The sequence below is a fragment of the Dipteris shenzhenensis genome, chromosome 8 (genome assembly GCF_047967505.1).
Source record: "Dipteris shenzhenensis isolate YYH24624 ecotype China chromosome 8, Dip_SZ_1.0, whole genome shotgun sequence".
Taxonomy (NCBI): Eukaryota; Viridiplantae; Streptophyta; class Polypodiopsida; order Gleicheniales; family Dipteridaceae; genus Dipteris; species Dipteris shenzhenensis.
The window spans coordinates 5,294,925-5,367,013 of record NC_141603.1 but is presented as its reverse complement, the minus strand read 5'-3'; the positions used below and the strand labels follow the sequence as shown (position 1 = coordinate 5,367,013).

The following is a 72,089-nucleotide window of genomic DNA, read 5'->3' as shown; positions in this document are numbered from 1 at the left end:
CGAGATCAAAATCCTAGAAAGGTATGGGACTACGTTACGATGCTAGTTGATGGAAAATGGAGATTTAATCTTTGTAGAGGAAAAGAGTTGTGACTGCTAGTCACAAGCATGTGTACACACTTCTTAGGCAATAAGAAAAAGTGCATCATAAAATGTAAGGGACCAAGTGCTAAGAGAGTTGCAACCATCCTACGAGGAGCCACACATGCCAATGTAAAATCTCAGGCACATCCAAAATCCCAGGGTGAGGCTTATGGATGAGGTCAAAATCTTTCAAAGCCACAGGCACATTCAGCGAGGAGGCACCCATGCAAAAGTAGACTCCATGGTGGGTGGTATAGTGGCACATCAAGGACTTCAGGTTGTGATAGATTATAGAATAGCATGAATACAATTCTAGCAACACACATATGCACTTGACATTGTGATTTGAGTAACTTGTGATGCAGGGGAAGATCAAAATGTTTTCGATTAAATAAAAAATTACATTGACAAAGACAACCTATGAATTAAGAATGTGAAATATGTTGTGCAAAAATTTCAATAATAAAACCTCAAACAAGCCAATATTAACAACCCAAAAATATGTGGGTGTCATATATTTGAATAGATGACTTGTGATGCAGGGGAAGATCAAAATGTTTTTGATTAAATAAAAAATTACATTGACAAAGACAACCTATGAATTAAGAACGTGAAATATGTTGTGCAAAAATTTCAATAATAAAACCTCAAACAAGCCAATATTAACAACCCAAAAATATGTGGGTGTCATATATTTGAATAGATGGCAAACGCTAGATACAAGAGTTTGAAGTTTACAAGAGCTCAAAGCTAATATGGTGGCATCAAATCACCAACACCCATAACCATATATAAAGAAGCTAGAAACTCAACTCGATAAAGTAAGCATAGCCTTCTTACTTGCATGGCTCATAATAAGCTGATAAGATGAAATCTATGACCGCAATGTGTGACAAACAATCTTGTAAATGCATCGAAAATTGCTTTTGCCAAATTGGACATAAAAGTGCATCTTCGTTACCTTTGGGAAGCATCTATTCGAGGCACATTTGGTTTGCAAGGTGCTAACACATTATACTCTCTACACCATGTGGATGCTCCCCTTGTAATGTGGCTCTTTGTACATCCCTTCTTGCCTTAATCACATGTTCAATTGGTTAAGCTCGCTAATTGTGCAGCTTGAGCCATGACCATGTTTAATGCCATTTCATAAATCACTATGATCTTTAGCCACTAAAACTTCCTTAAAATTCACTTCATTTTCACCATAAATCCTCTCGAACTACTCCTTCATTATCTTGATTCTCAAATCAATGCATCTAAGAGCATCTCTTGTGTTAGCCCCACATTCATGCAAGGCCTTACATGTTTGTCCTTGTGTGAGGAGAAATCTATAGGGAGTCCTTTCACAAAGTGCCAAAATAATGCCTTTGTGAACTATAGAGGGACATCCCTATGATGAGGCTCATTGCCGTACACATCGATGTAACTTTTGTATGCTCATGCTCAAATCTCCGGGTGCTACAATCACTAATCTTCCATCTACCATGTTGTTCAATAGGTTGAGCACCAAATGCTGAGTGCCTTGGCTTCCCTCACCTTGAGAATGCTCTGGTTCATCCTCTTCCTTGGCATCTATTAGCCAAATGGTTAATACATCCTCCTTGGACACCGTTCTTTTGATATATCATTGCCCTTAGGATCTACTCACTATGAGATTTGTTGGAGAGAGCCCATGCAAATGCATGCAAAGAGTGGTCCCATCTAACTCTTGTGCATTGCAAGCATAGGGGAGGAATACTCTCAAGTCTAAGCCTTGGTGAGGGGCTTAAGAAAAGAGACGAAAATTACCTCTCAAATCAAAATTGTGTGAAATGAATTGGTAGCATCCTTATATTGTTTCAGCAGCTATTATACCAGTGGTAAGTAGAATATTACCATCAACAAAAGGCATACTACTAGTGATAAATGCACATTTTACTGTGGTTCTAGGAATGATATTGGTGATATCAATTCTAGTACCACCACATAAAATTGTACCTAAATATACACCCAGCACTATGATTTTTGCTCGCAGTACTAGTTTTATTATTGGTGGTAAGTAGTAGCTTACCGGGAGTATATTGAGAATGTACCGGCAATAAATTATAGAGTACTAGTGGTTGAGTTTCCATTCCAGAAAGGCTTTATTTTCATTACATGCTTGATTTCATGAAAGGGTTATTCATGAATATAAACCATGCAAAAAGCTACATGATTATGTAAGTACGCAATCCCTAATCACATCGACCCTCAAAAAATGATGGCAATTCATTGCTAGCCCATGGGTATTTGGAACAATGTCACCCCTCTATCCTTTCTCAAGGCAACAACACATCTCAACTGCCAACTTATGTCGACCTTCAAGTTTCCATATAGAGTTGGCTTGTTCTGTATTTTCCAACTATAGTAGGAAGACAGCACAAGTAGAACATTAATGATCATTTTGAAAGGACACAGCCATTGAATGTAATAAGCAATGGTTTATGTTTAGCATTTTCAATCACCCACAATAAAATGCTAATTAGAGCTACTCATAATGGAATCTACAAGGCATAAAATGGAAAGCTAGCAGTGCTAGTTACCATTGTCCAAATTGTTAACATGAATGAATAAAAGTTGTGGAAGGAAAAATACAGCAAATAATTCTTATTAGGAATATTTTTATATATAGTACATGCAATGTCTACATCACTTGTGCATGAATGCATGGTTGCAAACTGTTGTTGTGTAGACAATAATGTTGTTGGAAGGGTTTTGCATAGCTGCTACTGTAGACATCATTTTAGTGCTCAGGTTTCTAAACTTGGCCCCCTCTAACCATGCACAAACATCTTGCAGGTGTAATCTTGCATCACAAAGCAAGATTTAAATGCATTGGACCATATCAAAGGGCTACTTCATATCTTTTGTGTTTGATTGTCACTCCATAGAGGACATTCTAGGCAAGTGGTTGGCCCAAATTTGTGTGATGTTTCATCACCTTTTGCCAAGCATTCTTGCCTATTCCCATGGACTTGCAATGGGATTCCTTCATTGCTAGACTTCCACTTCAGCATTTGGCACTCCAAATAAACTTTCTCTTGCGGGTCCAAGACCTGTGCTCAACAAACATAGCCCATGCAATACCTGTATTTGCCTCCTTGCCCTTTGTACTAGTTGGACACTTTTGCAGCACATAAGCTCGAGCAAATACCATATTCATCTCTTTTTTTGTGGGTGTAATTTGATATACCATGTAATGGAATAACAGTACCTCCTAGTAGGCTTTTTCTTTGATGGACTTGTATGTGGTAGGTAGTGTGGTGGGTAGTGTCTCATGGGTGTTTGAAAACAATCAATCAATTGCATTCTATGAGTCCTCATCCTTCAAGCTACATGGATCCAATACCTCCAAACTAAGACCATATTCAGCTTGGAAATCGCTCACATCATGCAGAACTTTCTCTGCTTTGGGTATTCTATTGGTGGTGCCTTCCAATGGCCTACAAATGCATGTATATAGCATCAATTTCAAAAACTCATAAAATCATTCTTACAATCAAGGCGATGCTCTCCATAAGTTTCCTCTCTAAATTAATACATAGCTTTGCTCTTTAGGGGTTTAGTTTTCACTGACGTTTTCTGATAAGATGTTTTGTTTACTTTGTCCAACATGGAAGTTTACAAAATACCACCGGATTCTAAACAGATTTTTTCAGCCCAGTTCACGTTCCATCTACAATTGGCCTTTGTGGAAATCTTCTCCTCTCTCCTTCATCACCATGCATATATTTATTTACAGTGCATTTTTTTCTTATTTGTACCAATACATAGTTTACTTTTAATGGGTTTGGTTTTCAATCTCTTTCTAATATAGCGTTTTGTTAACTTTGTGCAATATGGGATATCTATGATGTGCTTCAATTCATCAAAACACTTCCTAAGTCAAATACCCAATAAAGCCATGCAACGAGAGAGAGAGAGAGAGAGCTCATAGTAAGCTAGCTAGGAATTTGATAGAATAGTCAGGTCCAATGATGATGAGTACCCTATAAATGAATTTGAATGAATTGAGAGAGAGCAAGAGAGGCAGCACGAGAGAATGACAACCCACATCAAAATGTGATGCAGATGTTGGGCGGCATCTTTGTTTACTTGCACTTTTGTGGCAAGCTGCTTCTTGGGTTTTGCTTCCTCCAAGTTTGTGCTAGTGACAAAGGTGGTCTCTATGCAATCACTCCCCACATCTTCCTCTTCATGACATGCTTTTATGTTTTTGTCATATCCTAGCATGTCCTCATGATGTGATGGTTATTTTTTGATGGGCTAAAGCCATTGATCTATGCCTCACTCTTTCTATCACTTGAAACTTCTCGATCGCACTTTTTTATTTCAAGCATGTACTTCTTTGTTTTTTATCAAATTTGAAAAGAAGCGCTTTTAAGGGTACTAGCAAGTCATTGCTTTTTGGCACTAAAAGTGCAACACGTTAGCATGCTTACACCCAACTCAAAAAACTTCATTGACCTCTTTTGCTAGCTAAATTGGGTAAGATGTATTCCATCCAAAAATGGGATCTGTGAAATAATACAATGGAATGTTACTCAATGACAAAGATTAGAGCAACATTAAGAGACATACATGAACTTTGGAAGCTTCGATGATGAGGAGAACTTTGGAAGGTTCAATGATGAGGAGATTAACCCCTCTTGCCAATTAAAGGGAGAGATATATATTACTTCTCATAGTGAATCAATCATTGAAATCAAATGTTATGCTTTCCTCCATGTTAGTAAGTATGCACAAAAAATTAATAACAGTCCAAGAAAACAAACATCCATCAACAAACCAAGTGTACTTGGTTTGATATCAACGCCACTCCCTTGTAGTATAGACTAACAAACATAGCATAATCATTTATTAGATGCATGTTGACATAGAAACTTATTTCTATCACTCCATGTCAATTCCATAATCCCTCTGATCAAGCTATATTGAATTTCTCTAATACACACTCAATAGAGAGAAGCATCAAGAACAATGAACTTACAATACTAGATGTGAAATCACCTCCTACCCTAGCAATTAGGTACACTAAGTAGAATCCCATGAATGCACTATTCTAACATCCCCATGGCTAGTGGGCACTTATTAATTGAGTGCTAGTTCAATTAGGACTCTAAGCACACTTTGAACCTTTGGCTAGTACCCTACTAGTACTAACTATCCTAAATGTTCAAGTATTTAGTACGCTACTAGTACTAAGTATCCTAAATGCTCTAACTAGACATTACTAGCCCTAGGATCAATTAAATTGCACTAACTACTAATGACCACAATTTGTCCCTTAATTTCCTAACCTAAGAAACCCCCCTACAGTTAATGCCACACCACACTATCATTAGTGTTATAGTCAGCATTGTGGATGAGGAAGTAGATGGTCTTAAACTTGGGGGGACTATTAGAAGTTTACGATGATTTTGGGCACATATTTTTTCTCCTACCATATTAAGACAAGGAGATTCTATTTTATGTAAGTCTGTATGGAGATGTGTGCATATGTGAGATCATGTACTTATGCAATAGTCTCACCTATCTTTGACTTAGTGAATGACATGGATAGGGATGGCATGCTAGATGAGTTGATGGTTTTGGTTCTCGTGGAGAATCTATGAGGTTAAATTCTATTCCATTGATTTTCTTTACATGATTAGTTTGGGTATGTTTTTGGATCTCTCTCTCTCTCTCTCTCGCTCTCTCTCTCTCTCTCTCTCTCTCTCTCTCTCTCTCTCTCTCTCTCTCTCTCTTTCTCTCTCTCTCTCTCTAGATGATTGTTGGCATTTTACTCATAAGTATGAATAAAATTCTTCTTCTTTTTCCTTTTCAAGTAGCATAAATAAATAGCTATAGGCATGTTTATATGCATTGATTACATGCCAAATGTGGGACCTTAAAGGAAGCACAATAAGTGCTTGGTAAGTTGCAAAATCAATAACTTGTACCATGGCTTGCAATGAAACCTGAGGGTGCACCTAAAAATATGGGCTTCAATGAAGCTTCAACATAGGGGGTTTTTCAATCTCTAAATTTGTAGAAATATATGTACATAAGTAGTTTTTGAATTAAAAAAAATCAAATTTCAAAAACTCTCTCTCTCTCTCTCTCTCTCTCTCTCTCTCTCTCTCTCTCTCTCTCTCTCCCCACCTTATCATGTTATTAGAGCCAATGGTGCTCAGGCTTTGTCGTGAGTGATAAGCCCTCCATGCAAGGCATTCTCCATCTTCAACGAAGAGATCTGCGAGGCTCATTTCTTTGCAAGAGAGTTTCCATGAGAGAGAGTGAACACCCTTTTTTTTTCAAGGCAACAAGCCCTCCATTTGAGGCATCTTCTTCTCTTTGACAGTGGCATCTTGTAGAGCTCTTCTCCATCCCCGATTTGGTTCAAAAAGCTCATTATTTTGAGCTATGGAGAGCGAGATATGTTTGTTTTGGTGGTGGTGTTCATTCTTGATATTCATTTCTCTGCATTTTGTAAAGTTCATTGTTAAGGGTTTTCTTTAGAGGTTCTTTAAGGATTTTGCCTCTCTGGAACTCTAGTTCCTCCTTGTTTCTGTCAAAAATTGATCTAAACAAAATTGCTCAATAGCTCACTCTCTATGCACCTGTCACCTCATATTTTACATTTGGAATTTCTACCTTGCAATATTTGCTGAAGCCTCTTCATCAAAACTTATCTTAATAAGATTTTCATCCTCTCCAAACCCAACACTTAAAATAAATCAAGATAAAAAATATTTTAGTTCTTTTCATCGACATGTAAACTAGATATAGCCTAGCACATCCTTAGAGGAGATTAAATTGCTCCAAGCCAAGTAATCCATTGCCATACTACCGGATTATTTCCCATCGACGTCAATCCCTTTGGATCTATCATCAAGAAAACATTCACACATCTAACACTAGCTCAGTCTCTTGGCATTCGGCAATTCAACACTTCAGTATGTGATAATTGGCAGAGTGATCTTGCTCAAATTCAGATATTGTTGTACATTTGCACACACACATGCCACCCATGTACAGTCATATTTATTGACTATTTTTTGGCATTAGTTCCTACATGCATACACATTAGTCTTGTATAGCCTTGTATAGTTCCTACATGCATACACATCAGCCTTGCGTAGCCTCTTGGTTACTCTCAACACATAGTTGTCATCATTTAACTATAGGCTTAATCCTTCGCACATAGCAATTATTCTGTTACATGACTTGGTTCACACATTAACAAGTTCAGTGCAAGCCCCCATAGTGACAGCTCGAGCATAAGACCCCAGTTGCAGCAACTCTCACATAGTGTTCTCATGGGTAGACACTCTCGTCAGTACACGAGTAAGCCTCTAGCATAGAGCACTAGACCGTTGCCTCCAATCTGGAGTTATTCACAATAAACAGTTGAGGATACGTCAATCATGACTTCCAATGAGATTTGTGTGATTGGAAAGAGAACCTACTTTGACCATTCATTGCCATAGGGTATGTAACAGTTAATGACGCAGCGGACTCAAGCCTCGTTGGTGTTGAGAGATCAGACATGGATGAACCCATGATAGCATGGATCAACCCACACTTTCTTATCATTCACATTTGATGGTAAGCCCTTAGCATGAGGCACTCCCATCTACGTCAACACAGTTTGATTCTAGTGATGTACAGCCATCATATTCACACATGGATTCGACTCCATCTATTGTCACAATAGATGCAAATACCCAGCAGGAGTTCATTAGTTATCATGCAATTTTTCAACAAGTAAGTCCTATGTACAAGGCTCTCACATCACCAAGCACATGCAGAGATATGTGCCATAGCTCATTTACCTCTTCTGGTGATTCCATTCTAGAATCCATTAGTAATCCTTTCACCTCTGCTCTGGAGCATTTCACATCCTTGGACATAGTTTTCATTATCAATTTACGTGACATTTTAGCATCAGCTCACTCATGCAGTGGACATCATCAGGTTCATCCATATTACAACCTGGAGAATCTTAGTGTTTCAGCATGTACTTATGGTTGAATTTTACAGTTCTTACTTGATACAGATAAGTGGTTGGATCTAGAAATTCAAATCAATTCCAACATCATCATTTGACACCTCATTCATTTTAGGCACATCTTATGCATTTTCAGTGCTATTTTAGGCTTTCAAGCCTTTATATTGTCAGTCTTCACATCCAAATGCCTCTTCTCCATAGCAGCTGCACAATCCATGATGACACATGACATATTCAACTTTGATGCTGAATATGTCGTGTCATCATGAAAGTTTTGATCAACTTCTTACTTTTTGAATTTCCTTCCTCATCCTTTTGATCTATCTTTTTGGTTTTATTACCAAAGGTGTAGGATGACCCACAACTTAAGAGGGGGAAATGCACATTCATGTAAAGGACCGCATAAGTTATACTCATTGTACAAGCTTCCACTACGTAGTCACTATGCTCACACATGCACATACTACTCTGATTCTTTTCAACTTTCTTTTTAGATTTGGATGCTATCATGAGCACCAAACCAAATCCACAAAACGGTCTTGTACATGCACCCTCTACTTACCCAACGCACCATAACTTAAGGGTATTAGGGGGAAACCCTAACCCTAACCCTACGGGATTCTCATATATATATTCATGTTTATATTAAATAGAACTTAGTGTATAGTTAGCTATCTCTTGTGCCGTCCTCTCTCTCTCTCTCTCTCTCTCTTTCTCTCTCTCTCCACTTTATCAAACCCTAGCATAAAGAGTAGACTGAAGTAGTTGACATGTATGTCAATTTTGGGAGATGTAATAACTATCAGTTTTCTAAACTCAAACGGTCAAAGTTTACGGTAAGCAGCTTAGACCAAAGTTTTGGTTTTTTAAGCTCTTCTTGACTCTCTCATATGTACAATTGTAGGCACTTGATGAATTCAAGACCAAGGGCTTATAATTGTACACATGGATCAAGAAGAGATCACCTTGGGAAAAGCACTACTTTCAAATTTGGAAGTGCTTTTGAGATTGTTGCAAACTATGTAAGTTGTGTCAATGATTTAAGTATCCATGCATATCACTCTCACACAATTTTTTATGATGCAAGAAAGTGGTTTAGACACCAATAGAAATGAGGATGATAGAAGTAGCACATGTTGTGGCTTTCCATGAGAAAAGCTAGAGCCAGTGGCAGTGTATCTTTTTAAGGTAACATCAAATTTCTCAACGTCACCAGAGTAGAGTAATTGTGTTGATCAAGAGACTATTTTTTGAGGAGCATGGAAGCTTGATAAGATCCAAAGTCCAACATTTATGCTTCTAAATTGCATCTGGTGAGTGGGAGGAGGAAGAGCTCTTTCATAATGTTTGTACAAGTTGGCGTTGTCGGAGGATTGTCATAGCTCATGAGCAAAGCGGGCGAGAAAAGGTGAAAGGAAAGTAGTGGTATGTTTGCTACCTTTGAGGAGGTGAACTACTTTCTTGTAGTCATCCAAAAAATTTTCATGGCCTTTCTGGGCCTACCACTGGAATTATTGAAGCGAGTCCCATAGATTAGGTGGCTCGTGATGGTCGCCAGTTTGTACATCATGGATTCTACTAGCGCACGACCTATGATTTCTTGCTATATTTGCATAGCATCAAGGCTACCTTAGGACTCGAGCAAAAGGACCTCAACACCATCTCATTTTTCATCAACATAGGTTACACCGTTGACTTCATCTCAAGATTGCTTTGTGATTCTTGGCATCCTCAAAGTTAGTGCCTTGCTCAATGCTTTTGGATACTTGATGGCTTGACTCGGCCTTACAAGGCATTTGCTTTCCTTGCATTGCCTCATGGTATGGCAGCTTTGTCTATCCTAGATCTTGTAGTAGCTTACACTCAGGCATTTCCTTATACTATCGACATGGTCATTTGTCTCAAGAGATTCCCTCAACTTCGAGGGATGGTTTTAGGCCTCATCAAGTCCTTCTACACCCTCCATTTTTCCATCCTTCCAATGATTTGCTAGGCTGTGTTTGGGGATGATCCAATCTCCTTCTGGTTGCTCACAAGATGCCTCCCTCTATGATCTCACTGCTCTTCATGTTTGTCATATGATATGTGGATGATTCATAGGAAGATAATGATTCAACCACCATGTGAATCTTCATGGAATTGCAATAGCATTGCCAGTGTATCTCATGGACCTTCTCGTGGTTGAAAATTTTTCCTCCCACTTATTCCTAGCATGACCTTGTCCATGTTGGTCATTTTGTCTCTAGCATTGTTGGTGGTCTTATGTTCGAAGATCAAGAAAAAAGGGATAAAAAATATGGGAGCTAACAACTCACAAGCCTAGAACAAGTCTTTGACACTAGCACAATTACACATGGGAGCGTACGAGGAGCCACAGCCTTGCAGCTAGGATCGATTGAATCACTCCAATCAGGAACATGCATGCAAATTAGAAAAGGGATCCAACCTCTCTCGTGTTCTTCTCCAAGTACATATGAAGTCTTTGGACTTTTAACATGTGGATGCATCTCGATGAGGACATTCAATAACAATGTGGCACAAGTGGAATACTCACAATATTATTCTGCTCTTTAAATTAACATGTTGGTGTCTGGTCAACATTTGGGAGATCTAACCTTGAAAAAATCACCGCTTTCAAATTTGGGAAGAGCATTGCTTTCAAATTTGGAATTGCTACTCTCCACTCAAGAATCCTCTTCTTTGTGAATATAGCTCTCACACACTTTTCGGTATCAAGGGCTACTATATTGCCTCGTTACAATATGCATATGAGAAAGACTATTTATTAACATTCAAGTAATATGTCAGTATCTGTTACGTCAGCCATAATCCTAGAATCGTCTAGTGTGGTTATGGTGAAACGGGAAACCAAAGGGCTCGATAGTGCTTGCATCAATATGGAATGCATAAGTAAGGCCTAAAGGGCATAGCAGTTCTAAGGTCCAAATGGACACATGGCACTCAAGAGAACACCATGTGGCAAGCACTAGGTTAGGAAGGAGGATTCCAGAATGAACTTGAGGAAAAACAAGTTCATGTGACAAAGGAGGGAATCCATGGCAGGGTGGAACATAGAGAGCTAAGCCCTTCTTTTTGGTGTTGCAACATTGGTATGAGAGCCAAATCAAATGGATTTTGTCATGCATAGTAATTGGAATTCAGAGAGTTGGCTCACGGTTCAGTTCCATGGGATTCCATTGCTGCGTTACTGTATCATCCTGCGTCATTACGCTGCTGTTTCATCGACCTGCATAGCCCTATTCACCTATAGATAACTCTCCTCTTATTTGTTTGATGGAATTGGAATGACTACTACACCAAGAAGAATGCGAGGTATATCTTTGTGAACTTACCTTTATTGGTGATTTTATGTCTTCTGCATCAGAAAGAAGTAATGTTGTTTTTTATAATGTTAAAAAGTATAACTTCTTTCAATGATTTAATGTTTGAATTTAAAGATGTTTTTCCGTCTCTTTTACCTGATGGTTTACCTCCTAAGAGAGAAGTAGATCATAAAATAGATTTAATTCCTGCATCTATCTCTGTTTGTAAATCCCCATATAGGCTTAGTTAACGAAATATCTTAGGAAGGGCCAAATCCAACCAAGTAGCTCACCTTGGTCTACACCAATTTTACTGGTAAAGAAAAAGGATGGTACTATGAGTTTATGCATAGATTAACGAGCACTAAATAAAATCACCATAAAAAACAAGTATCCTATGCCTCACATTGATGAGCTCTTTGATCAATTGCAAGGGGCAAAATACTATACTAAAATTAATTTAAGATGAGGATATCACCAAGTACAAATTAGGGAAGAGGATGTCCCTAAGACATCATTTCGTACTAGGTATGGGCATTATCAATTTAAAGTAATGCCATTTGGATTATCAAATGCTCCAGCAACTTTCATGACACTTATGAACAGTGTCTTAAGGCCATATCTAGGGAAATTCACTGTAGTATTTTTAGATCATATCCTTATTTATAGTAAATCCAAAAAAAAGCATTTGGAACATTTGCGGAAAGTGTTCGAGCTGCTTAGGGATAATTCACTCTTTGCTAAAGAATCCAAATGTGAATTCTTTGCAAAAGAAGTGAAATACTTGGGACATATAATATCCCAAGAAGGGGTTCGTATGGACCCTGACAAAGTAAGGGCCATATTGGAACAGCCATATCCCACAAATCTAGAAGAATTACATATATCCTTAGGTTTGTCAAGATTCTATAGGAGACTCATCCAAGATTACACTAGGATTGCTATTCCGATGACAGACCAGCTTAAGGGAAAGGGAAGCACCTTCATATGGGATGAACGTCAAAAGAGAAGTTTTGAAAAATTAAAGGTAGCTATAGTAGCAGCTCTTGTCTTAAAAGTAGTGGATCGCAATAAACCATTTGTGGTTGAGACAGATGCTAGTGATTTTGTTGCTGGGGCTATACTTATACAAAAAGGTGGATCAGTGGCTTTTGAAAGCAAAAAATTAGACCGTGCCCAACGAAATTACTCGACATATGAGAAGGAACTATATGCTATAGTCTATGCTTTAAAAAAGTAGACGCACTACTTATATGGTGCAAAATTTAAGATCATCTTTGATCAGGAGAGCATTAAGTGGATTTGTAATCAGCCAAAGCTTAAAGGTAGAAAAGCTAGATGGGCTGAGTTAATGCAAGAGTTTGATATACAATTGACATATAGGAAAGGGAAGTTCAATGTGGTAGCAGACTCTCTTAGCCGAATGCTTATTGTTAATGAATTGAGTTTTACTCAATGTCAAAATGATTTCCTAGAGTCCTTAAAGGGGAAATGTGAGTTTGATCCTCACTTCTCTGAAATATGGAAAGCAATTAAAAATAGGGATCCAAGTAATCGAGAGACTTTCACTGAGGAGTTGCATGGAATTGGCGACACACCACAGGTTGGTGATAAAGGACTCAAGTGGAAAAAATATACTATTAAAGATGGCTACCTGCTCTACAAGGGTAGAGTATGTGTCCTGAATGATAATGACATTAGGCGCCAAATCCTTTTTGAATGTCATGATAGTCCGAATGCCGGACACCCAGGAATTCAAAAGACATATGTGCTTCTAAAAAGACAATTCTTTTGGCCTGGAATAGGTGAGGACGTCCAAGATTATGTATTGAAGTGCCAAAAGTGCTAGGTCCATAAGGCTGAACGCCTTAAGGTAGGAGGTCTCCTATACCCATTGGAGATTCCATCTGGCAAATCGGAAACCATCTCCATGGATTTCATTGTGGGGTTACCGAGGACACACAGGGGGCACAACTCTGTGTAGGTAATTGTGGATCAGTTGACCAAGATGGCTCATTTTATTCCTATCAGTGAAGATGTTAAAACTCTAGAATTAGCTAAGCTATTTGTGGAGCATATCTATAGACTGTATGGGCTACTAGCCGGTATTGTTTAGTGACTGGAATAGCAAATTTAATAGCCATTTTTGGAGGGTTGTGTTCAAGAGGTTAGAAACTTCATTGAATATGAGCACCGCGGATCATCCACAGAGTGATGGTAAAACTGAAAGGGTCAATCAGATCATTGAGGATATGCTTCAAGCATATGTAAGTAAACGGCAAACTAATTGGGAACTCTGTATTGATAGAAGAGGGCCCATCATTCTTCAAACTATTTGCATTGACAAGGGAGAGCCTATCATTTTCTATAATGTTTATTTCTTCTCTGCCTTTGTTCTAATGTTTCATAATCAAGCTTGAGAAACAAAGTATGCATAGACCAAAGGTTGTAACCTATAATGTTTGTGATAGTTTTGGATACCATGAATGTGGTCTATGAGATCTTGAAATTGTGTAGCTTGACCTACCCTACTTAGTTGGATTTCTCATTTTCAAAGAGGTACCTATGCTACTTGGGCTTAAGATGAATGTGGGGTATGCAACGAACATCCATCCAAGTTTTGGAAACTGTTTAGCAATAGATAATCATTCATATTCGATTTGGGGCTAGTTTGAAAGGCTTGATGGAAGAAATTATATCAACATGCTCTGTAACTAGTTAAAGGAGACAGGGAAGCACTACCATACACAACATTCATTAAATTATTAGAGAATAGCATGCCTAAATGACAACCTCTAGTTGAAAGCTAAGGAATCATAATGATTTTGGACACAACGGTGATTGTGATGATATTGTTGTTGCTCTAAGATGGAATTCTAGCAAGAACAGAGCGATGTATGATGGGGCATGAGTGACTATGTAACAAGAGAGAGACTACATGAATTACGACACATATATATATTACTTATATTTTGTTTTGTTTTACAGAGATGTAGAAGAGAGAGAGAGAGAGAGAGAGAGAGAGAGAGAGAGGTGTCTCGTGTGTGTGTGTGTGTGTGTGGTTCAATTTCACTATTAAACAAAAGTGTGTGTAGTTCAACTAGCCCTTTTTTTTGGAGATTTTGTATTGTAGGCAATCCTATTGGGTCAGTGGCATTTCACCAACTCTTTGACCATGAGTACATGGTGATGTTTATTTGTTTGTTTTTGTCATTTATATAACTCTCTCTCTCTTCTCTCTCTCTCTCTCTCTCTCTCTCTCTCTCTCACACACACACACACACACACACACACACACACACATGCCCACGCACGCACGCACATCCACGCATGCACGCACACATGCATGCATGGTGCCATAAGCAAAAATCATCTTTTAAGAAATCTTTTTTTGAAGGGTTGGGGTCAGTACACACACATTTTAATATGCCTGCACACATATACCAATGACACACACCTATATAAACATGATTTTTTTGGCTTTCTAACTGTAGGCACTCCTATCCAATAAGTGGTAGCTCATCTTCTCTCCACAGTGTCAATATAAACCCTCCACCTCCTCATTTCATCAAGTTGGCGATCTCTTTAATGAATAAAGAGCCAATTAGTAGAGAAAATGCCATGCCATGTGCAAATGTATGAATAGTTTTTGGGGCAACGCATGTAGTGCTTTGTGTTAAGTTATTTTTCTCACTTATCCACAAACAAGCAACTTGAATGAAACTATGGCACATGCATTTATATATTTATTCAAGTAGCAATCACTCACTTGTGACACTATGCACCTTTAAGTTCAAAGCACCTAAACGACATTGCATGAGCATATGGGTCACTGCTTTTTCAAAGCCCCCCTTCACTTGTCCCAATGATTGCTTTGGTGCCCCTCCAAGTAAACTTTGAGAAGAATATTCTTATTTTGCTAGTAACATGCATCACAATGTCCACATAGCTTTTAAAACCAAATGGCATTGTGAGGCTTTACTCTCTTGTTGCATTAAAGATCAACAAACAAGTCCTTTCGTTATTGGTTCCCTCCCTAGGACATGTTCAATGCCTTGGATATCTATAGGCGTGAAACAAAACATTGTAGGGAAACGACCTTTTACCATGGGACAATGGTTTCATGGCTTGTGTTTAAAGGGCCTTATGTAAGTCATGATGGCACAAGGGAACTAATTGGAGGGCTACGCCTTGGTATCATGATATATGTTAGGGCTTAGTTTGTAAAGTAAATGACTTTTACTTATTCATGTATACAGACAGTATGACCTCCATCGTATCCTTGAAGTTGTGCGATCTAAATTGCTTGATTGTTATTTTGATAGAGTGATACTTTCTCTAACTTGATCATATTGTATATTGACATTTCATGGTAAGATTTCTAGGCCTATTGCCTCGTACGAAGACATCGTTTGTAGGAGAATAGATGTAGTGTGTAAGATTAGATTGAGGTATCTCTTTAGCATTGCCATATATACTTCTTTCAATATAGCAACATAAGTACTGTCCTTTGAAGATGCTTTTTTCTAAAAGTGGTATATGTATAGCACCTGTCTTGCTTAAATAGGCTCTGACCATACTTTGTATTACATGCAAAAAGTATCTCAATTAAGATCTTTAAGCCACTATGTCCCCTATGTCATGCAAAAAGCCAAATTCGAGGTGAAAAAGAATCAATTAATCTAGGGGGATCATGGGTAGAGGGGGGGGGGGCATTATGGACACGAGGGAGCATCCATGAGAGGGGTGGGACATTGATAAGAAGGAAAATTTGGGAGATCCTCTAGTTCATTACTAGAAGGAGAACAAATGGAAGAGTTTCAAGAATTTGGATAGATTTTTGAGAGTTTAGAAGGGGGAAACTCGAAAGCCTCTCCCTATAAAGTGACATTTAATTTTGGTAGTTGCAATTAAGAAATTTTCACTTTCAAATCACCTAGCATGACATTGAGTAGATTTAAGCTTGGAGATGGCCTTCCAAACTAGGAAACTTTTAGACCTTGAGAAAGTGTACGTAGTTTGTAGCCCTTCCTCTATCTTTCCAAGGGTACTAACTTTTAACCACGAGCGGTGCTCACTATTGAGCATGTCAATCTTTTAAAACGATGAAGCTGGTGTCCATTAGGTCTTGCCAGCTTTAAAGGGCACATGGAGATGACATTAGAGGGCGAAAGGTAATATATTGGAAGGCAAAATCGAGGAATGTCTTGGGGATTTTTAAACAATTACAATTTTCTCGGGGACAAAAGGGCGGGCCGGCCAGGCGAACTTTTAAAAAACGACCGGAACTATCCGGTGGCACAAGGAGAAAACCGGCAGGGCCAGTGACGAGATACGTATGTAATGTAGTATATGATGCTTGAATGAATGCTCGTTCAAACATCTTGTGTCTCGCACATTTCCCTCGCTGCTCTCTCGACTCTGGACTCTGCATTGCCTTCTCCATCGTGAGGAGATGCATTCTGCTCGCAGCTTTCTCTTTGAATCACGTCATGGCTATCTTAGCCTGTGGATCCTCTGATGACAATTTACTCAGTCCAACGCATCGCACTCTCCAAGTGCTAGAAGATTCGCTTTAGGCCAGAAATGGCTTCCCTGCAGCCTGGGATGCTATTGAAGCTGCTGGACCATATCAATTCCAACGCCAAGGTGGTTGGAGAACACCGTTCCGTGCTTTTGCAAGTGATTGGAATCGTGCCTGCTTTGACGGGGAGGGAGCTCTGGCCCAAGCAGGGGTTCTACATCAGAGTTTCCGACTCTTCTCATGCGACGTATGTCTCACTCGCAGATGAGGATAACGATCTAATCTTGAGCGACAAGCTGCAGCTCGGGCAGTTCATCTACGTGGAGAGGCTCGAATCGGGAACACCTCTACCTCGCCTGGTGGGGATCAAGCCCGTATTGGGACGGCATGCATGCGTCGGGAACCCGGTCAGGATTGTGCAGAATGCATTTGTTATGAAATCTGTATCCAATGCTGCGGTGAGCGCCCTGTTCGATCGATGTTCAACGAAGAGCAGCCATTGTTCATACGAAAAGGAAAGCGGTGAGTCACGATTCGGCGAAAACACTGTATCGCCCCCTCCGGAAACAATTCCGTTGCGAAGATCGTTGGACCGTCCCATTTTGAATGGCTCCGATCGTTGTGCTTCCAAAATTTCCAACACATTAGCTCGTAGACGTGCCAGTTCAATTCCGGAAAATGCTGCAGGCAAACGCGATGGGAGATCAAAGCCCAGTAAGACCTCATCCGAGAATCATAGACGACATGAGTCTAACAGTATTAAGACCGCTGGGAAAATGCTGGAACCAAAAGAATTCAGTAGAGAAAGTCCCGTTTCTGATCCAAGGCCTCGTCGCACTGCTTTGAAGGTGCATTCTCCTTGCAATGTGATTCATCCTGATGATAATTTTCCTCGGCGCAAATCTCCCGCTTCCGACAAGGCGTCGTTGAAGAAAGCAGTGGCGAGCAGTAACAACGAGAGGAAGTTCCATGGCAGAGAGCTTCCCGTCAAATACGCCCCGGAACGAGAAGTTTTTTCTACCATCGTTTCCTCCCGGTACAGGCAAACCTCTCCTTCTGGCAAAATCAAAAAGTTGCCCCCAAGTGGAAAGAGTGGGCAAAGTCCTGTTAGCAAAAGATCTCTAAGCACAGGCAGGATGGCGACCCCTCGTACATCGTCAGATGATGCTGGAAGGCGCAATTCTTCGATCTACTTCCCTAGCTCTAGCTCCCGGGTGGCAGATTCGTGTGCCGTTAGCTCACGGAAAAGCTGGGATCGTGTGCCCATCGCATTTAGAGCTTGCCCGCGAAGGAACTCGGACGAATTGCCTAAGAAAGAAGCAAAATCTTCCATAAATTCGAAGGGTACTTCACGCTCAACGGTTTGTTTTCTTCCCGGAAACCGAACCTGGATCCAATTCGGATTTTCCATGCAAACATGCCCTTTGGAGATTTGTTGACAACAAGCCGCTCAATTTTCTGGTCGTTCGTTTTGCAGCGGAATCCCCTCTTTCGAATTTGCTTTCCATAAATGATGATAGTTAATTCTTTTGCGTTTTGTGGCCCCAGAATATCGAATCCAGGAAGCCGACCACGACAACCGGACAACTTGGGATGCCGCAATCGATTGAACCGCATAAAATCGAAGCAAGGAAGGCGTTGGAAAAAGACAAATCCTTAGCTCCTCATGTTGAGGCTTATCCAGCTGCTGCAAATCCAGGAAGCCCTATTATACACGATACGAGATGGACCGACGGCAGTGTACCTTGGGACTCGATTTCTTCAGCCTTGGCCGGGTTTGCCAAGGTGAATATCTGGGCAATGGGCAGCTTCTATCGGAGCTTTTATATGATATCAAAGGAATCATGGTTTTTTTTTGAAAATGTGTGTCCGCCATTCCTCAAAATACGAAAGTTTGGGACCATCGTGTGACAGTTTAATAATCGTCGTCATAGTAATTCACTTGAGTTGTGCTTTCAACAGGAGGCAATGGAATTGAAGAAATCAGCTTCATTGGCCGCAGCACAAGCTTTGCAAGAGGCTTCAGCAGCAGAGAGCGTTATCAGAAACGTGAGGCAAGTTTTCGCAGCTCGTCCGAGTTCTCTTTCATCAATGGTGCCGTGCGAAGGAAAGTTCTCATATTACGATATGCTCCTGGCATGCACAGTTAATCAGAGTAGATGCAAGCGATTTATGAGTTGTGATAGCACAGGTCATTCAGGAAAGTCGAGCGGCGGGATGAAACTCCAGGAGACGTCGTCCTTTGTTTAGGTTTTCAAGGACAAAATCCTTCCTCTGCGGATGTGAAGTTATTAGTTACTAGTTCGGAATGGGTTCTTTAAAGGGTTGGATCCATCTTCTTCCATCTCCATGACCTATAATATGGGGATCGGCATATGAGATTCAAATGAAGTTTGCATCGGAGTTTTTGTGCAATGGTAGAGGAATCTGCTTGCAAGCTACCAGAGCTCCAACGTAACGCTTCTTACCTGCGATCACAGCCATACCGCTTAGCCTGTAAACGTGCTGCTCTTGTCAAAGCTCTGATTTTCTCCTGTGTCGCAAGAACAAAATCGCTAAAGAGCCGCAGCAGCAACAAGGTAGACTGCATGTGCGCAGCGCTTCAGAGCGCACATCACTGCAATGAAGAGACACACTGTGGACTTAAGATTGAATACAACGTGAATTCTTGAATTACATGTGGTGGAAGTGAGCCTTCAGGGGCACCAAAATTGATGGGGTTAGATATTAATGTGACCATAATCGTACATGTTTAGGAGAAACTGTTGGAGACTGCCTTTCTGCACTGTGATGCCCCCTCACGGAAGTAACTCAAGGGGGTCATAGCACAAAATATATTTTATTGGTCGATGATAACATAGATCGTTGTTGGGATCGAGAGAGAGAGAAAGAGAGAGAGAGAGAGAGAGAGAGAGAGAGAGAGAGGCTGAGTACCAAGGAAAGAAATGACCATGGCTAAGCTACTGCAGGACCAAGCTTGCCCGTGCTATCTGCTGAGTGGAAGTGGGAAGAGAGTTTACCCCATCTTTTGCACAAGGAGCACTGGGAAGGCAAAGGGGGAGAAGTGCTATGAGAAATAAAATTCTCAAGCAACTCCCATACTTGTCCTGCCAGTTCCTCCCGTTCCACTTTAGAGAGACAGTATGGAACCTTGTTTATGGGCTTACTTCCAGGCTCCAAAACTATGGCATGATGAACATCCCTCTTTGTAGGTAACTGACATGGCATATCAGCAAAATCTGAGAGCAACTGCTGCATTTCCATATCCTTCACTTGGGGATTTGCTTCTCGTTTGAGTCACTATCACATTCAATGCCTAAATTGCACTTTCTATCTTGAGCTCTTGGACCAATTGCCTTGCTGAAATGATCTGGATTTTTGGGGCTTTTCAAACCCTGCAATACCACTCCATTATGTGCAAAGTGGAGAGTCACGGAATTCAAGTCAATACTCAAATTTCCAAGGAATTTCATCCAATCACATCCCAAGACAACGTTCGTCGACCCGTGTCCAATGCAAAGAGGTCACCTGCAAAATCATAATCATGAGAGATGGATTCTCGCATCCTGCAACATAGTCTGCTAATCATGCATTGTACATTAGCAACCTCAACTCTCAGCCCATGGTCTATTTTGGTGGCAATGAGCCCCACTCTCTACAAGATCCTGGTGTTAATGAAACTGTGTATGCTTCCGTTGGCCACATGCATATGAACAGTCGTGCCTTAATATCACCTTTCAACCTGAGTGTCTCAGCACTCCTCACACCATCAATGCATCAAAAGATATTGAATAAAGTACCGGCTCAGCATCCCAATATTGCTCCTCCTCATCCACAGGGGCACTCCCATCAGCATCATTGTGTGCATGGAATGGTAGAGCAACACGATGCTCAACGAAAGCGACTCTAGAAGTATGACAAGGAGTAACTCTTTTGGGCTGAATCCTATGTATGTCACGGGTGTGCTCTCCAAGTTGAGTAGTACTGCCTGGATCAAAAGGAAACTCAGAACCATCCCAACTCCGGCATTTGGAGTTTTTCTTGATTTGTGTGCTCCATCTCTCTCCTTGTGAGTCATGCAAGTATCTCAGAAGCATCCACTAACTCATCATCAGAGAGCTCGACGAGAATGGTGAATTTGGCTGTCCCAGTATTTTGCATTTCGCATACCTCCTTGTATTCGGGAGTCCATTTCTTGCGACACTTGCAGTACCCTCTTCCTGCTGTCCATGATGGCTCAAGTATATTGTTTACTATTTGAACTTTTTGCTACAACATTTTGCTTCCCTCCTGGTTTTGCATCGGGGTGCTTATAAGGCCTTGCAAACAGCATTTTGCTGTGAAAATGTGGCTGCTACAGTCTTCTGGTCATGCCACTCAAGCATTTTGGGTTTCTTTTCAGCTTCAAACGCGGTCTCGTGTGTGCTGCCTGTAGCTTGCTTGTACCCGTTGGCATACTATGGTTCGAATACCTCCGCGAGCTTGGTAGCTTGCTCAATGTTTTGGGGATTGTGAGCCCTCACATCAAAGGTGAAGGAGGGATGCAAACTCTGAATAAAAAGCAGCAACTCTCCCTTCTTAGATATGTCATGCACAAAAAGGGAAAGTCTTAGAATCGCTGCAAATACTCTTGGACTGTGCCCATCTGAGATATTGCTTAAATTTCTGCCAAGTACTGCCCTAGCACCAAATATAGTGGCCATCAGCTTTTTAAACTCTAACATGTGGTCGCCCTTATCGAGAGTCCGTCATGTACTGCCACCAAGCATGAGCATAATCCTGTAAATGCATCGCGGCAAGTATATTACACTCCTCATAATGTTTGGGATAGAAGCACAAGTAATCTTCCAGCTTTGTGAGCCATTCCTCCATCTCATTAGGAGTGCTGTGTGTCACCTTTAAACTTGTGTACTGTTGTCACCTGTGAGCTTATACTTGACATCTTTTGCGGCATAATTCTTGCTTTTACGACCCCCAAATTTACTGGCATCATCATGCTTAAGATTCACGCAATGATGGAATAGCATCTCGTCACGGATGTCTAGATGTAAGGCACGACAATAGCGCAACGCCTCAGCCATGATATCATCCTGGGCTGCTGTTTGTAGCCAACATTCTGCTGAAATGTAGAGCCACAAGTCTGATGCATGGGTTGTGCAAGGCTATAAGTACTCATCGGCGGCACAACAGAGCATGAATCCCAGGCTGTGTATTCTTGCTGAATGCATCTCTTGGCAAGGACTGCATACTAAAGGTTGAGAAGAGGATTGGCCTCTCTCCCACTGTTGTCACGGAGTGTCATGGGATCCCAAAACAACAAGCTGATGTGGTAAAAGGACCAACTGTGCTCGTGCGAGCACTCCGATGGTAGACCAGTGGATCGGCCCCAGATAGATGGCTCCATTTGCAAATGTAGAGAGTTGCAAAGTGTAGGATGGCCTCCAGGCCAACAAGAGGGTTCTCGGAGGTGCAAAGAATGTGTCCTCGACCCAAGACAATTCCCGTACTATGGAGCAGACTGCTCACGCTGAAATGGTCTGACAGGCTGAAATTCAGCGGTGCATTGAGCATTTACCATTAATCCCCCCTGTGGTATGGGGAATACATCTTGGCTGTTCGACTGATCCCCATGCTAGGGTATAGGTTGCTTGCCTTTGTTTGGTAAGGCATTTGCCGCACCTTGGTTGAGTTGCTTGCCAATCTGTTGAGAAATCTGTTGATCAATTTGTTGCCCTGATTGTAGAAGTGTACCATGAAGCATTGAGGAGGATGTCTCAAGAATCTGTGCTTGCATATCCAGACATGTAGGAGTACGGGGTGAGTGGTACAAGAGACGAGCCTAGTAAAAACATCTGTGCCATTAGTGGGTGCACCCATTGTGGAAGGCACTTGCTCATGTTAACTAGCCTCTAATAGTGGATCATTGCGAGGTAGTGACTCCTCAATATGAGGTGCATGCTTAGGTGCCATTGTGAATTATCAACGGGAGAGTAGAAGTCCGAATGTGGCTAGGTTCTTGCAAGAAAGTCCCAATGTGGTAGATACGGCTGCCCCCATAAGAAGCAAGTACGATTGTGGTGCAATGAAAGGGAGTAGACTTAATGAAACAGATGATAAAATTTGCTATAATAAGCACCTAATATTGTGGATAGAATTTGATAGAGATGCTTGAGAGGAAAGTTGTTAAAGAAGCTTTGAATTTGTCTCCAATTGGGATCTCGGGGAGTGGGAGTGGATTGATGAAGGGCATCGAGAGAAGAGCCTTCCTTTCTTTTGTTGCACCGTTAGTAATGCCAGGGGATTCCAGCTGAGCTGCAGAGGTTGGAGGCCCTCTAGAGCATCCCATTGGGAGAGTTATGAGATTTCAATTGACATATAGAAGAACTTCTGGAGGAGACTATGGAAGTCCCGCATGATTAGAAAGATCACTCTATTTGTTTGGCTTTCTATTCATGGTGGGATTGCAATGGCCCTGTGGAGATCCATGTTCGGATCCGACCGTACTTGTCCTCACTGCCTTTCTGCTGTAGAGTCAATTTAGCATTGCTAATGGGATTGTAGATAGGCCATGATTTTTTGGAAGGGGATAGCTAGGATTTTCAGTACTATTATTCGTCGCCCAATTGCTTGGTTCTCTCTCTCGGGGTCCCAGGTCTTCTATGAGAGACATGACTAAGCTCTTCTTTAGCCTCGTCCAAAGTTGTTCAAGCTTCTTCTCTGGCTCCTCTTCAGCCAGTTGCAGTTTCCCTTGTTAAAAAGACTCCCAGCACAAGAATAGGTAATGGCTGCAACCAACTGGTTATTTACTGTCTACTTTATTTTGATGGCATGACAAACATTCAGCAACACGTTTGACTAGAACGTCCCTTGCAGGTGTACTTTTAGTTCATCGTTGCACTTTTGGATTGGGCTGCCAAGGAGTTTGGGTGAACCCGAAAATGAGAAAACTCTCAAGTTGGGAGTCTTGTCCGTCACGTAGATTCAGTGCAGTGGTATATCCCTTTCGGCGATCTCACTTGTAATTAGGATTGGCTAGCGTGTCAAGTGACGTTGGGTTGTAGCACATTGTTTTGTGGGTTTTAGAAGAGAGCCGTTGGTAGAACATGCCTGTCCAACGAACTTATTGTCAGATTCACCTGTCTGCGTTGGCGTTAGCACGGTTGCAATAATTCAGGGTGAAGGGAAGGGTGAAAAGCAAAGGTGCCAGAAGCGGAGCTTTGATACCAATGTTGAAAAGGGGTAGGGACAGATTAGAGAAAGGGGATAGAATGAGTGTAAGGGAGAGAGATGGGTAGCAGAGAGAGAGGAACATTTGTGTGTGTGTGTGTGTGTGTGAGAGAGAGAGAGAGAGAGAGAGAGAGAGAGAGAGAGAGAGAATAGGAGGAGGGAGCAGGGAGAGTAGGATAGGATTAGATGTCACAGCCAAAAGTCCTAATAAATGTTGCTCGAATATCATTCCTGCTAATGCTCATAAAATGATGATGAAAGCTCAATTTGCAGTCTCCCTTATTAAAGTCCCATACCCTTGAGCTAGTCGTAATGATGTCACTGAGACAACATATGAATCTCTTTCCTATATGAACTTTGTGTGATGGACTTAATACAAAAGATCCATAACTACTTGAAGGCTTATCGAAAAGGCTATAACAAGTAGTCCTCCCAGAAGCAATAGAGAGTTTTAGGTGAGAACAAATAACTGGGAGGGCTCTCTTCCAGGTGCAAATACAAGGGTAGCCAATTGGCCAAGAGCAGGAGTCAGGAAACATCACAATGGGGAAGAATTTTCTCATTGCTAGATCACCATGGATTAGGGAAGCAACTCCCCATGGCCATACCATTGCTTAGAAGGGAGAGCCTTGGATTGGGAACAGTTATGGCTAAGTCCAACAACTCTTTTTATTGGATCCCTACTAGCCTTGCCTCTTGAGAGTTGAGAAGGTAGCCCAAGGACTTTACAAAGAAGAGAAACAAAAAAGGGCTACTGGGCATCCTTGTTAGGGTGAGCATGAGAGAGGGTAGCCTCCCTATTTTGGCTTGCTATCAAGATCAAGCTAGAGCTGCTTGTATAAGGGTAGTACCTCCTCTAATCCATCAAAGTGAGGAAAACCCAGTCCCCTTGTGATGCCCTCCAAGAAAATCCAATCTACCCTTTGTAAGCCTTCTCAAATGAGAGAGAGGTGACCTCTTCTATTTGGCCGGCCTTATTTGGCTTGCTATCAAGATCAAGCTAGAGCTGCTTGTATGAAGGCTAATAACTCCTTTGATCGATCAAGGTGAGGAAAACCTAGCTTTGTTATTGTCCCCTCCAAAATCCAATGCACCCTTTGTAAGCCTTTTCGAAATCCAATTGTAGGATCATCAGACGTTGAAACTCCAGACAAGCCCGATCTATGGCCTCCCAAAAAGTGAAGATATTGTTGAGGACGCTTCCCTCTTGGATAAGCTTGTCTGTGTATCAGCAAGCTTTCACCCATAGCTTCATATAACAAAGCTATACAATAAAAACATGAGTAAGTTATGGAAAAGTTGTGTAAAGAAGCAGAGTATCTATAACAATTTTTTGTAAGAGAAAATAATGAATGCTTGATTCACAATATTGTATGCAAAGGAGTTGAATAAAGAAGCCATGAAGATGTGGCTTGGTATCAATGGGGGCCTGATGTTGTAGTGCATTGTGGTAGAAGAGAAAGAGCTTCTCGCTTTCAAAGACATGTTGAAGAATATTCATGGTGCTTTCACAAGGGCAAAAACCTTTAGTTTTAAAAGCTTTACATGCCGAAGAGCATTCACGAGTAGCACCTTTGCATATAAGTAAGTCAAAGTGGTGTTAAGGTGTTGTTCAAGGTACCCTTGACAGTTGCTGATTCGTAATTGTCACTGAGAGCACTAAGAGTGAAAGCCTGATGGAGCATAATGATTTTGCACTTGTGTGCTCTGTCCATGCAGAAATCTTGTAGCTTGTTACAAAATGGATTCCAACCACATGCTTGTTGGAGCTTCCGTTGTGATCTTTTGGTATGTTCTGTCAAAGCCTCTTAAACCTCTGATTGAGCAGAATGATTCTGCACTTATGGTGGGATTATAAGAAAGATCCTTCTGTCCAATGATTTCTCCTTTATATTTTTCTTCAGACCTGGAGGGTAAGAACTTGATGTTGTAATTTAAGGCCTATTCTTGTTCATGTAATTTCAAATTGTAGGAGTAACAGCAAACGGTTAGTCACCTCAGAGGACGTGTAGGGAGGATCCTCCAGATTGATGCAGCGCTTCCCCTTGATTGGGTGGATACAGATGACAGGCCCGTCGTTTGCTTTGTGTGGATGGGGGCTTTCTCGAGGGCAGACATTCCTCTTCAGGTTATAGCTTTTTTGGGAGCTCACGAGGATGCCTTGGTTGTTGATGTACAGGCAGGTGGTAGGCTGGGTATTTCTTCAAAGGATATTCTTTTGGGCATGCCGTTTCAGCCTGTCAAGATCATAGACTTTTTGGATCAGGGCAAGGACTCTGCATGGCATATTGATCCGAGCCCTTGTCTCTCTTTTGGGTTCTTGGAGGTTGTGGCTCTTTGGAAGAGTCTCGATAAAGTTTCTATAAACCAGTACATGCTGATGGGGATACTGCCTAGGAGATACTGGCTACCATCACTGCTTGGTAGTTTTGGAGGGTTAGATGCACAGAGGCCTTAGACGGATCTCAAGTCCATCCCTCGCACACCTTGGCTAGTATTTGGGTTGACACCGTTCACACACTGATGGCCAATTGGTCGAGCATGCAGACTTCTTCCCGGGCAGACTCAGCCAAGAGGGTTATATTCCTTTGGGAATGGAGGGGTTCCCCCTTTTTCTTAGAGACTACAGCAGGGTTGAGGTGGCACTTTCAGCCTCAACCTTGGTCTCTTTCAAGCTCATTTTGAGTTTTCTGTTCCCTGTTTCAGGGGGTTTCCTCATGCACAGCATGATGTATTTTCGCTTTGAGCTTGCTCATGTGGGTATTCTTCATATTTAATAGAAGTCTTTTTCATGAAAAAAATAAAAATTGTACGAGTAATGTTTGCTATAATGAGTGTCTATGTATGACTTTGTGGTGGTATTCCTTCTACCATACAACCTAAAACATTTGCTGTTATTGAATTTTAAAGTCTTTTTACTTTTATTTGCATGCATAGTTTTGAACGAAGGGCTCTCTAGTATTTGTAGTTGTCAAGCATGCCATGGACAAGCTGGCCAAAGCGTTAAGCATAGCTTGGACATTAACATTACTCACTTGTAATTTTGTTCTAAACCTCTAATTGGAATTTCCATTGTGGTCCACATTTCCCTTTTCCATTATAAATGCCAGGGAGCTTTAAAATTGTTGCATATTTTCCTGATTTCCTGGACTGCTGAATAGCATTTTATGGGATGTCATGTAAACAGTCTAAACATGGTTTTCTTTATAGATCTGTCTATTTTTGAGTCAAATGTTATAATAAAGAATGGCATTGGTTGTCATAGGGAATGCCATTGATATACTTTTGAAGCTCACAGTTACGAGAGAGTACTTGTCCTACAATCAATGCTCAAACTTCTTGGATGAAATAATTGCATTGTGCAGTGTGTATGCAGAAATGTGCTCCTTGGCAAGGTCTGAACATCCTCAAGATTGCATGGAAAAATACTTTGGGTTTTGCAGTTCTCTTCAACAAGCCACATCTTTTTCAGATGCTTTGGTTAAAAGCTATGAACAAGATATGAATCCTATGTGGCCAGCTTGCTCTGGCAAGCTGGATGAAGCACAACAGATTTCTGCTGAAAGATTGAGAAGTGCAGCCTCTTGGATTGCTGCAGCATTATCAACCGACCTCGTACCAATCCCAGCGGTGGAGCAGCCTCTTATAACAACTAATACAGCATCCTCAATGAAAAGTCAGCATAGGCATATCTCTTTAGTTAACAGCCGATCAAAGCAAGCTCCTGGGCCAACCAGCAGCTCACAAATCTGTCCTCTGAGAGGATGTCCGTCTCCATCTCCCAAAAGTTCTTTAAGGAAACCTTTACCAACTAAAGTCCATGGAATCGTGGCTACACCTTCGCTGACTTCACAGAATGCACAAAGGCGAATGGCTGAGCATGTTAGGTTGCTTTCTCCTAAAAAATCTACAGTGGTTGTGACAATCCCAAGTATGGGTCCACATTCTGCAAAGACTGCCATTGAGATTGGCAGTGAGTTTTCTCCAGTTTTACCCATTGAAGGAAGCAATGTCGGACATGACTGGGTAAAGGGAGATAGAGTGCAAGACATAGCAGCTTTAGCAAGGCAGCTCCAAGATGAGTCTCAGGCTTGGTTTTTCAAGTACATGGAAGAGGCCTTAGATTGTGGGTTCCAGTTCACGATAAATGGTTCTAAAGAAGTTTCTGGAACCATTAGAAATGCACAAAAGAATAGTTGCCAATTCGCATATGCTTTTCCTCAATTGAAACAAGTGAATGATTGGATAAAGCAGCTAGAATCCAAAAAATCTGAAATTTTGGATTCTAAAATGCTGGACGTTTTGGAGAGGCTTAAAAAAAGGATATGTGAAATTTTGCTTCAGCATGTGGAGTGTGCTGCCACTACACACAGGAAATCGATTTAATAATACAAATGGAGTAGGAAATCCAGTGTTTACATCTTTTGTTTGCACATGAATTATTATATATAGTGATTTAGGTTGCAGAAGTCCTATTGCATTTATATGTTATCGGAAAAGTCTCAACGGACCTGAAATTGGGTTATGATATGTTGCTTGCAGACTACTGCTTGCTGAGGCCTCGTGAGCTGACTTTCAATTTCAATACCATAAAATGAAGAATAACTAGTGTTACTTTGCATCAATTTGAGAATGTTTTTTAGTTTTGTAAGCGTGTCATGACGTTTGGTCACTTGGAAGCTTTGCATTGGTCATGTGTCTCATGCAAAAGTGCACCTGCTCTCTAAAACTATATGTACTAGTTCACTCCTCTTCTGCCCTATTTGTAAGCACAAGAAAGAAGTGAGGCTATAGCAAACACTCATATTATGCACTGTCCTTAATTGATAACAGTGGATCTACTCAATATACTACACTCATCTCAGCTCTTCATGCTCATAAACAGCAAAGAAGTGAGCGTTTAAGATAAAAATGATGAATTATAACTCTCTCAAAAATAACGGGAGCTGACCTGGTTGCCACAATTGGAAGGACATGAGAACGAGACGGATGGAGATGAGGCTAAAGAGAGATTTGTTGCATGCTCAAGGATGCATTTTTGAGTTTTTGCATGCGGATGGCTGTGTTTAGTTATTTTCAGCTTGAATAGTAGCATGTGTTGTTGGCCTGCGACAGGTGAGGTAAACCAGAACATGGTCGGTCCAATACATTGCTCTAGTTCTTGATGTATTGCCATGCAATTAACATCAGTACCACTAGCTCAAGGGACTGGGACATTAGTAAGGGAGATTGCAAATTAAGCTTCCATCATTCATTCTATGAGCATAAGCCGAATGGTTTTCAAGCCTTCGATGTAGCAGCTTGTGGGAGATTGAATCCGTAAATAACTCACTCTTGAACTATTAAAGAATTGTTGACATAACCTCACTGCCGGATTATGAAGAATTCATAGCAAGCATCTCTTTGATGACTTGATATTTAGAGAGTAAGATACATTGCCTGATGGGCAAGACAAGAGGACAAAGAATGAGCCAAGCATGCACTTTGGTTTGGCAATTACCCTAAGCAGAACAAAACGTTTGGATGTGTAAGTTGCAATCAGGAATCCTAGATTTATTGTGTGGATGTGTCAAAATGAACTCGTTCTCAGTTGTGTTTACTTTGGATGGTATGGAGTGTCAATGTTGTGGTATTGCTTATTGCGAGTGTACAATGTGATTGATAGCGTAAAGTCTTATGTCGTGGGTTCTTGTTTTGGTCAGTTAGAGGATGTGTAACTTGAGATCTAGTGTTTGATGGGGTTGGACGACTAAGGTGCCTTCTTTCGTATTGTTGTAGTTATGGAGTGGTCAAGTTTCATGTTGATTCTGTTGATGGAATTCGACCTTGAACTTGGTGCATGATAATGGCTTTACTACATATAGTTGGTCCTTGTGGCGCATACGCCATAGAGCTGTGCATGTCAGACCATAATTTGTCGATCTGGTTGGATCGAACGCGAGGATTTAAGAGCGGGGTATTATCGTAGCAGGGTTACTATGTACTTGGTATTGTGTGCTACTTGTTTTGGTTGATTTGGATGTCTTTGGTTATTAGATGGATTTGTGTCCATTAGTTTTATATGTTATGTGTGTACATGCGAATTGCCGATCCGGATGAAGGCTCCTTGCTAGTCTGCTGGTTCCTTTGAGAATGTCGTTTACCAATTTGTCGTTGTAGGTATAGTTTGGGGGACAAAGAAAAGGTGTTGTGCAACTTAATTGTTTTACGGGTGTTGTCAAATGGATGGAGGCCTGTGCTGCCCTAATATCGACAAGTTGTTTTGTTGGTGCGCATTGTCCATCGCTTCGAATGGAGATCGGCAAAGTGTTTTTCTATTAGTTCTACGCTTTGATGAGACGATGTTGACTCCTAGCCTTAGCCTCTCGAGCATTGTCTTGTATCGCTTTAAGAGGGTGGCACGATTCAAAGATAGGATGTCTTTAGTAGCAGACAAGAAATGTCCAGGATTTTGCGAGAAGCGCTCTTCTCATTTCCATATCAATGTCAACTCTCCTACTGCTAATGACCGCATCGCTCTTGTTATAGACCCACATCCAATACTGGTCTGCATGTGGAAGACATTTGCACCAAGAATGGACCGTATGTAGTCAGGCTCATATGGAGCACAGTATAGCTTCTGAAACAAGTGTGATATGCATGCCCTGCAAAGCATACCTGTTGCTAGCTCTCCATGAGATTTATCCATGTGTACAAGTAGCACGATATTTAAGACGCCATAAGGAGGGAGTAAGTGTGATTGTAGTAGACCTCTAGATTGCCTAAGTTTCTCCAGTCCAAAGCTCGCATAAAATTGGAATCTCTTAATATATTGTGAGCAATCTTCTAGCATTGTATGTCAAAAGATCTAGCTTGTTGTTGATGGCTCTAATTTGTGTTTCTCCTCATCGAACATCCTCCTTATAACTAGGTGTTGAATGGACCGTATGTACTCAAGCTCATATGGAGCAGAGTATAGCTTCTGAAACAAGTGTGATATGCATGCCCTGCAAAGCATACCTGTTACTAGCTCTCCATGAGATTTATCCATATGTACAAGTAGCACGATATTTAAGACAAAATAAGGAGGGAGTAAGTGTGATTGTAGTAGACCTCTAGATTGCCTAAGTTTCTCCAGTCCAAAGCTCGCATAAAATTGGAATCTCTTAATATATTGTGAGCAATCGATATTCCATAAAGATGCAGGTTCAATGAGTTCAACCAAGACTTTATTTCCAATGAGATTATCATTATCTCCTAATTTTCTTTTTAGCCTACTGACATGAAAAGCTAGATGTACTCTACATCCCTCAGGTAAGGCTAATTTGTAAGCAAGTTCTCCGGAGAATCCTTTTAAGTATTATGAATGGTCCACAATACCTAGGAGACAACTTCGAACATTTACTTATCTTTAGAGATTCTGAAGATTCAAGTACCTTAAGGTAGACTTTCTCATTTACTTCAAACTCCAACTTTCTATGGTGGGGGTTTGCATAACTTCATGCTCTGAGCTCTTCTTATGCTATCTTTAGCTAATTTAAGCGTTTGATTCATATCTTCAAGAAAGTCTTTGGCCACTTGAACCTTCTCTTTTTCGAGTCCCACTGTTATTGGGGCTCTTGGTTGAAATCTATACATCATCATGAATGGACTAAAACCTGTAGTTGAATGTTTGGCACTATTATATGCAAACTCTAATATGGGCAGTTACAAGAACCTAGTCCAAGAATGAAGATGGGCCCTCTCTTTTGTCACACTGCAATTAGTTTATGGAATAATGGGCTCTCTTGTATCAATGCAATTAGTTTGAAGAACTTGGTCCAAGAATGAAGATATGTGGTAGGTTTGATGTTGCATGCTAAGATGATGCAAATAGATCTCCTAAAGCTCAGCTTCTCATATTATGTAATCTACTATCGATAGCCTTTTACTCTGATCACAACCGGGCTTTGAAACAATAGTAGATATGCAGAGTAGATCTAGACTTATGTGTGCTGGTCTTAATTTTGATTGAAGCTAGCAAGGGTGGATGATGGTTGTCCATAATGTTTCCTGTTGATGAACATTGCAATAGAGTTTCATTAATAGAGAATATCTAATAAGGTGACTAGAGCCTGATATTGCGATTTGTAGAGTTATGCCACATTGTGGCATAACTTGGCATTTCCTCGACGTAGACCACCATAGTTATGGACAGCTTCGGCCCCTATACTTTGTGAGACTTTCCCTTAGCCAGAAGCAACTCCATAGGTAGCCATGGCTGTATTATTCCTATTGCACACAATGTGCCAACTTAGTCACTCTTGCCTTTATAGCCTTTTCCCTCATGTTTTGATGCTTCTTTTAATCAGCATCCTTTCTTCTTCTTTACATAGATCGATCTTCTCTCAATGTCACTGCCAGAGTTGTATATGCACCTCTGCTTGCAGGTTCATTTGCAGCTCAACATGTGTGGCCATCTATCTCCTACTGTATTCCACCATAGCTACTTGTAAATAGCTCCAATAGATCTCCTTGCAAGCATCTCATGGATCTATTCTAGGTTGTCACCTGCTCATTGAAGTTGCTCCTTATGTGTTGCATGAGCTACCTCTGCTATGATTGGCTAGCCGTCTCAAGCTCTTGGTTATCCTACTATGTCTACATCTATCTAGAAGCTTCTTGCTTTACTACTTGACTACAGTTCGACCATGGCTATCTTGAGCTTCTTTAAGAGCTGTGTTGTTGAGCTTTCTTTGTTCTGTGACAAAGCATTCTTTGTTCACACAAATTTATATGGGCTAGTTGATCAAGTATTTCTAGCTCTCACACCTCCATTGAAGAAACTGTAGTAATTCATACCCAGTGATCTTATTGGCATAGTTATGGAGCTTTTCACGGGTGGAATAATACAATCAAACTTGCCACTTCATTGCAAGCAGATTATTTGTATGGAGAGTGCAAAGAGAGAGAGAGAGAGAGAGAGAGAGAGAGAGAGAGAGAGAGAGAGGGAGAGAGACACAGAGACAGAGAGAGAGGGAGGGAGGGAGGGAGCAAGAGAGAGAGAGAGAGAGAGAGAGAGAGAGAGAGAGAGAGAGAGAGAGAGAGAGAGAATTTATTTCTTCCTCCTTTCACCATGATCAAAAAAGTTTAAAATCTCGTCTCTCTCTCTCTCTCTCTCTCTCAATTAACAGCAGATGAGTTACTTAAGATAGTAGTACATAGTACTAATTAGTACTAACCAAACTTAATATGAACTACAAAAATTACTACAATAGTACACAATTACTAAAAAATAGGGCTAATAGTATGATATGACAGCAGTACCTAAACAATGATTGTAGAACAAACTTAATATGAACTACAAAAATTACTACAATAGTACACAATTACTAAAAAATAGGGCTAATAGTATGATATGATAGCAGTACCTAAACAATAATAATATAATAGTACACAATTAAAACTAATAGTACTAAAAACTGTTAAAGTTCCTCATTGCGGAGCATCCCTGAGAGAAACAAGATGCCTTTGTATTACAAAAAGCAGCCCCCAAAGGGACAGCTAAAAATACAAAACGCGCACAAAAAAATATGTAAGAGCCATTGCAAAAATACATGCTCAACAATAGTTCTTATAGAGAAATGTTTGCCAAGATTCATTCGTGCACCTCCTAGGGTACACGATACACCATTCTCTAGCCTTTAACCTTGTGCTTTGCTTGCAACATTTGGAACTTTATTGCCAACACCACATCAGCATGCACTATAGCAGGAGGTGCATGTTTTAGTAATGCATAACTGCTTTTGCATTTTGGGATTTTTGCATAAAAGATTCCAGAAACCACTTGATCCCCAATGTTGAAGACATTACCCCAGCCATCCGTCTCTTGCTCTTTGAGGACTGTTTTTTATTTTGAGCACATCACCACATAATGTTCCTCATTATCTTTGTTTGTAGGGGACTGTAGTACTGCAAATGGTCACCCATCTGAAGCATGTTAGCTAGCTGGTCTCTATCCATCGCATATGTTACAGATTCCTTCTCCATGTCTGATGTAGTCTGTCCATGGGCTGTTCAAGGTCCATGGACTTGCATGAGATAAATTGGTGCACTTATCCCATGTTTCATCCATGCAAAATGAACAAAAGCATGACAAATGTGTAAACAAGGCTTGTGTGGTATCTTTGTTACTAAAACCCAATATGCACTGTGTTAAACGACTTCCTTTGATGGTCTGGCAATTCCATGTTTTAGATCTGTCAACATCACCAACCTTTACTTCTACGAAGAGCCTTTGTTTAGAATCATCTCCTATCTTCCATGCCAACCATTCCACAACATCATGTGCATTTTGTAGCTTTGCACAATTTACATCTAATTGCTCACTGGTTAGTGCACGCTTTATGACTGCACCCGCCCCATCATGTTCTCCCTTGCCATGACCTGTCAACATCACCAACCTTTACTTCTATGAAGAGCCTTTGTTTAGAATTATCTCCCATCTTCCATGCCAACCATTCCATAACATCATGTGCATTTTGTAGCTTTGCACCATTTACATCCAATTGCTCACTGGTTAGTGCACGCTTTATGACTGCACTAGCCCCATCATGTTCTCCCTTGCCATGACCGCTTCCGAAAAAGTTTCACATCATCTAAACGCCAGTCAAAGGGCAATACCTAGAATAACAAACAACAAATATATTGCATTTTAAAATATGCAACATCTTCAGTGTGATATAGAAAATAAGGGGGTAGTGTCCAATGTCTTACCTTGCAACAAAGTAAAATGGGCGAGTGCCCTTGAACTGAGATGCTGCCCCATCTGACCAAACCCAGTGTCTTTTAAACTTTAAGCATTTACACACCAACCATTGATGGTGGAGCATAAAGCAATGCTGCACAAATAGTGTGTCATGTTCTTTGTCATTTGAAATGTAAAAGATGGATTGCTTTTCTATCTCGCTCGTCTCCTTCCAATAGCAAATATGAACCAAGATGGTCACTTGGTCATTATGCCAATGCATTGATTGAACCTCATTCTGCACTTTGAATGTATAGTTCTCTACAAAGTCAACAACTGAAAGCACCACATCATCAGGAAAATTTGTGGTGCACACTTTGAATTGAGAGTGTTGCCAGTAACTACAAAAGTTGTGAGTGATAAACACATTTAAGTGTTGCAAGTATTGAGGGATGATGGATGGAGTTTCCTTATATAAGTATTTTATTCTTTTCTTTGCATCATCTTTTTTTGTATCCTCGATGACATATTCATACGTATTCCATCTTATCAATGCACCATTTGCATCATCCAACTCACATGGGCAAAACAACGGTTGTGGGTACTTGTCACATTTGCGCAATAAGGTTCAAGCTTGTGCCATTTAGCATCCTCTTCCTTTGGACATACTGCCGAACGCCATATTTTAGACACAGAAGAACAACTACTAGTGTGGGCAACACAGGTGTCCTCCCCTTGGGGCCTACAAAACTTGCATAAGCAATCACACATATCTCCATGCAACAATGTGCTATTCCGCCTCATGGAATTCACTGCTAGTCAGAACAAGTCTATTCTTGTATTTTAAATACAAGAACAAGTATTCCTTTCCTTTAGTTTTTAATGAAATAGGGCTTCAGATTCTGAAAAGAACGGAAACCAATATCTATGGAAGGATGCTCCTCCTTGAAATTAAGGAAGAATTCTGCCTGCAAAATTAAGCATCAACAATCAGTATTATTTAAACCTAGACAATAAACAAAAAAACTATAAGTTATTTAAAACTTAGAGTGCCATCATTATTTTTCTAAGTTCTATCACTCAATTACTAAGTCTTAACTGCTACTAGTAATGCCAAATATCAGTAACTGCTAGATAGTACTAAATGCTAAATTGAACTAGGTGCTAAGTATTGTTGTAAATTCTAGATAGTACTAAATAGTAAGTACTAAATATTAAATGCTAGATAGTACTAAATATGTTTACCTGTACTAAGTGCTAAATATTTTACTAAATGCTAGATAGTACTAAGTGCGAATATTAGTAACTACTAGTTTAGTACTATTAGTAAGTGCTAATATTACTAAGTGCTAGATAGTACTATTAGTAAGTGCTATATAGTACTAAGTGCTAATATTACTAGGTGCTAGATAGTACTATTAGTACTAAATATTAAGTGGTAATATTAGTAAGTGCTAATACTACCACTACTGGATAGTACTAAACAGTATGCTAGATAGTACTAAATAGGAAGTGTTGATGTTAGTTACAAGTGCTGATAGCAAGTGCTAATATTACTAAATAGTAAATGCTTGATTTGTAGTACTATTAGTACTAAATAGCAACAAGTGTTAGATGGTAAGTGTGATATTACTAGGTGCTATATAGTACTATTAGTATTGAATAGTAAGTGCTAATATTACTAAAAGCTAGATAGTATTATTGAAGAGTACTTACTAAGTGCTAATATTACTAAGCGCTAAGAATTATTGAGTCCTAAATAGTACTTACTCAGTGCTAAATTTTACTAAGTGCTACATAGTACTAAATAGTGCTAAAATACAACAAAATAATACTAAATAGAACTAATAGTAGTAATAGCAGAGTTAAGGCAAGGAAGAGAACAATATCTAAACAGTACTATATAGTACTAGTAGTAGGGTTAGTGCAAGGGATAGTACTAGATAGTACTAAATAGAACTAGCAGCAAGGTTAATGCAAGGAGAGAATGATTACGCTCGAAGTCCTTCTCTAATACAAACAATTTCAAACATCACGTACTACTAATTAACACTAAATAGTACTATTTAGTCATAACGAATATTCTATTTAATCATAATAACTGACTTGAAAGAGCAAACAATACTATTTTGTCCTATCTTTATTCCTAGGACTGATTTCTAAAATATGGTCTATACTATAAATGTATTAAGTCCCCGGTGTAGTATTTAGTATTGTGATTCTATGATTTAGTGCTAAATTTGCTTCATATAGAGTTTGTTACAGTGTTAAATGTTAGCTTTAATATCTAAACAATACTAATATTATCCCTGACAGTACTAAATAGTTGTAAATTGTACCATTGGTCTTTATTGAAAGAAGCAAGATGCACCTCTGTGAGCTCCATGCTTGAATTCCAAGGACTTTAGCTACTTTTCTAATCACTATATTTTTCAAATGTTGAAGTGTTAGCAATCATGTGGAGAGTTACTCTCTTCACAGCTAACTTATCAGCACTTTCTACTCTTTTCACCAGACTCAATCATGTCTTTAGATTATCCACTATTGCCATTGATGTGGACTGGCTTTGAAAAATTTGTCTCATCAACAAGCTCTTGCATATCTAGATGTTTTATACCCTTAGACAAAATGTCAACCTTCATTCTCAAGTCCAAGTTCTTTGTGGTATGCTTGAAATGTCGCACAATTGTTAATGTCAAGTGTCTCATGTTCCTTTCAGAGCAATGCTGTGGCAGTGCAGTTCCCTTCATGGTGTGGCACTTCTAGTGCGGAGTTCTCCATCCTACGCACAACCATATTTCACTGGTAAATCATAAATTAATGAACGACACAAGAAGACAATATGTCAAAACATGCATGCTCAATCTTACTATACGATAAAGTCATCCTGAGAGAGAGAGAGAGAGAGAGAGAGAGAGAGAGAGAGAGCTGTAGAATCACTCAAACATAACTGGTTTTTATGCCAGAGAGGACATATGGTCCAAAGTGCGAGGGCTTCAATGAGAGAGAAGGGGAGAGCCAATTTGCATAGAGAATGTAGAGAGCCAGGGGGAGAGAGAGAGAGCAATGGACCTCTGGGAGAGAGAGAGCACTGGACCTCTACTGAAGATTATTGAGATATCGAGCTCCACTCGTGATATGCCAGGGTGACCGTTGTGCATTTCTGTCACCAACTTGTTAGTTGCAGATGCGGTTGGTTCACCGCCCATGAATAATTGCTAGATGACAACTATCTTTATGTCCTCTAGTTAGTGGCTTAGTTAATATGCCACCTAGGTCAGCTGAGTTTGGTTTGAGACCCACATATAGGGTTCACCTATTCCTTTTGTACTTAGAGAATTCTTTTGGTTTTCACAACTAAGAAGAGGAAAACTGTTTTCAGCCTCCACCTTTGTGTGTATTCCCCCATTGTGTATGTGAGAAAGCTGCAAGTGAGACTCCTTACTTCTCTCCCACTCTCTTCACATGGTATCAGAGCCAAGTTTGTAGTAAGGAGCTCAAGAAAGAAAACCAAGTTCGCAGTGTCTTGGTAAGAGGATCAGTGTTGCTTTCCTTTTTCGAGTTTGGGAGCAAATCTCTGCAGGTAGCACAGCCGGACAGTGCAAGAGTGCACTGTCTCAGATTAGGACGCCCTTTGTGGTGTGGCGAGAGGGCAGTATATGCTGCGGGAGTTAGCGAAGCCCTTGGTGACATTATTTTTTTGATTCGAGGCCATTTCGGGGCCCGTTTTAGTGGTGGAAGTTTTTCACAGGCACTCAGAAAAGTGCCCTGTTTTTGCTGTGCGACCACTGTTTTGCAGGTCGGTGAAAAGTTGCCACAGAAATTGCATCGTATGCTTATGCGTAGAGATATTGGCAGTGACAGAATCATTCTTATTGCCTGTTGATGCAAAATCATCACTAGGAAGTGACTGTGTGTCAAATACCACTTTCGTCAGTTTTGTAGATTTTCCCTTGTGAGACAAAAGTTGTGTTTTTTGCAGTGACATAATATTTTTATAGTGTTCTGTAATGGCGTCTAATACTCTTTCACAGATAGTCACTGAAAAGCTTGACAAGAACAACTTCCAAGCATGGAAGTTTATAATGACAATTTTTCTTAAGGGAAAAGGCTATTAGGAGTTCATTACTGGAGCTGAACAAGAACCAGTTATTCTTAATGTTCCCAATCAACAGGAGTTATAGGCATTTAAAGGCTGGCATGAGAGAGCTAGAAAAGTTATGTACTGGCTATCTATCAATATTTAAGATTCTATGATTGTGCATATTCAACAGGAGTTATAGGCATTTAAAGGCTGGCATGAGAGAGCTAGAAAAGTTATGTACTGGCTATCTATCAATATTTAAGATTCTATGATTGTGCATATTCAAGATGCAAGCATGCCAAAGGAGGCGTGGGATACTTTGACAAAAGTGTATAGCACAAATACGCAAGCCAGGAAAATGCAGCTCAAGCAGGAGTTGCATAATGCGCATAGAGAAAATATGAGCATTAATGACTACCACATGAAGGTGAAGAAGATTGCAGATGCACTTGCTTCCATTGGGTCGCCAGTGGAAGATGATAATTTAGTTTCTATGACCTTGAATGGTCTAGAAAAGGATTATGCATAGTTCCGGACATCCATTGCCATCCGTGATAATTTTCCTGATTTTGGGGAGTTGATTGCTCTTCTAATTTGTGAAGAATAAAGAAATGGTGGTGCATCTTCTTCAGGAGGAACTTCAAAAGAAACTATCTTCTACTCAAATGCTGGAAGAGGTAGAGATAGAGGTAGAGCAGGCCGATCTGGAGGCCATGGCAGAAATCAAAATATGCAGCAAATTCAAGAAAACCAGTCCTATGGACGAGGATGTGGTAACCTTAGAGGCAGGGGAGCCGAAGAGGTCGTGGTGGATGGCAAAGAGGCCAAAATGCAAACAGCAATGTTGAATGCTACTATTGTGGTAAAATGGGTCATATGGTTAAAGATTGCTATAAAAAATAGAATGACATCATGACTGAAAAATTGCAACAAGGCAATTATGCATCCTCTAGTAGACAGGGTGATGACAGAAATGAGCATTTGTTTATGGTGCAACACATGACCAATTCTATGATAAGTGTAGAAGAAAGCAATGATGTGTGGTATGTTGACTCAGGTGCATCAAACCACATGACAGGTCATGTAGAATGGATGCAGGATGCAAGGAAAATGGAAAGACTAGGATTTGTGGAGACTAGTGATGGTACTGCACATCCTATTGTGTAGATTGGTAAAATTCCTTTGTCTATGCAAGATTGGAAAAAAAATACGTGTCTGATGTATTTCATGTCCTGAATATCACCAAGAACTTGGTTTTTGTTGGTCAAAGGGTTGAGCAGGGCTTGCAGGTCAGATTTAATCCTCATGGATGCTTTGTTGAGGATATGAAAAATAAAGGTCGCTTGATAGCAAAAGGGAAGAAGAAGGGCAAGATGTTTACGTTGGATGCGGACATGCCTAAATTGAGTGTAGCAATGTTTGCACATGGGACTGGTGTAGTTGCAGATATTGATATCTGGCATAAATGCATTGGTCATGTTAATGTACAGTAACTTAAATTAATGCAGGCCCAAAATATTGTTGCAGGATTGCCTAAGTTCAAGGTTGCAGAAATGCATAAGGTATGTGAAGCCTGTCACTCTAGAAAATAGGCAAGGAAACCATTCCCTAGACATGTTCAAGAGAGTAAGAGGCCATTGGAATTAATCCACTCTAATGTGTGGACTACTAAAGCTGCATCTATTGGAGGCTGTCATTATTTTGTCACTTTTAATGATGACTACAGCAGAAAAGTTTGGGTGTATTTTATGAAAAAGAAAACTAAAGTGTTTGGGCATTTCAAAGCTTTTAAAGCTATGGTTGAGAAAGAAACAGGCTTGCAAATAAAATGCCTAAGGTCAGATGGAGGGGGAGAGTATCTCTCAAATGAGTTTGTAAGGTTCCAGCAGAAGCATGGCATAAAGCAGCAATATTCATGCAATCATACCCCAAAGCAAAATGGACTTGCAGAAAGGAAAATCAGACATATTGGAGAGGTATCTCATGCCATGCTCAACGAAAAAAACCTACCAGATTATTATTGGGCTGAAGCAGTTGCTACAATAGTCTACATAATGAACGGGACCCCCACTGCAGCAATACATGGCATGATGCCAGAGGAGAGATTTACTGATAGGAAACTAGATATTTCTCATTTGAAAGTTTTTGGTTGCATTGCCTATGTTCATGTGCCAGATGAGTTGAGATCCAAGTTGGATCTAAAAGCTGAGAAGTGCATCTTTATTGGTTATTCTCTACAACAGAAAGGGTATAGATGCTATAACCCTTCTACTCGTAAGTTTATAGTGAGAGCAGAGATGTTTTTTATGAGATGAGCAACTGGTATAAACTAGTAAATGTGATTGATGATGTAGATGCACAAAATGGTAATGCTGCACAGAATTCACAGCAGTAATCACAAAATATTAGTGGACCTGTAGTGTCCTCTAGTAGTGGTTCACATACTTCACCGTTGGACAGGCAGATTTAGATCAGGAGGATCTCCTCAAAGCAATGCAGATAGTGGTATGCAAGTATCACGAAAGGGAAAAGAGAAAGTAGATCAGCCCATGGTTGATGTGAATGCAGGTCACTCTTATGTGGATGGTGAATCCAGTGGCTCAGAACAGAGCCTTGATGATGAGTTGGGTATTCCTATTGTTGTTACACCTGGAGTAAGGAAGACAAGGGATGTTTTGAGCACCTGGTAGTGAGCCTATTTTGCGCAGGTCTACCAGAGCTAGGTATCCTGTGGATAGGTTGAAATATGATGGATTTATAGCCATTCACTATATATGGTCAAAGTGATACATGAACCAGAACCCACTTCTTTTGAGCAAGCCATGGGAAAAGAAAAATGGGAGAAAGCCATGGATGAAGAAATAGATGCCTTGGAAGCAAATGCTACATGGGAATTGGTGCCTTTGCTTAAAGACAAGAATGCAATTGGCTGCAAGTGGGTTTATAAGGTGAAACACAATGCAGATAGTTGTGAAGAGATACAAGGCAAGATTAGTTATCAAAGGATATGCACAGACATATGGCATTGATTATGAAGAAACAGTCAGTCCGGTTGCAAGGATGGCAACCGTAAGAGTAGTCATTGCTATGGCTGCATCAAAGGGATGGTCTTTACATCAGATGGATGTAAAGAATGCCTTCTTGCATGGTGATTTGCAAGAAGAGGTCTACATGGAGCAGCCATCGGGTTATGTGCATGCTATTCATCTTGAGTTTGTTTGCAGGTTGAAGAAAGCCTTGTATGGCTTGAAGCAAGCACCCAGAGCATGGTCTGACAAGATAGGACATTATCTTGTCACTATTGGCTTTCAGATTTCCAAGGCAGATTTCTCACTTTATGTGAGAAAAACAGAGAAAGGCATTATGCTGCTTGTCATTTATGTTGATGATTTGATCATCACACGTGATAGTGATGAAGATATCCTTCATGTGAAAATGCTATTGAAGCAGAAGTTTGAGATGAAGGATTTGGGAGAGCTGCGTTATTTCTTGGGCATTGAGGTGACTAGATCCACAAGTGGGATATGGCTCTTACAAAGGCAATATGGATTGGACATGCTGTCCAAATATGTGATAATGTAGGGGCTGATTGCCACTGATATAGGGGAGGTGCCTATACCATCCTCTCTTTATATAAAATGGAGGTCATTCTTTCATTCTAATACATGGATTTTGCCTCACTTGTGCTCTCACTCTTTGTGCCATGATGCATCTCCTTTACCCCACACTCCTCTATATGCCCAATGTTCAAGGATCAACATTAGCAATTACTTCCATCTCCCCACCTCGACAAGTATGCCACCAAGAAAGAAGATGAAGACAAAAGGCAACCAAGAAAATATGGATCCTATTGAAGGCTCAAGGATACTTTGAGGGTGAATCATATTTTTGGATTCTAAAGAAACCTCAACATATAAAGCCACCCCCTCCTCTAAACGTCAGGCCTCACCATTGCTAGCCGCCCCCTCATGGAAACAACAAACCTCAACATCAAAGAAGAAGACAATGCCATCCAACAAGGAAGGTATATTACCAATGGGTTCCCACAAGACTACTCAAGGCCCAGGGATATTACCTTGGTTATATATGGGTACCCAAGCCTTGCCAGAGCAATCAACAGCCCATTCATGCTTGCCCTAAGCCTAAACGTACACCAGCACCATCGCAAAAGCAAGAGCAGAGCCCCAAATCTATCAATACAAAAGCATCAATGAGTGCAGATGCACCAACAATAGTCACACAAGAACCTACTCTACAAAGATGCCAAGAATAGTGAGAACCTACTTGCAAGGACAAGGAAAAAGCACCAATGTAGGAGGATCATACAAAAGGAATTCATCTACCTCCTCTCGAGTAGTTACACACGAACCTATCTTAAAAAGAGAGACAATAACACAAGAACTTGCTCAACCACAAGTCTATCAAAAGGCATGTCAATTTATTGCATCATCTTCAAGGCAACTGACAATAACACAAGAACCTATCTTGAAGAAAGAGACAGTAACACAAGAACCTGCCAAGACGGAAGCCAAATCCACATTGGGATCCACACAAGAACCTTCCTTACTGAGAAATTTGGCATCTATCATCAAGGAAGCTACGCAAGAGTCAGCCACACAAGTAATTCCCAACACAATGGAAGCCACACAAGAACCTTCCAATGTGAACAACGAATTATCTTCATCCTTGACAACTTTCTCAGCTGAAACTTGGGCTCAACAAAAGCAAAAGATCTCTAAGACATTGCGATTCTACTCACACTTGATACATAGAACATATATCACTTTATTACGATGAGTATCATAGAAATGGTACATGTGGGAGATCGAAATGCTCAATGGTGCAACATTGAGCCAACAGTAAATCCAAAAGAACCTACTTCTAAAGGTGGAGTACCTCCACAAGAGCCTATTATTGCAATCAAGGATCTCAAAGAACTTCAAGAAACGTTGCTGTCAAACAACAGGATGACAACTACTTGCTAAGAAAGATCTCCGGTGATGTCTTAGTGACTCTCCTTCCAAGTGATTATTAGACTTACATTAGGTCCCAAATAGCTATACAATTCATATTCCTCTATTGGTCTACAGAAGGATGTTCTTGCTAGGTTTGGGTCACAATTGGTCAATATGTTACATGTGGACATCCTAGGTGAAAATAAGAGTTTAGTTCTCTTCAGGTTCTCAGCATGGCACACTCAACAAATCACAAGTACATCAGCCTAATGGCTCCTTGGACGGGAAGATAAGCTACAAAAATTAGGGAACGTCAATACACCAATCAGCATCAACAAGAAATCCCATCAACAATGCCAAAATAGAACAAGGCATAGACTCATGCCTAAGTCATCAGGGTCTTGAATTTGAGTTCACACATGGAATGACAAGTGATTCTCCACAAGCAGCTCTCAAGGATGCCTTCAACTCCACGGTAAAGGTGATTACACCAATATGGGTTTGGATGAGTTTCTTGTGACCCTCAAAGCTTTTTTCACATTCCTTTACTAACAATTCAATAACAAGGAGCCACTTGACTAACAGTTAGTATTATTTTATCCAGAACCAAAATTGGTCCTATATAGTTGAGCAAAAAATACCATAAAAGATAACATATAAAAAAGGACCATATATTTTATTGCATCGACATTGGCTATTTATGCACTGGTTTAAACAATGGCTCACCTAGTATTTTTATTAGCAAACACCAATACCATTTAATAGCACCAATACCATGTAAGAACACTAGTACATTCATCAGCTCCATTAATTTTATCAGCAAAGTAACCAGCAAAGTATGTATTACAAAGTAACCAGTACAAGTCTGTATTTAGAAAGTAACAACATCTATATTCATCAATGTACAAGTCCTTTACAATCTGGCCTCCAAGGCCTAGTATATGGTGGGTATTGGTTTACATAAGGATTATGCCTAAGAATTTGTTGGCACATCTCATGTGGAAGGTCTGCTATTCTTTGTTGGATGATAAACCAGTTCGTGGCTTTGGATCTCCAGTTAACAGTGAAACGACAACATCAGTACACCCCATGTCAACATAATCTATAGAAAAGACTTCAATGAATAATTTGGCTGGATGCTCACCACGGGCAGCTAATGCGCTCAATCACATGGTCTTCATAAGGGTATCTATTGTAAAGATAGGAACACTTTCTCTGGCATTTGCTAAATCCAATAAGTATGGGAGAAACTGATATGATAGCTCATCATCATAAGGATCTTCATCATAGGCGTAAGGAGTTATGCAGGAATTGGGTCGATTTAATGTTGCTTTCAAAGGAGTGTCATCAACCAAGAGTGTGGTCATGGGATTATAGTCAATGTCATGCGTAGCCAATGCACTAAATGGCTTAAGCAGACACATCTCATCCAGTCATGTTGGGTGGCGGAATTCTTCCCTTGTACAACAATTCTCCTGTGCAAAGTTGAATAGGAACTTGAACTCCCTAAACTCATCATATCCCAATTTGCTTTCTATCAAAGACACTATGGGACTGACAGTGGCCACAAAGAGATGACATGGTTGCCTAATTTATGAACATCACCACCTTGGGCCAAGAGATGACATGGTTGCATAATTTATGAACATCACCACCTTGGGCCATTTCCACTACCACCTCTTTAACAATATTCCATTCAAATCAAAAGTTAACAACTTTTTTTGAGGCAAAACATCTCCAAAGTCACCTAGAAGCAATAATAACGCATATAAATCCATCATACTTGAGTTGACGAATTGCAAAAAGAATTTCATATCAACTTACAAGAAGATAAATTGCAAAAAGAATTTCATTAAAAAAACAAGGAAGATAAATTGCAAAAATAATTTCATTAAAAAAACAAGAAAATAAATTGTTAAAAAAACAAGAAGATAAATTGCAAAAAGAGTTTCATTTAAAACTTGCGAGACCAGCTCTCATACAATGTCATTTCATAGATGATTTGGTACTAACATTTGGGGTTGGGCATTTACTAGGATTAATCAAATATGACTTAGTAACTATTTGACTAAATTTCCTCTTCTTTGTCCCCATAGGGAGAAGGCTACCTAGTATTATGCCATCCTCCATTTGCTCTCCATCAGAGTTATCAGAGGCAGTTTAGGCTTTAGCCCTGATATAATCTTAGCTGCCTCAGTGACCCTCTCATTGCTATCTGTGTCGAGCTTTTCACCACTATCCATGTATTCACCCTTGTTGTTCTTTCCAGTCAGCTCCCCATCACCACCTATGTCTTCAACCTTGCTATGGTTTCTCGACAAGTCCTGCATGTCCAATCTTGCTATTGCTTCCTTTATAATCCTATCCAATTCCCATAGATTTTCTTCATCCAAGTTCAGCAGATCATCTTCATCAAAGTGTTGATCGTCTTTGATGTCTCCAGTTAGATTATCTACAAAGAAATAAAGTCAGATCAGAAATGCGTTTGAGGTGCTGTACACAGAAGATTGTAAATGTGCATCATGCTTTTGTATAATGACTGCATAGCAGATTTCTTCTTGTGTTGTATGTGGCACTTCATCTTAGTAAGAGCTTCCTTAACTGGCAAACTTTCATCTGCTGAACAATATATAATACATGAATAGATGCAATCTATAAAATAGGAATAAATGAAATAGATAAGATAGGAACTTATAAAAATAAATACCCTCTTTTGGCCACATAGGAAAAAAAAACAGTCCTACCTCTCTCCTTTGCAACTTTCAGGTCCCCCTGTGCCACTGTTTGCTGCATTTTTACTTTGTCCAACATTTCATCCTCATCATATTCTTGATCCCCAACATCCCCCAAGGAGTTATCTACCAACCAACTTTCATCAAATAGTTGTTCATTGTCTTCTTTTCCACACGAGGCATGCCCCTCTACTTGTTGTTCTTTCTTGGTGTTTATGAACACATTTGAAATGTTAGGAGTTTCACATTTCTTATTTTCAATAGCTTCAGCTCTTGCTTTGTACCAGTCTTCAACTTTTTTGGACATGGTATTTTGGTGTCTTTACCTATTTGTGTAAGAAAAAGAACAATTATTTGAAACTGATTTCAAAAGGTAAATAGATTATTTAAAGATAGACAATAATAATAAAAATAGTAGTATTTAAACTTGAAGGAAATATGGCCCTTGAGGGGTCCCCTTTAGGGGCAAGGGACATATTCCAACACAACCCTTGCCTGTAAAGGGGACCCCTCAAGGGCCATATTTCCATTGGTTGTGTTGGAGTCTAGATGTGATTGGTACTAAACAGTACTAAGTGCTACTGATAGTGCTAAATACTACTAATACTGCTAAGTACTGCTACATAGTACTAAATACTACTAATTTTGCTAAGTAGTAAACAATACTAATGCTAATCCTAGTACTACTACATAATACTAAGTGCTAATTAAGTTACTAAATACTACTAAGTACTAAGTGCTAACTAGTGCTAAATACTACTAAATAGTACTAAATATTGCTAAATACTACTGATACTAAATAGTACTAAGTGTTAACTAGTGCTAAATACTACTAAATACTACTGATACTACTAAATAGTACTAAATGCTACATATTAAATAGTACTAACTGCTAACTTAGAGTGTTGAATAGTAGATGATAAATGGTATTAAATGTTAAATAGTATTGAATGCTGAATAGTACTAAATGATGAATAGTACTAAATACTAAATTATAGTTCTAAAAACTAAATAGTACAAAATACTAAATAGTACTAAATGCTAGATAATGCTAAATGCTACTAAATGCTTAGTAGTATTTAGCCTTTTAGGCTATCCTTTTAGTACTAAATGACATATAGTACTACATGCTAGGTGGTGCGAATATTACTAAATGTTAAGCAGTCCTAAATGCTAAATAGTTCTAAATGCTAAATAGTGCTGAATAGTACTACATGCCAAATACTACTAAATGCCAAATAGTGTTGAATGTTAAATAGTGTTGAAACACACAGTACTAGCAGTGCTAGATATTGCTAAATAGTACTAAATGCTAATAATTAGTACTAAATGCTTAGTAGTATTTAGCCTTTTAGCTATCCTTTTAGTACTAAATACATAGTACTAGTAGTGCTAGAAAGTGTTGAAACACAACTATACTAGTAGTGCTAGATAGTGCTAAATAGTACTAAATGTTATGCTTTTAGTACTAAATGCTAAATAGTACTAAATGCTAGGTAGTGCTAATATTACTAAATGTTGAACAGTCCTAAATGCTAAATAGTGCTTGATGCTAAATAGTGCTGAATAGTACTAAATGATAAATACTACTAAATGCTAAATAGTACTGAAACACACAGTACTAGCAGTGCTAGATAGTGCTAAATAGTACTATTGAATGCTAAATAGTGCTGAATACTACTAAATGCTAAATAGTGCTAAATAGTACTAAAGTCTAAACAGTGCAAAATGTTGAACATTGCTAAATGCCAAATAGTTCTAAATCCTAAATATTGCTAAATCACATAAACAGTACTATTTAATACTAAATAATTGACTTCAAATGTTCAGCATGTACAATATTATATTACTCTATTGAGTAATAAGTAAAAAGAAAAAAAGAGTGAAGAAAATATACCTGCTTTGTCAAAGGCCATAGCAGCCAACCATGCATTTGACACCAATACATTGCACGACGGATGAATACATTGCAAGTTCTCAGAAAAATGGAATGCTGCACACATGATGTGGTATGTGTGCAAGCATGGTACAAAAAGCACCTCAATAGTTTCTTGAGAAAATCTAAGCCCACAAAAAACACACGTGCACATTTATTAAAAGGGTAAGTACACACTACTTGTAAGAGGACCCAACTCTAAAAACTAAAACATTGATTTGTACATGGAAGTTAAGAATCTCACCATTCAATATTCATGTTCATAGTCATTACTGCAGAGCCTGTGGGATGGTGAGTTGGTGCTAGATTTAGAACTCCAGGATCCTGACTTGGGAGCTTCTCAATCAAATGCTGCACATTGCTCAAAAACTTGAGCTTGCTTTATAGTGCTCTCCAATGCTGATTCGCTGCCTTTTTGCTGATTCAAATATTACTTTTTTTGCATCTAATTCTACCTCAAGTTTTGCTACATCCTTCAAGAACTCGTCCTACAATACACTACCATGTAATAAATTGTCTACTTTACTATGCACCCAGCTAAGTGTATGTACAATTGATTCAACTTTTGTGAGGGCTTCGCCCTTAGTTGTAGTAACAGCCTCAAAATCTGCATGCAATCTTGCATTCTCCTTTGACATTGTACCCTTTCACTCATGCGGTACACCTTTTTGCTCCACGCTGAACTTCTGTTGATCTTATAAACTTACAAGGTCCCGTTTTGCTATAGATGTGCCTATATCACGTTCGTGCTTGATACACATGTTGTCCAAGCTAGCCGAGCACAGATTTATGTCTCTATGTTGGGCAAAGTCATCCCAATCCACATCTACTCCATGAGTAGATGTAGCGAATGCCCGCACCAACATTGTACCAACTTCATTGTTTGTGACTGTTTTCGAATTGTAAATCCTATAGTAAATCTTCATAAAATCGTTCAGCAAAATGATTTCTTCAGCCGACCTATATGAAAGCCACGTTGGCTCTCTTTGTCATTGTTTCCCCATATTTCTCGGATCCAGATGTCTAAGTCCAGATATGAGTCTAGCTTTGCTCTCAAGAAAGGGATAGGCCGAATCCACCAACAAAATATTATGCATTATCCTCGCCAAGGTAGTAGAACCACAATGTTCTGATTGGGCAAAGAAACTAAATCCAGCCTTATGGGCATACCGAACCACACTCAAGGTCAATACAAGGAATACACATTTTCAATTGGTGTATGGCCTCAAAGCTGTGGTCCCATTAGAATTTGTAATACCAAGCCTACGCATAGTAATACAGGAACGCATGAGAGATCATGAATCTTTGAAAGAAAGACTCTATCAATTGGAGAAGCATATAGAGACAAGACTAGTCACCTACCATGCCATGACAACAAAAAACGCAGAAGAAAGGCATGGTTTGACATAAATCTTAAAGCTAAAGACATCAAGCAAGGTGACTTGGTCTTGTTATACAATGCCAAAGTATACAAGGGTAAACTCAAGGATCTAGGTCAAGGACTCTACCGAGTCAGAAAGATGAATCCCATCAGAGCTGTGCAGTAGAAACATTGGATGGAGTCCAATTAAACACAACAATAAACGGGAGCTAACTTAAGCACTACTACTTCAACATGCAAGCTATCCCTAACAAAAATGAATATTTGGAAAACCCAAGTCTTCCTTAGTTAGAATTAGATTGTATCACAAGTACTCACTTGTATATGTATGTCTTCACACATATAGGTAGCATCAATCGATTTCAACCTAAGGCTCAAAAGTGATGCTTGATTTCTAGCTGCCCTATGAAATCCTTTTTTTTTTCAAAAAGCATATAGTTAGTCCCTACCTAGCTACTAAGTCACGTGCACTCACATGCTTTTGCTTAGACACATAGTCGATTGCAGGAATGATTGTGCCACACACTTTCATTCCACACTCTCAAAGCATATGTAAAAAAAAAAAAGATCTTTCCCAAACACACACAAATGTCATACCTACATGCCAACTAATCTAATGATCAGTGGTACACCATATGCACATGGATGCAGGTTCAAAAACAATGCCACCACTAAAGAGGATGCTCAAAAAGAGCCCACCACCTCAATCGTGAGACCCCTCCAGAATTCACAGCCATCTCAACCACGACGACCACATTCATTTGTGGTCTAGAGCGATAGGTCTAAGGAGGATTCAATGCAAGATATGGAAACCCAAGAATTCTGTGCAGGACATGGAAACCCAAGAACAACAAATGCCACCCCAGTCACCATCGGCCTACACAACCATTGATAGGGCCAAGTCATTAGAACTTGTGTGGCCACCTACATCAACTTATGCCCTTTTCAATGCAACAACATCTTACTTAGAGAAAAGGGGTCTAGGCAGTTTGTATGAGAGCCTAAAATCCTTGGAGGATAGACCTACAATGACCACATACATCAAGGACTTTCTCCATTATTACCACTCCAGCAATGCATAGGTTGGCAAGTACGGCACCATCACTGCATATCAAAGCCCACTCAACATTATCACCAATAATACAGTCATTCAAAGGGCCTTCTCACTCCCAATGCAAGGTGCCAAATACCCTACACAGCCTACCGCTACTGCTAAATTTCTCAAAGTACAACCTCTCCTCACCAAGGACACAATGTTCCATAGGGACGGCATATTACTTCGCACCATCATTAATAACCGCCTTAAGGAAGCAGCACAATTCCTATCCACTATCCTTGGGGTTAAGTGCATCAAGAATCAATCCCTTCCACTCTGCACATTTGTTTTGCTGAGTAGAAAACTAAAGCAAGACTGGATCCAATGCTTGGTCATCTTCTTCACAAAAAACTAGATGGTTCATTAGGCAAAAAATGTAAAATTCTACACTTATTGGTTGTAATCATAAAAAAAGAGCTACATGAATGAGAAATGACTCTGTCCCAATTACCAAAACCTATTGAGGAGTTGGACATTTTCTTGTCACTAGCATGGGAGCCATCACCAACTTTTCCTACTAATTGGCAAATGTGGATACCTCAAAACAAATACCTATTTTAGAGGTCGAAATTGAGGAATTGCCCCACGAGATGCTACAGCTCGGTGCACAACTGCAACCAATCTATCTCCAACAATAGCAATAGCTAGAGCTTGAGGCAAGATCGGCACCAGAGCATGAGGCAAGGTCACCAGAGCATGAGGCTACATTGGCACCAACACCACCCATCGATGCCATGACAATCCATGAGACATAAGGGGAGCTAGTGCCAGATCAATAGTATGACTATTGTACCTAAGTGACTGAAATACCATTGGAACAACCCCCAACAAGTACTACAAAATCATCAAGATGGCTACATGGGCACCAATTGTATCAACAGTATCGCCAGTCCTCATCACTATCTGTCATTCTCCATCATTAAGCTAGACAAATGATCCAAATGTCTGAACTATTCACTAGCTTGGCCAAGGAGGAACATGCATGAGAATTGGACAAACAAACTGTACCAACAATCGAAGACCGATACCAGGCAATCGCCAGAGAGGTCAAGGCACTTCACATGCAAATAGATGAGGAGGCTAAAGATGTACACATGAACCAAGCTCTCCAAGCTCAAGAGAAGGTAGTGAGCAATGTGACCTCCAACCTCCACCAAAGTCAAACACAGCTGATAGTATAGCAGTACAAGCAACACCAATCCTACAGACCTACTATAACTCCTTGACCTTCACACATGCTCAGCAAATGGAGGCATTGGCACAAGCTCGACTTACTCTAACCCACAAAGAAGAAAAGCTTCAGGATTGCCAAGACAACCTTAAAGACATGCAAAAGTCTTTGGCAAAATGGATGTTCAGCATTGAAGAGCTTAGAAAGAACTATAGAATCTTACAAGACCAACTTGCTACCGCTAAAGAGGCCAGCACTTCACAAGCACAAGTCTTGGACCGATGGTCCAATACCATTGAAGACGTTCCTCAATAGGTGGAGGTCACCTTGCAAATGAGAAAGCTTAAGGAGACATATACATCTACCATAAATATAAAGAAAAAATGGATGAGATGCAATCCCAAAAGATAATCATCTCTAAGCTTGAACTCCAATTTCTAGTACACAACAATGAGGCAACGGTGGTGTACAAGAGCTTGTGGCTGCTCTACATACGGAAGATCACCTCAACACATGAGTGCTTATCCAATGGAAGCAACTCCAAATCAGGATCATATCCACTCATCCAACAATCAAATGGGAACATTCCATAGGGATCAAAACTCTGCACATAATTTGCCAAGACTTGTCCGAAAATGAGAAAATTTTCTTCTACCTATCTACACATGCTGGGTTTATAGCACTTAGGACAGTTGCCTTCATCGCATATGTATGCCTCATGGGTACTCCTCCCCTCAGGGTTATTGTAGGTTTATTGCCATTGCTATAAAGGCAATCACTATTATTTGCAAGGCATGACATAACTGACATCCCACCCTTGTAGTAGCTGATGATCCCATCGCACCAACAAAAAGAAGTGTCAGAAGATGATAGGGCCTATCTCACATCCAACTTTCCATATCTAACCACTCTCTCTGCCAACCTCACAACCTCACTTCCCCTTGTTGCTACCACCTTCTTAACCTTTCCTGAGCTCCATCCTAACATCTATTCCCTTCATTGTCTCTTTGCTCATGCCTCTCACCATTTTCAACTAACCCAACAATCACAAACTTACGAGCCCCTCACACCTAGCTTCTTCCCTTCCCTTGCTAATCCTACCATTGAGGATTACCAAGCTGCTCAAAACATTTGCCCAGTTCTTCCCCCCCTCCCCTCTGCTCCCCCTTCCACAACTAATATTCTTCCATATTTCTCCCCCATGTCCCCAGATTCTCTCCTTGCCCCATCATCACCTCTGACACTACTTGTGCTACCATCAGTAGAAAATGACAGTATTTTATTTTGAATATTAGGATCTGGATAATCCAATTCGTACTCCCATGCCAAATTCTAATGATGGGTATGATTTTGGTGAGATACCACTTCCCAGTAACCCCATTAAGGAATTTTGGAGCAAATATCCTGATATGAAAATTCGAGGTGGATGGACCCTAGACAACTTCCCTACCAACCTTTGTCAGCATCAAATTAGTGAAGATTGGATAAGCAAGTTGGATCCACAACGTGATTGACACCATCCCAAGCTCTTTCATGTAATCTTCTTGAAAGAGTACCTACATGTCTTAGAAACCATCCCAAGTTCTATGCAGTTCCACGACATCACAAATGGAATGCCAACATACACACTTTGGGTGATGATCGCACCATTAATTGGCTAATGATCAAACCATACTTTGGTGTAGAATGGAATATCCAAGGCACAACGATCCGAGCACTTTAATAGCATGAGAAAATAATGTGCAGTAACATTAATCGCTTCCTTTGCCTAAGTGCTATCTTTTGAAAAACATTGGAATACATTCTGGAGGTCCCCAGTCACCTCGATTGCCTTTTTTCTCCACTCAATTTCAATCCCAATGAATGGATCGATGCTCAGATTACAAGCCGACTCTATCAAAGAGTCATATTCTTAGAAGCATACCACGCATCTTTGTTCGAACAAATGGTGGATACAGGCTACCTGGAAACTAAGCAAAAATTGTATGGTGCCAAGGCTTTATAGTAGGATCGATTGGCACAACACAAGTTCCACAGCCACTAGATTACACGCATGGCAACCCAGCTACGTGATCATAATAAACCATAACCCAAGGACGGGTAATAAAATGCATCCGGGGGTATGTTGTCTCTGTGCCAACATGAATGTAGCTAGTACAGAATGTGTGTGTAGAGTAGCGGCAAAGCTTCATTTGTACTTGCATAAGGCTAGGAATAATCTCTATTGGGAATCCTCAACATGCAAGTTCTACTTGCAAATTCTATTTGCAACTCCTACATGCAAGTCCTATATGTGATTCCTACATGCATGTTCTACATGCGAGTTTTACATGCAACTCCTACATGCAACATGCAACTCCTACATGCAACTTCTGTATGCAAGTCCTACATGTAGAGAGATAATGGCTTACAATTCCTACATGCAAAGAGAGAAGATCTCCAACTTGTATAACCCCTCCTCCTTCCTCCTCCTTCTCCCTCCTCCCTCCTCCTCCCCATGCTCTTACATCTTCTTCCTCTCCCACTCCTATGCTCCCCCTAAACCCTTAGTTCCTCAACCTTGAATTTTTCACCATGTGGCCAAATCTAAATGAGCACATGGTCAAATCTTTGTCAGGAGAGCGTTGTGCTCATAAGATTTGGCCATAAGGTCAAAATGTTTTCCCACCTTGTTCATGAGAGGACCCTCGGGGATAGGTTTGGGCACCTCATAAAACATTAGGCAACAAGTTCAAACACGTTACACTGTTTGGCCTGAAGAACAAACTTCGTGTGGAGAGCATTTTTCCTTATAAATATTTAAACCACAAGGTCAAAACTTTCCCACATCTTATGTATAATGGCATCCCTCAAGGATTGGTTTGGAGACCTCCTAAATATTTTTGCTCTACAAGGTCAAAACTAATCCACATGTTGGTTTAGGGGAGGGCATTCTTGGACACTTCATAAAGATCAAGGATCAGAGAGAAGCTCTAGAGTTTAGAAGAGGTTCAAGGGTTAGAAGGAGGATCCAAGGTTCAAGGTAGAGTACATCGTGGAGAACTCGTCTCCCTCGTAGACATGGAATCCCCATAAAGTTTTGTCTTTGTGGCCAAATCTTTTGAGGGAAACATCCCGCTCACAAAGTTTTGACCTTGTGGCCAAATCTTTATGGAGAATATTTGAGATTATGGCCAGCTCTTCATGAGATGTCCAATTCTACCCTTGAGATATTTCCTCATAAAGTAGACCTATAAAAGTTTTGACCTTGTCGTAAAATCTTTTGAGGACAACACTATCATGAAAGAAGGGATATAACCTTGTGGCCATACAAATTTGGCCACATGGTGAAAACTTTTAGGAGCTCGCATAAATTTTTGGCCTTGTGGCTAGATCTTTCGAGGGCAACATTCTGCTCATGAATTTTTGACCTTATGGCCAAATCTGTGTGGAGTAGATTTCCCTTTATCACCACATATATTAGAGTTGCCTAATTTTATCTTTGACAGATTTCCTTAGCCTAGGCTTGGAAAAGCATTGACCTTGTGACTAAAGTTTTTAAGGTTTGGGTATTATCCCCCAATGGAGGGTAACACCCCCTGATGGGTTCTAGGTTTGGTGGCAACATTCCTAGCGACGAGGTCCGATGGTCTAGGGGCAACGCTCCCAACAGTGGGGTCTGGCAGCAATGCTCCTAGCGGTGGGGTCCTGGCCCCATATGGTATGCCCTCTCTTGCATTTGGGAGAGTATTTGCATGGGAATTTATGTATAAATATATATACATATTTTTCTAATTCTTTTGATTCATATGCACTTTTATAAATATATATTTCTACATATGTACAAATCTACACATAAGAATATGTATGAACTTATATTTTTATCTAAGATAAATACATACAAAACAAAACAAAACAAAATGAATGTTTATATATACAAAAAGTCTAGATAAATGTTTATGTTTCTACTAGAGACATACTAATGTTTCTAAAACTATATATAATGAAACAAATAAGAATGTGGACATGCTCCTAATCTACATATATATTTAAAAAAAACAAAACAAAAAAGAATCCTAATCTACAATGTACATATGTATTTACAAAAACAACAAAACCAAGCAAAAGGAATGCTTGTATAAAACAAAATGAGGAAAAAATAATAATGCGTAAAGAAGCATAATAAAACAAAATATACTTTCTCCCAAAATAAGGAAACACATTATTTAAGAGAATTTGCAATGCTCCTTTTTTTGAAAAACCTAAAGCTTACCTTGGCCTTGCCGCTTCTACCTCTGATGTTGATTTTCTAATGCCCTTCTTTGCTATCTCAATCAAGATTTTGAACTTCAATGCCCACAGCCTACAAGCTCTTAGCTCACCCAATCTCACACTTTGAATGCTAAATCGCTTGTCACACACAATCACCCTCTTTGACCACTCTTACGCTCTTATGCTCTACAATCAAAGTCTAGGGGCTACATAGTTCAACAAGCACTTAGGCTAAATCCACTACCTCAACCCTCAAGGAATGCTTGGATTGCTCCTTTGGATTCTTGCTCTCCATTATCTCATCTGCTCCTCCAAATGCATAGCCACAGCTGAGCTCGATTTTGTTGCAACTACGGATAGCATCCTTTTCCAGGACCGGAGGTTTTTTATCCTCAAAGCGGTTTTTCTTGGGGCATACAAACAAGGTTTCTGGAATAAAACATAGGACAACTAGTATAGCTCAGTTATAGTAATGATATGCTTTAGAAAACGGATGGGGGAAGCCAAGGAAGCAGTGACGCTCCGCAATAATCATTCCATCACCAGGTTGAGGTGCCACTATCATGTCCTTTCATGCTATCTCTCTCGCTCTCTTTTCCTTCTCAACACTGATCTCATGTGCTCTCTCTCTCTTTCTCTCGATCTCTCATGCTTGCCCCATATGATCTCTCATACTCAGTAACTTTCTCTCTCTCTCTCAATCTATCACGTCCACTCTTTCTTTCTTTCACTCATACTTCTCTCTCTCTCTCTCTCTCTCTCTCTCTCTCTCTCTTTGTGTATCTCTTTTTGTGTGTGTGTGTGTGTGTGTGTAGGATTCAAGGTGCTCTCTCTCTCTCTCTCTCTACATGTGAGTAGGATTCATAGCGCGCTCTCTCTCTTTCTCTATCATTCTAGATTTCTAAATATAGTAGTATGAGCGAGTTTGAATTTGAGTTTTTAAATGGAATTTAATAAAATCAAATATAGTCAAATTTGGAATTTGAATTTTAAATTTCAAATTTCTCGCTTTATTTAAGTTCAAATGTAAAATTTTTGCTTGAATTTCAAAGTTTTAAGTGCTTCCTTCTGCCATAAAGTCAAAACTTTTCCACAACCAAAAAGGATGTGGAAAAGTTTTGTGTTGAAGGTGGGACACTCTCATTAACAGAAGGTTCTAACACTCCATAAAGATTTGTCCATAGGGCCAAATTTTTTGGCCTCAAAACATTTGGCCACAACATCAAGTCTTTGTGAAAGAGCCAACATGTGATTGCCACTAAGCCTAGTGCACACAAGATCACTGGAAGAACTAATGAGGCTCAAAGCACACTAAATAATACATGAGAGGGAGATAGCGAATCTATATCTCTTGCAATGTGTGTTCAACAATACATGATAGGCTTCTTATATAGAGAGTGCCTTTAGAATAGTCAACACTTGTGGGATCCTCTGATCCACATCTCTCCTTGTGGATATCCTCAGTCCACATCTCCACATCATGTAGTCCACATCCTAGGGTGGCTACTTTAATACATTCCTTAGCACATACCTTAGCCTTTAATCTATGTGCTCATGGCACCATATCTCGACACCTCCCCTTGGTGCCATGATCCATTGGCTATTGCAAGCTGGTCAAATGTGAGTTACATTCCATCACCTTCCCTTAGTGCATGCATTGCTACTTAAGGTGGTCAAGTGTGGCTTTTACATGTCAATACCTCCCCTGGGTGCTTTCATAGCTACTCTCAGGTGGTCAGGTTTGATTTACAAAACATAGGCAAGGTTGGCAGGGTTTTTGTTTCTCAATAAATTCGATTGATGCCGCCTTTTGGCTCATGGCTTGATGACAATGCTATTTTCTTCCATGTGCCTTAATGCTTTATGTGTGGATTCCATGTTCTGTGCTATGGTCATCTCATGCACTTGTGCTTTTGGCATGCTTATGACAGCGATGTGTGCATTCATGCTTTGATTTTTCATTTGTCACAAAGGACTTACCAATTGATTTCTTTCAATATTGGTAGTGTTTAATTGCTAATAATGCTTCTAATTTGATAGGCACATCAAGCTCAAAAGATGATCACTTTTCCTTTTTGGAGCGTGTCCAAATTCTTCCTGGATTGGAAGTTACAGCTTGTCGAAGTTTTGATCGAGAAATGGCCCTTGATGATGATGTGGCACAGGGGTTCATATGCCACATTCCAAACTGTGCTTAGTAAGGGCTTCTGTGCTTATGTGGCACTATGCCATGTGGTAATATTTTAACACAACCAAACTAGCAAACCTAACCATGGTTTTCTTTTATCTAACCATAGTTCAACTATGGTAAGACTTAATCTAACCACAGTTTAATGCAAGGTTATGTTGACAAAGGCTTATCTCCCATGTGTCTTTCCATGGGGCTGCCATGTGTCCTAAGGTTTTTGATGGGTCGCCTGCAATGGTGACCTTGTAAGCACCTCAAGTTTCATGGTTTGGGGTTCTTGATCTGAGCAAATGCTATGCTTAAAGAGAAAGGAGACTAGTATCTTGATTGGTAGGCTACCCCACAACCCAAACTCTTCATGGCAACTCCTAACATGGCAGATTCTTCATGAGCAACGTTAGATTGGGTGACTGTGCACAGAGATGGTGAGGCTTGTTGAGGTTTTGCCCATGGGATCGTTTGGAGGAGGGTTGTTAGCCGTTACTATCTTCCCTTTAGCACCGAGGCTGGAGCTTTAGAAGTAAGAAATTATGTTTCCTACGTGACGCACAGCCATGCGTTTCTATGCAACAATTCTACTCTCTCCGTGGGTTCGCAATGCTTTTGGAACTCGTGCATGAACTGATTTGAAGTTGATTTGGACCTTTCTTGCTCGATGTATGTTATTGTAGTGCGCTCATGTATTCGCATTACACGCTGTTGCTATTGGTCGTAGTTGGATGCCCATCATTAGAGCTATGGCTATTGTGGATACGAGTGCACCTTGCAAGCCGATCATTTGAGACGTAAGGAGCCGAGGGCTCTTGGATGGCACTGCCTATTGTGGCTGGAGCCGCCTTGCTATTGTAGAGGTGTTTGAGAGCCTTCAAGCTCCGCTTCCAATTAGATACTACTACTCCTTGTTAGGAAAATTTGACGCTTAGTACAAATCTCTACAGCTTGTTCACATGATTGAATGTAACATCCACTCAAGAAGATTTCTAAGTATACAGAAGAATAGCCTCAATACAACTACACTATCTATTAAATCAGCCGCCAAGAAACCATTAAGACCGAGATAGTTTTTATACAGTATTACGTGCAACCTTACTAGGAATGTGTCTTAGGCTCTTGAGCATCACAAGCCAGAGTTGGGATTGAGTGGCGTTGGAGGCTCAGGAGCCTTGGAGGTCCATCGACTGGCTCTGAGAGCTATGTGGAGCTTGTGGAACTGCTACAAAAAGAGTCAGCTCTTAGAGAGCATTGTGGCTATGGCTGGAGAGGTCGTTGTGGGTCATTGACGTCCTTTGAAGGAGTACTAGGTGCACATGGCTGGTAGGCTATGGCAAAGCTTTGGAGGAGCTTAGATGACTACCTGCAAAGGCTATGTCATAGGAGACAGGGTCTTTGGATCTCTCTTTCAACTCAAAACCTCTCAAAGATGGGTTTAGGTAGAGCTTCAAGCTCTCTTTCTAACATCAAGATAAAAGTGTACCATTCACTCTAAACTACCTAGGCTTGTGGGCAACGTCTGCTCTAATACCATGTGAAAGAGCCGATATGTGATCACCACTAAGCCTAGTGCACACAAGGTCACCAAAGAACTAAGGCGGCTCAAAGCACAATAAATAAGACATGAGAGGGAGATGTGTTCAACAATACATGATAGGCTTCTTATATAAAGAGTGCCTTTAGAATAGTCAACACTTGTGGGATCCTCTGATCCACATCTCTCCTTGTGGATATCCTCAATCCACATCTCCACATCATGTAGTCCACATCCTAGGGTGGCTACTTTAATACATTCCTTAGCACATACCTTAGCCTTTAATCTATGTGCTCATGGCACCATATCTCAACAGTCTTTTTCGTATCTTGTCCCATGAAGGAATTCCTCCCAAGGGTGTCCAAACTAGTTCTTCTCACATATGACGTCATGAACATGAGTTGGAGAATTTTTGGCCTTATGGCTAAATCTTTCAAGGGAAACACTCTCAAGAAGAGTTTTTCACAAGAACAAACCTTCTCCATAAAGATTTGACCACATGGCCAAATCTGTTTCCTTCAAAAGATTTGGCCACAATGTCTAATCTATTCCTCAACTCATCCCATGATGGAACCCCTCATGAGGGCATCGAAACCTATCCTTCAGGGATGGTCTCATGAACAGGATATGCAAACGTTTTGACCTTGTGGCCAAATCTCTTGAGAGAAACATTATCAAGAACAGTAGTTCACAAGACCAAACGTTCTCCATAGAGATTTGGCCACAAGGTCTAGTCTTTTTCTCATCTTGTCCCATGATGGAATCCCTCATGGGGTTGTCCAAACTTGTCCTTCAAGGATCGCCTCATGAACAAGAAAAGTCTTTGACCTTGTTGCCAAATCTCTTGGGAGAAACACTCTCATAAAGAGTAGACCAAACGATAAAATCTTCTCCATAAAGATATGACCATTTGGCCTTTGTTGCCAAGTTTCTTGGGAGAAACACTCTCACAAAGAGTAGACCAAAAGACAAAACATTCTCCATAAAGATATGACCACAAGGCCAAATCTTTTGGCCTCAAAAGATTCGGCCACAAGGTCAACTATTTTGCTCAACTTGTCCCATGATGAAATCCATCATAGGGGTGTCCAAACCTATCCTTTAGGGATGCCCTCATGAATAGGATGTGTGAATATTTGGATCTTGTGGCCAAACCTCTTGGGAAAAACACTATCAAAACAAGAGTAGTTTACAAGACCAAAAAGATTTTGCCATAACGCCAAATCTTTTGGCCTTAAAAGATTTGTCCACAAGGTCTAATCTTTTTGTCCTCTTGGTCGATGATGGAATCACTTGTGGTGGTGTCCAAACTTGTCTTCAAGGATGTTTGGCCTCATGATGTGTAGAAGTCTTCACCTTGTGGCCAAATCTCTTGGGAGAAACACTCTCATAAAGAGTAGGCCACAAGACCAAAGCTTCTTTCTAAAGAGATTTGACCATAAGTCCAAATCTTTTGGCCATGAAGTTAAATCTTTTCCTCAACTTGTCCCATGATGGAATCCCCCATGGGGATGTCTAAGCATGTCCTTCAAGGATGAACTCATGAATAGGATATGCAAAAGTTTTGATCTTGTGGCCAAATCTCTTAGAGAAACACTATCAAGAAGAGTAGTTCACAAGACCAAACCTTGTCCACAAAGATTTGGCCACAAGGCTAAATCTTCTAGCCCCAAAATTCTTGTCTAGAAGATATAATCTTTTCCTCATCTTGTCCTATGATGGAATCCCCCCTCATATGGGTGTCCAAACCTGACCTTCAGAAAGGACCTCATGAACATAATGTGCAAAATTTTTGACCTTATGTACAAATCTCTTGGAGTGAGCACTGTCAAGAAGAGTAGTTCACAAGACTAAGATTTCTCCATAAATATCTGGCCACATGTTCTGATCTGTTCCTCATCTTGTCCCATGATGGAATCCCTCATGGGGGCGTCCAAACATGTCCTTCAGGAAGGACCTCATGAACATGATGTGCAAAAGCTTTGACCTTGTGGCCAAATCTCTTAGGGAGAACACCATCAAGAAGAGTAGTTCAAAAGACCAAACCTTCTCCATAAAGATTTGGCCACAAGGTCTAGTCTTTTCCTCATCATGTCCCATGATGGAATTCGTGGCATGGGGTGTCCAAACTTGTCTTTCAAGGATGGCCTCATGAATACAATGTGTATGATTTTTGACCTTGCAGCCAAATCTCTTGGGAGAAACAATCTCATAAAGTATGCCACAAGACCAAATATTCTCCATAAAGATTGACCACAAAGCCAAATCTTTTTTTGCCACAAAATATTGGGCCACAATGTCAAATCTTTCCATTAACCTGTCCCATGATGACATCCCTTATTGGGTTGTCCAAAACTATCCTTCGCCAGATGACCTCATAAATAGGATGTGCCAAAATTTTACCTTGTGGTCTCAAAATATTTGGCCACAAGGTCAAATCTTTTCCTCATAGTAGTGTCCCATGATGGAATACCTCATGGGGGTGGCCAAACCTATCATTTAGGGACGAACTCATGAACAAGATGTGCAAAATTGTTGACCTTGTGTCCAAACCTCTTGAGGAAGACATCATTAGATACAGTAGGTCATAATACCAAACCTTCTCTGTAAAGATTCAACCACAAGGTCAAATATTTTCCTCATCTTACCTCATGATGGAATCTCCCATAGAGGTTTGCAAACTTGTCCTTGAGGGATGACCTCATGAACGTGGTGTGCAAAAGTTTTGATCTTGTGTCCAAATCTTTTGAGGGGAACACTCTCGTTAAGAGTATGCCACAAGACCAAACCTTCTCCATAAAGGTTTGGCTACAAGGCCGAATCTTGTGGTCTCAAAAGGTTTGGCTACAAGGTCAAATATTTTCTTCATTAATATGATGTGGAAATTTTTTGACCTTTTGGCCAAATCTTTCAAGGGAAACACTCTCATCAAGATTTAGCCACAATGTCGAAACTTTATAAGGGGTATCCAAATTTATTCTTGAGGAATGACCTCATGAACAGGATGCAGAAAAGTTTTGGCCTTGTGGCTAAAAGTTTTAAGGGGAATACTCTTATAAAGATTTGGCCACAAGCTCAAATATTCTCCAAAAATATTTGACCATAAGGCCAAATTTTTGTAAAAAGATTATGGTGGCCAAATCTTTTGAGGGTAACAAAACATGAAAAAAATTGCACCTTGTGGCCAACTCCTTATGAGATGTCCAAATCTATTCTTGAAGGGTGTCCTCAAAGTGTGTGTGTGTGTGTGTGAGAGAGAGAGAGAGAGAGACAGAGAAGGGATATTTTGTTTCTAATATTTTTTTGATAATGGGAAGTTGGGTGTATCTTGTAGGTATATATCCTATCTATGACACCAAAGGAGAGCCAAGTAATTGATGGTGTCATTGGTGACACTGTGCATCAATGGTACATTGATATATATGATATTGGTGGGAAGAGGTCACATAATGTTAACTTGTTTGTACTCAAGGATCCTTCCATGAGTTTTGAGGATGTTGACATTGTGGATGAAGTCATTGAAGGGATTGCGGGTAAGGAAGGAGTCTCTTGCAATGTGATGAAATGAAGGGGAAGGGTGCACTATATAAGCTTGATCTAACATCATTTGACTTCACACAAATTAATGATCACAAAGACTACTCACTAAAGAAGATGGTGTGGAATGTCTTTGGCAAGCACAAGAGTTGAGAGGGAGTGTCGACTTCATTCTAGCCTCTAATACTTTTGCTAGTGGTGCCATTGATTCATATATTGCTAGTGTTTTATATGCTGTGAGGAGATTGAGGGTGGTGAGGATGATGAAGGTGTGGAAGAAGGTAAAGAAAAAGCAACATGTGATCACCAACACAATACATGTGAAGAGAGTGGGAGAGAAGTAAGGAGTCTCACTTGCAACTTTCTCACATACACAAGGGGGAAATATACACAAAGGTGGAGGTGTGAGGAGATTGAGGGTGGTGAGATTGAGGGTGGTGAGGATGATGAAGGTGTGGAAGAGGAAGGTAAAGAAGAAGCGACATGTGATCACCAACACAATACATGTGAAGAGAGTGGGAGAGAAGTAAGGAGTCTCACTTGCAACTTTCTCACATACACAACGGGGGAATATACACAAAGGTGGAGGTTGAAAACAGTTTTCCTCTTCTTAGTTGTGAAAACCAAAATAACTCTAAGTACAAAAGGAATAGGTGAACCCTATATGTGGGTCTCAAACCAAACACAGCTAACTAAGGTGGCATACTAACTGAGCCACTAACTAGAGTACATAAAGATAGCTATCATCTAGTTATTATTCATGGGCAGTGTACCAACAGCATCTGCAGCTAACAAGTCGGTGACATAAATGCACAACGGTCACCCTGGCATATCACGAGTAGTAGAGCTCGATATCTCAACACTCCCCCTTGAGCTCAATCCCAATTCTTGCACACCAAGCAAGTCTTTGAACTTGCGTAGCTTCTCTACAGCCAATGCCTTCATGAATATGTCATCTACCTGATCCTCTGTGCTGACATAAACTAGATCAATAAAACATACTAGAACCTTCTCCCGGATATAGTGATAATGCACCTCAATGTGCTTTGTTCTAGCATGATAGACTAGGTTATTTGCCAAGTGTATACTGCTCATGTTGTCACAATAAATGACAACTAGCCCATTTGTAGATTGATGCATATCATAAAGTAGCTTATGCAACCAAGCTACTTTACATGTAGCCATTGTTGCACCCCTGTACTCAGCCTCTGTGCTCGACAAGGCAACTCTAGGCTATTTCTTGCTGCTCCAAGTAATTGTAGCTCCCAAAAGAGAACACATATCTACTAGTAGATCATCTATCAAAAATACTACCAGCCCAATCAGCATCAGTGTATCTATGCAACTGTATTTGAACCCCAGTCTCATAAAATAGTCCATACTACAATGTGTACTTCACATATCTTAGTATGTGTTTAGCTACATCCAAATGCGATTTCCTTGGAGCCTGCATAAACTGACTTACCAACCTAACAGCATAGCTCAAATTTGGCGTGGTAATAGTTATATAAATCAAACTTCTTACTATGCGTCTGTACATAGTAGAGTCTTCCAGAAGCTCACCTTCATCTGCACTCAACTTCACATTCTGCTCCAAACGAACTGAAATAGGCTTACAGCCTATCATCCCATATTTGGACAGCATGTCCAATCCATACTACCTCTGTAAGAGCCATATCCCACTTGTGGATCTAATCACTTCAATGCCCAACAAGTAACGCAGCTCTCCCAAATCCTTCATCTCAAACTTCTACTTCAATAGCATTTTCACATGAAGAATATCTTCATCACTATGACTTGTGATGATCAAATCATCAACATAAATGACAAGCAGCATAATGCCTTTCTCTATTTTTCTCACATAAAGTGAAAAATTTGCCTTGGAAATTTGAAAGCCAATAGTGACAAGATACTGTCCTATCTTGTCAGACCATGCTCTGGGTGCTTGCTTTAAGCCATACAAGGCTTTCTTCAACCTACAAACAAACTCAGGATGAAAAGCATGAACATAACCTGGTGGCTGCTCCATAATAGACCTCTTCTTGCAAATCACCATGCAAGAAAGCATTCTTTACATCCATATAATGTAAAGACCATCCCTTTGATGCACCCATAGCAATGACTACTCTTATGGTTGCCATCCTTGTAACCGGACTGAGTGTTTCTTCATAATCAATGCCATATGTCTGTGCATACCCCTTGACAACTAATCTTGCCTTGTATTTGTTCACAGAACCATTTGCATTGTGTTTCACCTTATAAACCCACTTGCAACCAATTACATTCTTGTCTTTAGGCAAAGGCACCAATTCCCATGTAGCATTTGCTTCCAAGGCATCCATTTCTTCAATGGCTTTCTCCCATTTTTCTTTTCCCATGGCTTGCTTAAAAGAAGTGGGTTCTGGTTCCTGTATCACTTTGACCATATAGGCATAGTGAATGGCTGTAAATCCATCATATTTCAACCTATTCACAGGGTACCTAGCTCTCATAGACTGCACAAAATAGGCTCATTACCAGGTGCTCTCAAAACATCCCTTGTCTTCCTTACTCTAGGTGTAATAACAAAAGCAATACCCAACTCATCATCAAGGCTCTGTTCTGAGCCACTGGAGTCACCATCCACATAAGAGTGACATCAACCATGGACTAATCTACTTCCTCTTTTCTTCTTCGTGATTAATTGCATATCCCTATTTTCATTGCTTTGAGGAGATCCTCCTGATCTCAATCTACCTGTCCATGGTGAAGTATGTGAACCACTACTAGAGGACACTACAGGTCTACTAATATTTTGTGATTGTTGTTGTGAATTCTGTGCAGCATTACCATTTTGTGCATCTACCATTTTATACCAGCTGCTCATCTCATCAAAAATAACATCTCTACTCACTGTAAACTTACGAGTAGAAGGGTTATAACATTTATACCCTTTTTGCTGTAGAGAATAACCAATAAAGATGCACTTCTCAGCTTTTGGATTCAACTCGGATCTCAACTCATCCGGCACATGAACATAGGCAATGCAATAAAAAACTTTTAAATGAGAAATATATGGTTTCCTACCAGTATACCTCTTCTCTAGCGTCATGCCATGTATTGTTACAGTGGGAGTCCTGTTCATTATGTAGACTACTGTAGTAACTGCTTTAGCCCAATAATAATCTGGTAGGTCTTTTTCGTTGAGCATGGCACAAGATACCTCTCCAATATGCCTGCTTTTTCTTTTTGCAAGTCCATTTTACTGTGGGGTATGACTACACGAATATTGCTGCTTTATGCCATGCTCCTGTAGGAACCTTGCAAACTCATTTGAGAGATACTCTCCCCCTCCATCTGACCTTAGGCATTTTATTTGCAAGCCTGTTTCTTTTTCAACCATAGCTCTAAAAGCTTTAAAATGCCCAAACACTTCACTTTTCTTTTTCATAAAATACACCTGAACTTTTCTGCTGTAGTCATCAATAAAAGTGACAAAATAATGATAGCCTCCAATAGATACAGCTTTAGTAGTCCACACATCAGAGTGGATTAATTCCAATGGCCTCTTACTCTTTTGAACATGTCTACGAAATAGTTTCCTTGACTGTTTTCTAAACTGATAGGCTTCACATAACTTATGCATTTTTGCAACCTTGAACTTAGGCAATCCTGCAACAATATTTTGGGCCTGCATTAATTTAAGTCATTGTACATTAACATGACCAATGCGTTTATGTCAGATATCAATATCTACAACTACATCGGTCCCATGTGCAAACATTGCTGCACTCAATTCAGGCATGTCCGCATCCAATGTAAACATCCTGCACTTCTTCTTCCCTTTTACTATCAAGCGACCTTTATTTTTCATATCCTTAACAAAGCATCCATGAGGATTTAATCTGACATGCAAGCTCTACTCAACCATTTAACCAACAGAAACTAGGTTCTTGGTGATATTCGGGACATGAAATACATCAGACAGGTATTTCTTTTTCCCATCCTACATAGACAAAAGAATTTTACCAATTTGTACAATAGGATGTGTAGTATCATCACCAATCTCCACAAATCTTGGTCTTTCCATTTTCCTTGCATCTTGCATCCATTCTGCATGACCTATCAAGTGGTTTGATACACCTGAATCAACATACCACACATCATTGCTTTCTTTGACACTTGTCATAGAATTGGTCATGTGCTGCACCATAAACAAATGCTCATTTTTGTCGTCACCCTGTCTACTAGAGGATGCATAATTGCCTTGCTACAATTTTTCAGTCATGATGTCATTCTACTTTTTATAGCAGTCTTTAACCATGTGACCCATTTTACCATAGTAGTAACATTCAACATTGCTGTTTTCATTTTGGCTTCTCTGCTATCCACCACGACCTCTTTGGCTCCCCCTGCCTCTAAAGTTACCACGTCCTCCATAGGACTGTTTTTCTTGAATTTGCTGCATATTCTGATTTCTGCCACGGCCTCAGATCGGCCTGCTCAGCCTCTGCCTCTGCCTCTGCCTCTGCCTGTTTCTTTTGAAGTTCCTCCTGAAGAAGATGCACCACCATTTCTCTGCTCTTCAGAAATTAGAAGAGCAATCAACTTCCCAAAATCAGGAACATTCTCACGGATGGCAATGGATGTCCAAAACTGTGCAATATCCTTTCCTAGACCATTCAAGGTCACAGAAACTAAATCATCTTCTTCCATTGGCAACCCAATGGAAGCAAGTGCATCTGCAATCTTCTTCACCTTCATGTGGTAGTCATTGATGCTCATATTTTCTCTCTACACATTATGCATTTCTTACTTGAGTTGCATTTTCTTGGCTTGTGTATTTGTGCTATACATTTTTGTCAAGGTATCCCACACCTTCGGCGTGCTTGCATCCTAAATATGCACAATCATAGAATTTGAAATACTGATAGACAGCCATTACATAACTTTTCTGGCTCTCTCATGCCATCCTTCAAATGCCTGCAACTTCTGTTGATTAGGAACATTAGGAATAACTAGTTCTTGTTCAACTCCAGTAATGAACTCCCTATAGCCTTTTCTGTTAAGGAAATTTGTCATTCTAAACTTCCATGCTTGGAAGTTGTTCTTGTCAAGCTTTTCAGTGATAATTTGTGAAAGAGCATCAGACGTCATTATAGAACACTGCAAAAATATTCTATCACTACAAAAAACACAACTTCTGCCTCACAAGGGCAAATCTACAAAACTGACGAAAGTGGTATTTGACCACACAATCACTTCCTAGCGAAGATTTTGCATCAACAGGCAATAAGAATGATTCTATCACTCCCAATATCTCTGTGCATAGGCATAAGATGCAATTTGTGTGGCAACTTTTCACCGACCTGCAGAACAGTGGTCACACAGCAAAAACAAGGCACTTTCTTGAGTGCTTGCGAAAAACTTCTGCCACCAAAACGGGCCTCGAAATGGCCTCGAATCAAAAAAATAATGTCACCAAGGGCTTTGCCATATCCCGCAGCATATACTGCCCTCTCGCCACACTATGAAGGGCATCCCAATCTGAGACAGTGCACTCTTGCACTGTTCGGCTATGATACTTGCAGAGATTTGCTCCCAAACTCAAAAAAAGAAAGCAACACTGATCCTCTAACCAGACACCACAAACTTGGTTTGCTTTCTTAAGCTCCTTACCATGAACCGAGCTCTAATACCATATGAAGAGAGTGGGAGAGAAGTAAGGAGTCTCACTTGCAACTTTCTCACATACACAATGGGGGAATATACACAAAGGTGGAGGTTGAAAATAGTTTTCCTCTTCTTAGTTGTGAAAACCAAAAGAACTCTCTAAGTACAAAAGGAATAGGTGAACCCTATATGTGGGTCTCAAACCAAACACAGCTAACTAAGGTGGCATACTAGCTGAGCCACTAACTAGAGTACATAAAGATAGCTATCATCAAGCTATTATTCATGGGTGGTGTACCAACCGCATTTGTAGGTAACAAGTCGGTGACATCAATGCACAATGGTTACCCTGCGTATCACGAGTGGAGCTCGATATCTCAATAATAGAAGTATTCATACTAGAAAATGAGGTTGTATTTGACACATTTGTTGCTAATTGTGAAGCTTCAACTATTGTAGTGGAGAATAATACGAAAACTATCATAGTGGCATGCAACGCACAAGGGCAAATATATATTGAAGCTCATTGTTGGAGAGCACATGAAATTACACACCCAAAGCCAATGCCTGATCTTATTAATGCTCAAAATTTAAAATTTTCACTATTAGATGAAAAGGAAGAAGAAGAAAAATTTGAGGAGCTTATTAATCCAAATGAAAATAAAGGTGTTTGAAGTTTTGTACCTTATATACAAATAAAAAAATTAATATTATAAATATTAAAGATTTTGTAGTGTTATCTTATACTCTTAGGTATCTAAAATATTTTATAGTATGGTATGTATGGTCTTGTATTCTTTTCTATCTTGAATCTCCAATAGTCAAATAAGTGTAGGTGCACATAGAGGTTTGCTAATGAAATAGACATCGTGCAGGATATCCTAGATGTGCGAGAATAAGTAGATGTTGACAATGCACATAACCCGGCATGCCAGTGACACCTATGCAAGTAGAAAAGGATGAATGTAAGAATTTAAAAAATTGAATGAGAAAGACACTTTAGCGCATGTTTACAAATGAACTCTATGATGTTCCATGAGAGTGCTTACCATCATGTGGAGTGGTGAGTAGGTGTCTAAAGAAAGTGTGCATGTAGTCGTCATTTCTACCTCAACCAAAAGCAAGCATCGATCGACACGCTCTATATCCTATAAAGGATACGGTGATCCTAAGACGTCCATATGAACCATGAACTCTGCGACTCTTTAGTTTAAAGAAGCCAGATTCATACAGAATGTGGTGCCTCATGAACCACGTGCTAATTGGGAGGTATCTATTAATAATCAAAATAATAATCTCTTTACACACTCATAGTCGCAAAAAAAACAACATTCATATATCTTGTTTTAAGAACAGCTCTGCGACTCTTTAGTTTAAAGAAGCCAGATTCATACAGAATGTGGTGCCTCATGAACCACGTGCTAATTGGGAGGTATCTATTAATAATCAAAATAATAATCTCTTTACACACTCATAGTCGCAAAAAAAACAACATTCATATATCTTGTTTTAAGAACAGAATGAAATGTTAGGGACCACCCACACATAGAAGTTGTTCATCTCAAGAATGTCAACCAATAGCTATACAGACACATGGCACCCCCATCGAGGGAGACCTATTACAACATAGAAAGTCAATAATCATAATATTGTCTGTTTAATAATATATAATACTCAAATGCGGCTTCAAAGCAATCATGCACTTGGCACTACTATAGTAGAGTGAGTGACGAATCTAAAGCTCCTATCCATCGTATCTAGTTGCATGCAAGAGCATGTTTCTGGGTTTAAAAAAGACTATTCATTAATACATGAGCTATATTGAAACTAATGTACAAACAATGAAACATATGCTTTTACTTTTCAATGAAGAACGGTTCAATGTAGGAAGACAACAACCATACATACTTACTTTTGTTGCTACACTTACAAGACTTCCTTATACACAACGTTTGTAGTATATGGTACCCTTGAATCCTCAACACTAGCCTCGTTGACCTTGTCTTGAACAAAAACTTTGGCAGCGTCATGGGGGATTCACTAGTAGTAATAAGGAGACGTCACCTACGTGCAATAAATATATGAAAATTCCCTTTATCTACCCCCTATTTACGGGACCTTCAGTTATAAAATGTACCTTCCTTCACTTATATAAACCCCCTCCCTTACACTCACATGGTACCATATGATAAACCCTAGTGGACCCCCCGAGGGCAGCATTTGATGATCATACATGTGAGAAAGCCACATATAATTGTCCATGGCTGAACACTGGTGTTGCCAAGTATAAGCCAAGAATGAACAATGTTTGACCTTGGGCCTCCCTTGGGTGGATACATTTACTGATCCATAACCATACAAGTTGGTTATTAGGATGGCACAGTCACAAGGAGATGGAAAGGGGGGACACTCTCCCTAGTCTATTTGTAGACCCAAATAACTGAGTAGTAGAAAAATTGTCAATAGAAGACCTTCATCATTAGGAAGTTCACTACCATTTATAGATGACCTTCAACACTAGAAAATGAACTATCATAAGGAAGAAATTCACGATGGCATAGTGTCCATGAATGGAGGAGCTTGGCATGGTAGGATCTAATGAACACTAGAACGTCCTTCTGTACTTTCCATGTGCTTTCTTCTTCTACACAAGATTGAGACGAATATGCTCCTATAGAATAAGGCCTGTTTCTTGCCTACTTGC

At 40.0% G+C, this 72,089-nt stretch overlaps 1 protein-coding gene across 1 annotated transcript; it reads left to right on the top strand.

Moving 5' to 3' along the window:
* Positions 1-16,829: 16,829 nt before the first annotated feature.
* On the top strand, positions 16,830-28,566 carry LOC147899010 (protein CORTICAL MICROTUBULE DISORDERING 3-like). The gene is made up of 4 exons (XM_087378475.1): positions 16,830-18,306; positions 18,494-18,730; positions 18,908-18,999; positions 27,538-28,566. Exons 1-4 carry the CDS (start codon positions 17,008-17,010, stop codon positions 28,556-28,558), a joined length of 2,649 nt encoding a protein of 882 aa, XP_087234601.1. The 5' UTR covers positions 16,830-17,007; the 3' UTR covers positions 28,559-28,566.
* The last annotated feature ends 43,523 nt before the right edge of the window (positions 28,567-72,089 follow it).

Bases quoted from the DNA above. Each gene is read 5' to 3' on its own strand.
- LOC147899010 (XM_087378475.1), top strand. From the start codon at position 17,008: ATGGCTTCCCTGCAGCCTGGGATGCTATTGAAGCTGCTGGACCATATC. The intron at 18,307-18,493 runs GTTTGTTTTCTT...TTGTGGCCCCAG, and splicing joins AGGGTACTTCACGCTCAACG to AATATCGAATCCAGGAAGCC. The intron at 19,000-27,537 runs GCAAGTTTTCGC...TGCATTGTGCAG, and splicing joins AGCGTTATCAGAAACGTGAG to TGTGTATGCAGAAATGTGCT.